This window comes from Chelonoidis abingdonii, chromosome 9, assembly GCF_003597395.2.
Source record: "Chelonoidis abingdonii isolate Lonesome George chromosome 9, CheloAbing_2.0, whole genome shotgun sequence".
Lineage (NCBI taxonomy): Eukaryota > Metazoa > Chordata > Testudines > Testudinidae > Chelonoidis > Chelonoidis abingdonii.
In genome coordinates, this window is record NC_133777.1 from 14,038,969 (window position 1) to 14,111,057 (window position 72,089).

Consider the following 72,089-nt stretch of genomic DNA (forward strand, 5'->3'; position numbering starts at 1 on the left):
GACATCAAATTATAATCACTTGAGCTTTAGAGTCAAAACCTCAATTAGATTAATATGGGATGGGAGGGTTCATTGTTTCAGACTGCCTGTAGAATCAGGCATACATCATGACACCAATTCTTACTCAAAGGTTGTCTCTGCAAACAGCAGGGCTAGAAACTTCACTTTCATTTTTAAATGAATACTGAGATTCTGCTCAATCTAAGTATGTCATGAAGACCACATAACTATATAATGTGACCCAGATCTGGCCCAAAGTCGGTCACGTTGGACACCTGTGGTCTAGAAAGTGCCTGGAGGAGCACTTTGGAAACAGAGAGATTCAATTATGATTCAGAGGTGGAGAACAACATGCTGGGTCTTTCGTTCATTTTACAAACTGGCAAACTTGCAATATCTGGAGTTAAGGGATATGTCTGAAGTCAATAGCTAGAACTTCTGACTCTTCTTTCTCTAATCTAACCACTTGACAACCCGCCTGCTCGGATGTTAAGAGTTAAAAATCTCACCGGGGTAGCCTCACACTTTCTTATCCCCAAATTCCATTCAATATGCTGTAGGCCAAACTCTGAATTCAATTCCTTCCATGGAATCCCACAGACAGGACTTAACCTTCTCCACTTTAGGGTTTTTCTGTTTACATCCACCAATCCATCTCAAGTTCTAATGTCAGATTGCCAAAAAGAGCAGTTCACAGAACCTCAGTAATGCTTTAGAGTTAAAAATTATTATAAATATGGTTATGCATAAGGGTCATTGAAAATTTGCCATCAAAACTGTTTTTAATGGCTACACGGGATTTTCCTTTTCTTTCTTTTAATTAGAAGTCAAAATCCCGTGTAGCCATTAAAAACAGTTTTGATGGCAAATTTTCAGCAAGCCCTCATATACATACATAGTAGTATAAATCTGCCCAGCCTTCCTTCAGCCTTCCAACAGGAGGCAAAGCATTTGGATCTGCCCAGGGACTCTGGGGAGAGGTCCGAAGAGGCTATAAGGACCCTGGGCTCCCTGCCATGATTTGATTACTTCTCCTCACCAAGAGGAGAGACTGGGGGGTGGGGGGGGGGTTATGGCTAGACAGGAGAAGGGAGGATCCTGAAACCTTTTTGCTGTTGGAAAATGAGTTTACAGGACAGGAAAGGTTAAGAATCATTGTTACGGATCATATACCTCAAGTAAGGGCATCAATACAGTAAAACCAAGCACAAGTAACAGCCATTTTTAGCAAGCTATAACTTTCCTCTAAAAGCCGGTCTTTTCAAAATACCATGGAAGCCACAGAGCAAAGGAAGGACGATATATTTCAGTATGCACTTTGCTAAGCCGTCAGAACATTCTGATCTAATACTGGAGTGTCCTCATCTTCCTTCTTCTTTTCTCCTCCAAAACTTGGACTATTATCCTGTCATATTTAGGGAAGCTCTGCTTCCACTGTAGGTACACTATTACTGAAGTGTGTGCTTGCATTCTAGGCTATCGGGAGAAAACAATAATTTGCCTTCTGCCTACCCCTAAGCTATTTACAGACTGATTTCCTGGGTTACTGATGGATATTAGGACTATGACTTTACCAAAGGGGATTGAGTTCCCAACTCCCGTTTACCTCCAATGGGTGCCTAACTCCCTTTGATATTACCAGCTTAAATTTCTATTTAAAATGGCCTTTTCAAACATTCTTTAAACAAAAATGATGATATAAAATCACAAACGATAGCATGAGTATATGCCAAACAGCATACGCCATTTTAAAAACAAAACCACAATGAAAATATGACTAACTGAATGGAACTCCTGGTTTTCTAAACTCTCGTAGGCTTTTGCTTTGTCTGATAGTCCCCAGGGCCTCTGCTAGTGAAAATATTGTCACTTAATGTACTTCTGTTTCCAGGAACTGCATACAGAAGCAGCCACGTATTCATTGTTGTTGTAATAAACACAGTTTTGAAAGTACCAAAAGCTGAGGATTTGTCGCTTTGATGCAACACAGTTTTTGGTACCCGAAGGGCCATGTGCCAATCCTTAGGAACAGTAATAAAAGGAGCATGACATTAGAGCTGAAGAGAGCGGGGGGATGGCGGAGGAAGAGAGACAGCAACTGGCCATATAGGTTTTAACTTGCAACAAATCCCCTCTTAGGCCAGGTCTACACTACGAGATTAAATCGATTTTAGATACGCAATTTCAGCTACGAGAATAGCGTAGCTGAAATCGAATATCTAAAATCGATTTACTCACCCGTCTTCACCACACGGGATCGATCCGCGCAGCTCGCTGTGTCGAATCCGGAAGTCCGGTCGTCTAGCTGGAGTTCCGGAATCGATCTAAGCACGCTCTGGGATAGAGCTATCGCGTCCAGACCAGATGCGATATTTCGATCCCCGAGCAATCGATTTTAACGCGCCGATCCAGCGCGTAGTCTAGACGTGGCCTTACACAGGGGCTGCAGGTTTGTAGAAATTTTGGTGGTGTCCAGAGCCCACTCCCCCCAAACTCCACCCCCACCTGCCTAAGGCTCTGGGAGGGTGTTTGGGTGAAAGGAGGATGTCTGGGGTGCAGGCCCTGGGCTGGGGCAGGGGATTGGGATGCAGGAGGGGTGCAGGCTCTTGGAGGGAGTTTGGGTGCAGAAGGGGTAAGAGGTTGGACTCTGGAGGTTTGGGTGGGGGAGGTGGTCTGGGGTGCGGAGTCTGGGATGGAGTTTGGGTGCTGGCTGCAGGCTCCAGGCTGGGGCAGGAAGTGAGGCTGCAGGAGCAGGTGAGGGCTGCAGGCTCTGGGCTGGGGTGGGGGTGCAGGCTCTGGGTGGGAGTTTGGGGGGTGGGAGGAAGTGTGTGGGAAAGGGGGACACGCAAGTGGGAGCACCCAGGGGCGGAAGGTGGGTGCTGAGGGAGAGACCCGGCCTCAAACATTGCTGGAGCACGCCCCAGGCCAGGAATATTTCTGGTTCCTAGGCACCACGGGCCCATAGAACTTGCCGCCTCTGCTCATATATACTGCTGCTAGAAGAGATTCCTGAGCCAAAAGCTGACTCTGTAAAAGTCACATTCTAAGCAACTTTGCACAGAATGAAAACACAAAGGGCTTCTTCATATTTTTTATTTCAGATGCAGTTGTGAGATGGGGTTTGCAGCAGTCTAGGTTTTAGTATGATGAACGAAACCGATTGGCAGGCAGCAGCACTGCCTGGATGCTAGGCACAGCGGCTCATTAAAAGATCCAGCTCTTCTGTGGAAATAAAGCGTGAGAAACAAGAGCTACTGAGGGAGTCTTGTGCAGGGAGTGTCTAAAGTATTATCTCATAGCACATCAGCTTTCTTACGATGCTGACCTGCTTCCTATTCTTCCTCTCCACCCCCATCCTCACAATGGGTTTGAAGGCAGTACGTTGGTTCATGCTGACAGTATACGGAGAAATCTGCAAAGGTCAAAAGGGGAAAAGGATGCCATGGAGAGAAGCTTACAGGCTGCTTCATCTCTCCCTGCAGCCTTGCCGTCCCCACAGACACACACCCCTCCCCACCCCAAAGCTGCAGAAATCAGACCATGATTTTGCAACTCACAAGTTCTTCCCCTCTCGAAAAATAATCCCAGTCATTCTTGGCAAGTCTTAGTTTGCTATTTACAAATGGCTAACCAATACAGCAGGTGTCATTTCCACAGATTAAGTGTCAGATCCTCAGTTGATGTATATTAGTTTAGCTCCATTCTTAGAGTTAAATGGACTTACCCCAGTTGAAGAGAAAGTTTTTTACAGAGGCAGTGGGCTGGATCCTCATTTTGCTGTTTAGTTTTCCTTTAATTTGGGGACTGATAGAATTCAGTTACACTACTTCAGGACTCTACACTCTGCTATGGGCTACTTTCATTCAACAAAATATACTCCAGAAATTTTATTGAAGTTTAAAAACAAGATAAATGTACACTACTTCCAATTACACCAGCTGAGAACCTGGCCCCATGGATTTAAATGTGTCATTGGAAGAAGAAATGCACATTTACAGAGCAAGGTCTATTGTGACTCCCTTTAGAAGGTGACATTCCTCTTAGAAATGTACTTTTATTTTGGATTATAGACAAAATTTCGACAGCATTTATGTTCTCTAAAGGTCTGGATTTCAAAAGGAAGAGCAATAATCCCAGTAGACTTCCCGGAGAGGCTTTTGTTTTATGCTGTCTCATCTACTCTGCTATTCATTAGAATAGCTAGACACTTTTTAAAAACTATGTTGGAAATACATCATACAGACTTTCTTTAACAAAGCCCACAAAGAATATTCATATTTAAGGGAGAGGATTAGAAGAATGAAGGATGCCTAGATGTAAGCAGCTACACATATCACTACTTATCTTAAAAAATGAATTACAGTAATTACAGCAATAAATTTAATTTGCAAGACATAGTTACATATGTTACACACAGTGCTGCTGGATACTGCCTGAATCCAGAATATCTTAATATTACTTATTATTGAGTATTCCCAGATGATCTCTAGGAAGAGAAAAAAAACATACATCTTTCCAACAATATTGACAGAGGTTTTAAAAAAAATATTATATGCATACAGCATTAAGCAATCTAGTACGAAGCAGGACTCTATATGGGTATTACTGATTGCAGCTAAGAATAACTTCCACATTCAAGTGAATTCTTCCTTCTGTGCTTATAAATAATGCAGAACCTTTGGCATCCTTGATTAACAGCGGTGTTCCACAGGATGGGGAAGGTGTTTCCACGTGTTGACCTATAGGATGGATATTATGACACTCTCTTGCTTTATTGCTTATGAAAAATGTGGGCAGAAAGGGTATGTCTACATTGCAATAAAACACCCATGTTTGGGCTATATCAGCTGACTTGTGCTTGTAGGGCTGGAGCTGCAGGGCTACAAAAAGCAGTGTAGTCATTTGGGCTTGGGCTATAGCCCAAGCTGTGGGACTCCACGAGACGGAAGGGTCCCAGAGCCCAGGCTCCAGCCCAAGACCACACAACTACACTGCAATTTTATACAGCCCTGTAGCCCAAGCCCCACAACCTGGAGTCAGCTGACATGGGCCAACACCGTGTTTTACTGAAACGTAGACATACCCTCAGGCTTTGATCCAACAAAGCACTTAACCATGTGCTTAACTTTAAGTGAATGAATTGTCCCACTGAGGACAATGACTTAATGTGCTTAAGGGATTTGCTGGATCAGGACTTTCTGTTCCATCCTGAACTTTTCCATCATCCAGGCATATGAAGATGTGGGTACTGCCAGATCCCTAGACTCCAAAGCTACCTTACACTCTGACAGTGATTTACACGTTCTACTGTCAATGGTACTTAGCAGGTCTTGTGATTTAAAAACACTAAGAGCAACTGCTACTAGAACAAAAACATATTTGGGGGCAGATTCTCAGTTATCACAAGTTGTTATAACTCTATTAACTTCAATTGTTCTGTGATGACAATTCACTCAGATTGAGGATCTGGCCCCTCGGTATTTTTGTTAGTCAGCAATGGGTGAATGCTATGAAAGCAATTAAAGTTGTTTCACAGGATGCTGCTCACCCAGCTTCCTTCACGCCAAGAGAAACCCACAGAGGAATAAAAATAAAAAGGAGTCCCTCCAAAAACAAAGCTGAATTACCATTTTACTCTGCCTTGCCCGCAGATACTGTGCTTACTATTACATTAAAAATATAGCTGAGAATCACCACAGAGAATTAGCCCAGGTATTTGAATAAGAAGCAGTTCACTAAGAGTTACCCCCATCTAATCAGAGAACAGAATATCTTGTGACACGTGCGCCAACCAAAACCACTCAAATTACATATTCTCTATACTCGCAAGGTGCAATTTACAAATGGGCCATAGACCAAGAATTATTCACAGAAATTAGGTGTCAAATATTTTTTGAATAAATTCTAGAAAATTGCCTTCTGTTTGCAGCCTCTTCCTGAACCAAACGAGAAAGAAACAAAGATCGTTTACAGTAAATAATTTATTTCCCCAGGTCTGTTAGACTTATGTTATTAAAAAGGTACAATTTTACCTCTTTTATTTGCAAATCCTTTGAAACTTCTAGCTTGTTCCATTAACAAGCCCTGACCAATTAATAACTAGCAAAGAGTGGCCAAGCAGCCTTTGAACTAGGATTAACACCTAATTCAGTGGTTCTCAAACTTTCTTACGGACCACTTGAAAATTGCTGACCACTTAACGATCTTTCCAAATGTTGTTTATACCGTTAGCTAACTATTGTAAAGCGCTTTGAATAAAAGCGCTATATAAAAAAACTTCTTACCTTTTTTTGTTCTACATATAAAAGCACGCTAGTCGTATTTTAATATCAGTAGTCTTACCTTTCTAATGTGCCCTCTCTCCCGCACCGCAGCAGCCCTTGACCTGCGGCTGGGAAGGAGGGGAGTGGGTCTCTCTCCTGCCACAGAGCTGAGGCTGGGAAGGAGGGCTGTCTCCCCTAAGCAGCCACAGCCCTGCATCTGGGGAAAGTCGCCTCTTTCTCTGGCCACCATAGCCCTGCAGCTCCCAAATTCCCCCATCCTCACCCCATCTTCTCACCCCACTTCCCACTCTCACATGTGCATCTTCTCCAGGGTCCAGGCACCTAATTAGTGGAGACACTCCTGCACGGCTCCACTAATTAGGTGGGTGGCCCTCATATGCAGCTGCCCAGGGATGCACCTTAGCGAGAACTATCTACAGGCCACCTGAATGGAGCTCTCAGACCACTGGTGATTCACGGACCACAGTTTGACAACCACTGACCTTCTTTATTAAGTTCTCTCACAATTGTCCTGGACAATCTGGGTCAGATATAATCAGTTCCCGATCCAGAGCACAAAGTCCATTACAAGTGACAGCAGACTACATGTGGACTTGTCCAATGTGAATTATACCTGGTTTTATATAAACCTTGTTGATTTTAATATTTACAGAAACATCAGATAGGGATGCTGAGAGACATTTATATCGCTCAAGCTGCTTGGTAACAAAACTTTCTCACAAGCCGATAAAGACAAGCAACCAGGCAGTTGAGACATTATGTGACTTTCTTAATCTAGCACGCTGGCCTGTGTCCTCTGCAGTGCCACAGTTGCAGAATTAGCCATAAAATCAACTCCACTGGTTCCCTATGCTCTAAAATCCAAGTACTTGTTAAATTACGTATTTCCTATATATTATTATACCTTCCGTGTTACAACAAAAAATCTTAAAAGATTAATCAAGTGTAGCCAATGTACAGTTGCCATGGAAGTTAAGCAGAAAGCCTGAAACAATTTTTCTGAGAGGTGTGAACTATCCCATTCAGTGCAATGTGTTAACCCTGAAACCTATGATGACAATCCAAATATCCACATCGTTAACTGCTTCCCTGTTAAACATTTGAGCAGAAACATCCAGGGAATGTGCTTATGCCACAATCCCAAACTGCCTGCTGCCTCAGGATCACCGGGCTAAGGCAAAGCAACTGTTTAATTGCAGTGTAGACATTCAGGCTTGCTCTGGAGTCTGGGGTCTGAGACGCTGTGAGCAGTGGAGGGTCCCAGATCCCAGACTAGAGTCCAAGCCCAAATATACACACTGCAATTAAACAGCCCCTTAGCCCAAGCCCTACTCAGGTGGCAAAGGCAAGCAGTGGGTGTCCAATTGCAGTGTAGACATTCTACAGCAAGGGAGATTTAGGGTAAGTTCATTACTTCTTGTCCTACCTGCAGTGACATGGAGAACAACTGACTACAGTCCTCTTTCCAACAGCCCTTAAACAGAGCTGAAGACTGTTATTGGGTCCTTACCCCTCAGTCTTCTTTTCTCAAGACTAATTTTTTGTTTTCTTTAAAACCTTTCCTCATAGGTCAGATTTTCTAAACCTTTTATCATTTGTATTGCTCTCCTCTGCAGTCACTCTAATTTGTCCACATTTTTCCTAAAGTGTGGCACCCAGAATTGGCTACAGTACTTCAGCTGAGGCCTCACCAGTGCCAACTAAAGCAAGACAATTACCTCCTGTGTCTTACATCTGACCCGCCTATTAACACATCCAAAAGGATAGTATCATATTGTTGAATCATATTCAATCTGTGATCCACTATAACCGCTAGCTCCTTTTCAGCGGTACTACCACTTAGACAGTTATGCCCCATTTTGTAGTTTTGCATTTGATTTTTCCTTCCTAAGTGAAGCACTTTGCACTTGTCTTTATTGAATTTCATCTTGTTGATGAACTAATTCTCCAGTTTTTTCAAGGTCCTTCTGAATTCTAATCCTGTCCTCCAGAATGCTTGGAACCCCCTCCCAGCTTGGTGTCATTTTATAAGCATACTGTCTACTTCTTCATCCAAGTCATTAATGACAATATTGATTAGTACCAGATGGAAGACTGACTACTACAAGACTCCACTAAATATGCCCTCCTACTTTGATAGTGAACCCTTTATAACTACTCTTCAAGTATGGTTTTTCAAACAAACAGTTGTGCATCCACCTTATAGTAATTTCACCTAGATTGCATTTCCCTAGTTTGCTTATGAGAAGGTCATGTGGGACTATTTCAGAAGTCTTACTAAAAACCCAGTAGATGTGATATAGCTTGTTTCCCCGACCCACTAGGCCAATAACCCTGTCAAAGAAAGAAATTAGGTTGGTTTTGCATGATTTGTTCTTGAGAAATCCATGTTTGCTCCTCCTTATAACCCCATTTTCTTCTAGGTGTTTACAAATGGATTGTTTAATGATTTATTCCAATATCTTCCGAGGTATTGAAGTTAGGCTGACTAGTCTATACATTTCTGGGTTCTTCTTTGTTCCTTTTGTCAGAGATAGGTACTATGTTTGCCCTTCTTCAGTGTTCTGGGTTCTCACCCATCCTCCATGAGTTATCAAAGATAATTGCCAAAATCTTCCCTTTCCTTCTCACAATTTCTACAGCATAATGGAGTTAGGAGTCATCAATAAAAAAAACAATAATAATAATAAAAACCCATCCCCTTTTTAATGTAAATGAAGCTGTTGCGGAATATCCAGTCTATGTCACCAGACTGCCACGGGAACCAGAGTGTCTTGCTGTAGAATTTAGGTCCCACTTTCACAGATAAAGGTATCTTGCATTAGATCAAAAGTATTCTTTGGAAAGGGAGGGGAAATTTATTAATTAAAGGTATTGCAGCCCCATGTAAACATTAATATGGAAAAGGACATGAGCATTTAGCAAAAAATGACATAACCAATGGGGAAAAAGATCACAGTTTGGTATGAGAGCTCATCTAAGCAAGTCACTTGTGGGATATGAAGAAATAAACAGTATTTTTGTGAATTGCCTAAGAGGTATCACCCCGTTGTGTTCATCTCCATAATAACTTAAAACTCTCTACAAGACTTCTCCCAGGAAAGAGCTCCTGCCCAACAGATGGCTCTGAACTAGCGTGCTGTAAGAGTATTTTGTCTATGGACACAGAGGGCTTGATCCAAAACACATTGAAATCTATGGCAAGATTCCATTGGGCTTTGGATCCAACCCATAGAGTCAGAGAGCGGAGCATCACTAAAAAGCTGAGTGCTGTTAACTGTCAGGATATTGTTCAAAAGAATTAAAGATGCTGGACCTGATTATGGCTACCCATCGAAGGTCTGCTCTTGTAAACACGCCCGTGAACATCTTTATTCATGTCTGCAGTTTCACTAGCTATTTGTACATAAATGTCTGCAGGACTGGGCCCTGAGAGAGACATTACAAATGAATTATATCATTCATAAAAAGATTTCAAATGCCTGTGCTTTTATAGAGAACCAAGCTTCTGATTGGTTTAGTCGTAGCGCACATCACCCACTCGGAATGCAGTGAGTCTATCAGACTACAGTAAGCAACTGTCATTCTCCTGCCTTAACCTTCATTGGATGAAATTATTCAATCTACATCAATTATTTGGCACAATAGCAATAAAGGTAGTATAATAGAACACTGGCACAGTAATATTCTACCCTATTATCATTTAAATGAAGTTACCCAGGATAGAAACCCAACACTCCTTTTACTATTGTTCTAAGCTGTATTACTTTACTCTCTGGCATTATGTCCTTAAAGCAATATCCATCTCCTTCCATAGCAGCATCCCCAGTGACTCAGTTTCATAATGCTATCATTGCTTCTCATACCTACACAGTTTCAGAGGTGTAGAATTCAAGTTAATTCTCTCTCCTCATGGGTAGTAAATATTAGAAATAAAGAACCCTTGGTGTGACTCATGCATCTGCTCCATTTCACAGTGTTTATCAGCAGTTCATCTGCTGACACATATGGGCTGTCTCATTTTTTATAAGGAATTACTCAATGTTTGAGATTCATGCACTGCCACATTTCATACACTCTAGTTTATGATGAAAGTAATTAGACATGTGCACCAAATTTATGCTTCTGGAGCCCGAAATGAATAGCCTCCAATAGTTCCAATTTTTAGTACACTAATTTATGATAAGGATGTTGGCTGACTCAAAATGGCAATTTTGAGGGGTTATTGGACAGAGTTTATAAACCCTATTATTTTAAAGCAAAAAAGGTTAACATAATCGTGTGTTACCAAAGCAGGGCTACTTGCCACTTTGACCACTTTATTGTACCTGTCCGACATCCTGTATCTGTTTGTCTGTCCTTGACCTGGGAGCTCCTCAGAGCAGAATACCAGTATCTTGTTATCACTTTGGAAAATCCTATTATACTGTAAAGGTTTCTGGAAATGAATAATAACCTGGTTCTACTGAGGAAAGAAAATTAATTCTTCCATAACCTCTGCAGCACAATTTGACCTCTGTTGCTCAAATGCTGCCTTGGAGAAGAATTTGCTTCATTTTTACTGATGATGTTTGTGAATGTTAAGATGGCGTTAGTGTACGAATCTTTTTACCTATTGGCTGACTAACAAGGAGGCCAATGAAACGTTTTTCAGCTCTGTACCACTCTGGATTCCCCTCACTCAGCCTGAACCACCAGTCATATGATAACCTATCCCAAATTACACCAAAACTCGTAAAGTGCCCACAAGATAATTAACTTGGAAAAGCAGTGAAAATAGTTTCTTAAAGCTTTAGGTGGATGGTCTGAAGATGAAAGACCAGAGTTCTGTCTTCTAATTTTCCTACAGCCAGCAAATATACTGCCTCAGAACAATCTTATATTTTTTAATTCTTACCTTGGTCAAATACAGTGTTGAGAGGATTATCCCCATGATAACCTCTAGCAGAATTTCTGACTCTAATGTTTGCTTGAGATTAAACAAATGAAAGTCAACAAGGTCAGCAATTATTATATTATTATTAGAATTGTGGAAATGTCTAGCAGTCCTGGTCATGGATCCGTACCCCACTATGCCAGGGACCGTACAAACACAGAACTAAAAGATGGCCCCTACTCCAAAGATCTTACTGCTGCTTCTTCCACATTTCCCTGCTTCACATACTGCCATGGAGCTATCGGTGGGTGGGGTAGCTTTTATGAACTACTTTTCAGCTGTGCAACATCATTGTAAAAGAGAAAAGTGAGGGAAAGGGTCAATGTATTCCTCAAATCATAGGTGGCATCTCATATTGTGTTCATATTCCCTGGATTTAGACCTTGAACCAACTCCTGAAGGTCAATGGGAACCTGCCATTGACTTTAATGAGAGATGGATCACATCCATTGTCTCACATTGTCTGAGCTTGGTGTCAGGTGCTCCTCATGTAACAATACTGTTGTCTGGACTGCAAGCTCTTCAGGGCAGAGATTGTGTCTAACAATGTATTTGTAAAGTGTCTAGCAGATTGGGACCCTGATCTTGGTTTGGGCCTCTAAATACAACAACAACAACAACAACAAAATTTTCAGAGTTCATCATTCTTCTATATCTGACTTATTCAAGAAAAGGGCATTTTTTATTCTGACACTAAAAATTTAGATTTCTTACCCCACAAAAAATGATTGACTATTCAACCCATGGATGAAAAGAATTAAATATGCAGAATGCTTTAACTGGATACACGCACAATCCATGGATTATACAGTATGTTAATTCCTTTCAAAAGAGGTTCAGTAGCAGCTCTCACAATCTATGTACTTGGAAACACTTTGTTACCCAGATTGTAACCATTTGAAAAATTGTAAAACAAATCAACATTAATAGCAGCTTGTCTTATCAGACAGACTGCCTGAGGACTCAAACCAGAATTAAACAGTCTATTTTTTTCCAGCTAACTTTACAAATCAGGAATGCAGCAAAATGAAGGAAAACTTGTGATTTTTTCCCCTAATCTAGTCTCTATTTTGTCATTAAAATAAACCAGTTCTTCATGCTAATTTGTAATTGTATGTTTTGAAAATGCTTTAGAGTCAAGAAAGCCAAACACTGCTACGAAATGCAAAGGCACCGTTTTGTAGAAGTAAACTCTACATCAAGTTCTGTACAGATTTAGATAAAATGGGCCTAATTCCATTTTAGTTTCTAGGCTTGTAGTGGTGTAACTGAAAGAGAACTCACTCATTAAATATCAGGAAGCCTGTAACACAACTGCATCTTGTTTCAGGTCTCATATAACAGAATCCTTGAGAAAGACAGAAAACTTCATGTTTTGGAGATTGATATAATGACCCAAATTGAGGGGCAGGGGGAAAATGAGATTTCATAAATAGATCTGAGAGCAGGATGCTTTCCCAATATCCCCAACTGTTAAAATCCACACATTATGTATTGTCCAAATTCATACCCTTCCAGGTGTTTGGCTTTATGAACAGGGAAAACAAGAAGAAGAATATGAAGTTCAGGTCAAACTATCTTTTTAGGCTTGGCCGCTCCTAGAGCTCTTCCCTCAGGACTGCTCAGCTCACATCCAAGATCATCACTGAAGAGCCACTCTTACCTCTCTTATTTCTGGGCAAGATAACAAGCCATCCTCATTAATGAATCAACAGAACCTACTCTTTCTTTGCAGGATCAACATCTGCTGACAGGTTGCCACAAGATCATCCTGCAAAAACGTTTGTTTTTCTGCAGTACTTTTTATAATAAATAATACTAACAATTCTTGAAATAGATACAAACTACTATCAATCATTACAACACTCTTAGTATAAACTGCAGGCAGGTCAGTAGCTATGCTGATTAGGTATTTTGTTATTATCATAACAAGGAATATATAAAAATCATGAAATATGATATACAGTGCATGGAAACATTGACTCACAGAGCATCAGTATCTAATGTCTAATCTAGCTAAAGAATAAGCAGCTCTATTGCTTTAACACTGAACATTTTTAAAGTCAACATGTAGTTTGTTGCCTGAAAAGAACTGGAACCAGTCCTTGTCTAACAGAATGGTAAAGCTTTTCAAATTTAAATTAAAAGGGAAGGGAGCCACCAGAAACTAGAAACGTTTTTCAAGTATAATTTAATGAAACAAAAAACCCAGAAGTCAAGGTTCTTTTCAAAGATTCACCTGTCATGTCTGCCATTGACTTTCATAAGCAGTTTTCTGATCATGTTCTCTATGCTCACAGTGAGATCATGACAGATACCCAAATTAATTTTTTTACCCAGGAAAAACCACCACACACTCACTCCCAAATTGCTAGTACTAATGCCATCTTGCTGGTGGTAGCCAGGCACTCTTATCTGATGATACTTGACAGGCAATAGAAGAAGAGTCCACATTGTTCAAATCAGAGCTGACTATTGGCTTGGAGAACCGACTTTTTGTTTCAATTGCAGTACTACTAAAAATACATGAAAAGCGAGAAAAGGAAAAGTGGTCTGCCTGTTGCATAGCAGACAGTTCATTATGGGACACGAGACTGATAGCACCTGCTAAATTTCCTGAAAAGGTGTCATTTTAATTTAAGCTTTCACAAATGTACATTTTAAAAATAATTTCTAGCAAAGAAATACTTGCTTTTTCCTCCCTTTTGCTGAGATCTGTCCTCGTGGTTTATTATAGTCAAGATTCTACCACCTCCTATATTATTTGGTTCCTGATTTGGATAATGAGCATATTGACGGCTTTTGTTGACTCTGCAGTGAATCACTGGGTTTTAAAGTTCTAAAAGAAACAGCTGGTAGTTATTCCACAGCAGGGAATTCATCTATGTGATATCCACAGCATCACATCCCTCTAGCAAGCACAACTCCAAACAAACAGTACACGAAAGAGTTTAGGGAGGCTGAAGGTAATTTGTGCTGCTTCAAATTATCAGTGATAAGTCTCTGGCAATTATTTTTGTATAGAAGAATAAAAGTTTCATAGTAATTAGGTTGTACTGATAGGCTGAGGAATATGAGTGGAGAGAAAATAGAATAAGGTGGCCTCCTGACTCTCTCTCCATATATACCACGCACATACACACATACAGATACATACAAACAGACACACTTTTTCCCCCACAAGTGCTACAATTTGTAGGGTCTCTCCAAGCCCTGAAGCTTTTAATTTGTTTAATTTTGTACTGCCATTTTAGCTTTCTGTAGGAGCTTCAGTATGTGACAGGAATTTCAGCAGTGCAAAATTGCCAAAAGGCTTTTACCTGCTTGAGAAAAAAAAGAAAAACAACAGTGCTATTATTGTCTAACAAACAATATGCCCCATAACCCAGATAACTCCTCTGAATGATATGAATGTCCCACAAGAGTCCAATTCAACATAATTTCTAGATGACATTTGTATTTCCCCATCAATGAAAAAAAAATCTTGATTTTTTTTCTTTTTAAGCAAGAGACATATTTAATGGAATGGAATGAAAAATCACTCTGCAGTCAAGAAATATTTTAATAGCAAAGACTTTCTTGGTGAGGTTAGTAAAACAGTGATAGGCAAAGCCAGGTTAAGAAACATGGTAACTAATGGTCTACAGATGAGAACAAGAACCAGTCACCCAAGCACTCAATGCCATCTCAGAGCCCTGGCCTACCCTGTCCAATGTCCCATCTCCTGTCATGACAATCCCTAATGTTTCAGAGGAAAAAGATTCTTCCCTACCCCATATGATGCAGGAAGGGGAAATCCCTTCCTGACCCTTGCAGGTGGCTGACTGAAACCCTGAAGCATGAGCTTTTAGGAATATAAGACAACCTGGAAGTGAGCCCCTTAGCTGCTGAGCCCTGCCTCCTCCCATCACACCAGTCCTGTCAGAAAAATCAGACTCATAAATTTGTCCAGCTCTCTCTTAACACTAAGTTGTTCGTCCCCACAACTCCTATTGGGAGGCTGTTCCAAAACCTCACTCCTCCAATGGTTAGAAACCTTCTTCTAATTTCCAGCTTCAGTTTGTTCATGCCCAGCTTATACCCATTTGTTCTTATGCCAACATTTCCCTTTAATCTAAACTGCTCTTCATCTTGCCTGGTAAGTAAATGATCCAAGTATGTTTTGTTAGGCAGCGCTCAACATTTGGATAGTGCTTGGTCATTTACCAGTTAACTGGCTTTATTTGGCCTCCCAGACACTAGTGGGAATTACTGTGGCTCTATTTTATACCTATGCCCATGGAATCTCACAGATATTAAGGATTCCATAGCTAAGTTAGTCCTAGATACAGGTTTAAGTATATCCAGATGAGCCAGATATGGAAATCCCAGCATTCAGGGGTGGGGAGTTTTTTGCCTGCAGGGCTTTGTTTCAGGATCATCTCTCATTATTTGTACTATAGCAGGACATGTCCAAAGCACTTCCTTCTTTTGTCTTCTTCACAAAAACAATGCATTGGTTTGTGATGTAACGATACTGTTGCTGTTGCATTTGTAAGCAGAGTGTTGCCCTGAGGCACCTTTTGCTTCATATCATGCTGGTCTAACAATGCTTGCAAACTCCACGTCGATTCTAACTGAAGATGGTGATACCTCCAAAGAAGATATAGACTTGACCTGGAACATGACTCCATCTCCCCTTGCCCACCCATATTGATCAGTGTTGTTGGCCATTCCCAAGAAGGAAGCTGCGCTCTTTCAAAAGGCTGCAGTAACTTACCTCCGCCACGTGCAAGAAAGGAATATGGAAGGAGTGCAAGTGCAAAATCAGAAGCCATGGCCAACTTCCGTTAAAAAAACCCGAGCGCTCCAAATTTTCAAAAACTGCTCGCGATACCAACCATCAATAACAAGATGAATTCTAAAGCTTATATGTGCAGAAGCCAGAAAAAGTCTAGAATGTTACTCACAACTCAGGATATGTCTACACAGGTTGAAAGACCTGTGACATGGCGTGGCTGGCCTGGGTCAGCTGACTCAGGTTCATGGGGCTCAGGCTGTGAGGCTTTAAAAAAAATAAATAAATAAAAAAAATAAAAAAGCACAACACTATATAGACATTCAGGCTCCAGCTGAAGCCTGAGCTCTGCAATCCTCCACACACACGGATGAAGAGTTTACAGGGCAAGTTTTCAGCCCCAGAGCCCAAGCCCCACAAGCCTGAGTCAGATGACCCTGTTCAGCCCTGTGTAGACATACCCTCAGAGGTTCAGCTAACTCCATATGCATAAAACACGAGTGGGAGAGGATGCCAAATTGCAGCAGGACTTGACCACTGCTTTAAAACTACACATCAAATTAGCAGAACTGGATGGTGCAAGATTTTGCGCTACAGCACATGGTGCCAAGCTCTGACATGAACATTTAATGTCAGATGGGTTTGATTTTGTATGCTTTCAGCATTACTTCGTTATTTGCATTTGATGGAATCTATACATGTTTCATAGGAGAACTGAACATTTCTCAGAGAAAGAGAGAAAATCAAGTGGTCTCACACAGCATAATCTAAACTCTGACATGGCTTTCAGCACACAGCGATTATGCACTGTCTTGTTCAGTACTTTGGAAGATAATAGGCATTTTAGCTCTCTGGCATCTCTCTAACCTGCTAAGTGCTCTCTTGGAATATATCCATTTTCCAAAGTTCCACTTCTTGAAGGGCATGAAACAATTCTCATTGAGGGTTTTCCATTGATTTCAAACCTAGCTGGACTGGTTTTTTGTGTAGGAGTTAGAGGGATAACGTCCCCATGCTAGATAGTGCCTCTCAATTGCCATTGTGACACTCAGAAATTCGTATAGGTTCAAAGGTCATATAAAACCACGGCAACAGCTATTAGCTTGGTGTGCCAATAAGCAACTGACATATCTGATAGAAATTTGAGTTCTTCTACGTTAGAAGAAGAACCTGTGATTTTAAATAACCTGCACATGAAGAAATGTCCCTGCACTTTTTACAGGTCATGTTCTTTTAGTTTAGTGACCACATATATCGGAACTAGGTTGGGTTTTTTTAAATTTATTTAACCTCTGGGTTCTTCTGACTGTAGCGTATCTTTGACAGAGGTATCTACAGGCAAAAGTATAAATGATGCAGGCTTGAAGAAAATTGCCTTGTATGAGGACACTTAACTGCAACTGAATACCACTGCTGGGAGCTTTGAATAGAGAACTGTAGGCCATACCCCAGGAGAACAGCATTATATGACAAATTACACCACAGCAGCAAATTTACAACAAAGTTACAACATGGCCCTTTGTCATACATCAGCAGAGCTCAGAATACAAGGATAACATTTGGGATTTTGTTCAGATTTCCCACACTGACAGTGTTTGGAGGTATAGCGCAATAACTTTGAATCTGCTCATCCATTCCCAGCTTACAGCTATTTTCCTACAATGCTGTTTTTATGGTGGCACTAAAGGCTCCACATACTAGCAGTTTGCACTAGTGTTGCAGTTTTATTGTCAAGTCAAAAATGCTGATGCACAAAATTACTGTAGGTTTAGCACCTGTTAAATTGGCAGTGTCATTTCTGCAATCACTCCAGTGCTCTAGACTGGGGAAATTGAAAGATGTAAATCATTCAGACCTGGCACATATTAAGCACCTATCTGACTGCAACTAACTATATCCCCAGCGTATGGGTTTGCACCATCCATTTCTAGAACGAGTCAGAGAACCCAATGCTATAACTGTTCCATATGAAGCGGATTTAGGATTGGGATCTCAGGCCTGGTCTATACTGGGAGGGGGGAAGATTGATCTAAGATATGCAACTTCAGCTACGAGAATAGCTGTATTCTGATCCAATTGAACTGAAGATCAGGGAAGCAGAGAATGTTTTCACCTAAAACAGTTTCCTGAAGGATTATTTTGTTGCATCAGGTGTCAGATTATCAATGTGCCCATTACTTTCATAGATCTAGAAGTTGTGTTGAAATGTGTGTGAACTATAGTAATTGGAACTCATTATAAAAAAGGGGAGGGGCATCTTCATGATTTTTTTGTTTTGTTTTTTTTACATATGGAAAAAATTCCCCCTTTTTTAAATTCAAAATTTTAAAAAATGCTACAAGTTCCAGGGGGCAGCAAAAAAATTCATTATACATGAATTCATTATACTTCTTTTCATTTCAAAAATAGAAAAAATTTCAACTAGCTGCAATACTGATAAAGAATTATGAAGGGGGAAAGACAAGAGCACAAAATATCATGCAACAGATTGAATTAAATAGGCAAGATACCACGTGCCTCTAAGGCACTAATAATGAAGCAGCAAAAAACTAATTAGAAATTGCCCAGTAAAGAAAAACAAGAAAAGCCTGATTTCTTTAAAGCTAGGTTAGTAATACCGGAGACAGAGACACAAGAGTAAGCTTTAGAAAACCAGACAGAGAAACCAGAAAAAAAGAGAAGTGTTACAAGAAAATGTATCAACAGCTAAACAGCTAATGTTTTCCATGTTCACTTTACAGGAAAGAATTGAAAATGTATTTGGCAAGGTTAATAACTTGGCTGCTGATCAGATGAGAAGACTCAATCATTGCGGGGGCTGGGGGAGGAGAAGGTTAGGGAACAACAGAATTCCATACCAAAATAATAAACTTGTTTTTAATCTAATCTTGGAAAGGTGTCTGGAACAACTTGACAATTAAGTGTTGTCAAAAAAATACCAGAATTATAGGGGGCCTCTGCAGGCAAAGAATCACTGGACCCTGTTCAGTTTGCTGAGAGTGTCTGCCTACATTGCTGGATTCAAAAAATAAATGTATTTCAGTTGAGAAGGGTTACAGGTTCTCCTCAAGGCATAAGATGCTGCTTAGATACTACAGTGAAGAGCAGTCTAGAAGTACCTTATCTAAATTAGATTAGATAAAATACATAAAGATAACAATGGCACATCAATACTATTTTTATCTGACCTACAAGATATGGAAATAATCAAATATTAAGGATATGTTTCTTGGAGGTAGAAAAATTCTAGTCTTTCCTGACCTTTGCCCACGTACAAAGATCAGAAAACAGAGGGTAAAGACAACTGCAATTTCCAGCCAAACCGCATGTGTAGCACAAATGGAAAATATTCAACTTCTTAGTTATCAAATCAGCACTCTCATCTGCTTAATAAACTCCAGGAAGAGAGTACAAAGATTTAGAAAGACATGACCCAAGACTGAGCACCATGGTAAAATACTGGCTTTTCTTCATTTATTTTACTGCCTGTTTCTCTGCTGTGTTCTCAGTTTGTTTCTTTGTTTTAAACATGGGTATAAACACTGTCATAAACAGATAGCTAAGGGTTAATGTTTCTTTTACCTGTAAAGGGTTAACAAAGGGAACCAAACACCTGACAAGAGGACCAATCAGGAAACGGATTTTTTAAGCTTAAGGGAGATTTGTGGGTGTTTCTTGGTCTTGGGTCTTTGTCTGTTCTGCTCTCTCAGCTATGAGAGGATCTATTTCCAGTCCTTCTAATCTTCTGTTTCCCAGTGTAAGTACAAAGGTAGCAAAAGTATGTTTTAAATTGTTTGCTGTATTATCTGTGTATCTGGCTGGTGGAGTCTTTATGTGTATTTGGCTATAAGTACTTTAAATTGTATTGTTTTTGGATAAGGCTGTTTATCCCTTTTCTATTGTTTATTCATTTTCTATAAGTTGAAAACCCTGTATCTTACCATCTAGATTACAGAGAACTGTTATTCTATTCTTTTTTTTTTAACTTTTAATAAAAGACTTTTAATAGAAGATATAAGACTATTACAACTTCAACCTGAAAATCTTTGCTCAAGCAACAGCATTCATGCTTTGATCTCTAGAATTCCCTAGTTCAATCTTTCACGTGGCAGCTGGCACATAAGCAGGTACTGTGCACCCCACTCTACTTTCTCCCATATCAGAGCAGGTGGGTGGCAAATAGGTGGGGAATGAGAAAAACCTTTTGTCCACCTCCCATTAATGTTGACAAGTGCAGATGAACCAGTGCAAGTAGTTGTGTTATTTGCTGATGGTGTAGTCCAGCAGTAAATTGCTACCAACCATGCACAAGGAAGAAGCCAGGCAACATTGTGCCTTTAAGTCCCGACGCCTCCTGAGATGATGTAGCTTAGGCACCCCTGCTCTGCTTGGGGCTGTAGGCCCAACATCACTGTCCAGTTCTTAGTGAGAACTTTGTATTTGATTACACTTCAGTTTATGAATTCACAGGAAGCTGGTGCACCTAAGCATATGGGGGAACTTTTAGACTTATATTTAGCTTTGTGAAAGCGTTTCAATATATTTCTACATAATTCTTGGGTACATTATTTAGTAAGGAACCCAAGGAGGATTGAGTCAATGAACCAGTAAGAAACTAATAAAATAAGGCATCTTGGGGGATCTTTGGCATTTTTTTTAATCAAGCTTTGATGCTTGATTGTGAAAACTTGTTAAAACCCTTAGGGAGAAAGCTAAAGTAGTTTGCATAAACAGTTCAGATGAATTTAAAACCCGGAACCAGCTGAACACTTCAAACAGGGTTTATGTACAGTCATCTGAATTCCAAATGGCTGTTTGTTTCAGCCAAGTTTAATATCTGCCTGGAGAGAGAACTGCAGGGGGTTATGGGCACCCTTTACAAGGGGACCTCACACAGAGCTGCTAGCTAAAGAGGGGTAATGGTTAAGGCAGCTGGGCAGCTTCAGTCAACATATTTAATTTACTTAAGGTACCTATAGGTTCCTACCAAAGCATCTAAGTCCCTCACAATTTTCGAGGCATTTAGCCTTACCACATCCCTGTGAGGTAGAACCGTGCCATTATCCCCATTTTACAGATAGGCAACTGAGGCAAGAGAAAGACTAAGTGACTTGCCCAAGGTCCAGATGACTTCACCACCCCTACCAGCTCCAGCTGAATCCCAAATGCCACCTGAGATAAAACAGGAGTGGACTTTAATAACTGCAGCAACAAGAGCTCCAGCTTATCTCACCTACCTTCTTCTCTTTTACCCAAAAGAACAGTTACTACCATCTTTGATACCATCTAAGAGACAGTCAAAGGAGGAGGATTTTTCTTCTAAAACTCTCTCCAGCTCAAGAGAAAGGAAACAAGAAATGTTAAAATAAAAGGCTTACTTAATACTTCACATTTCAAATGCTTCCATTGTTTTTCCCTCTTTTCTGTATCTTTTAATAAATAGTTAAAAGGATTTTAAATAATGTTTGCACCATGGTACTGAGTAGGTTGAGGTCTCTGTATACCAAACCCTGAATCTTGTTTAACTCTGTTTAATACTGGACAGTAACTGGCCTATATATTCCATCTAAATCAATACAACAGTAAGGGTTTGCAGAACCAGATCCTAAATGTTCCTCTCCCCTGGTGGAGACAGGCAGGGGCATTACCGCCTACTCTCCTTCTACTTGTGTTTGGCCAGGGAGCAGCAGTTGTCCAGCTCTTTTCTGTATCAGGGCCATGCTGCTTTTGGTTACTGGCAGGAGTGCCAAAAATATTGTCCCACCTAATATTATGCTCACACTGTACTGAGAACAGTAAGGCTGAGATATGTTTGCACTCCAACAATTTTTGGATTTCTGCTCTTTAATCAAAAGTGTACAGAAATCCTTTCTATCATTTAATAAATAAAACGTACATGCAGAGGAAATAAAACACAGACACATCACTTGAATACACAAATACCATTTTCACAGAGGACTGTGAATCGGATTCCTTCTGCTGTTAAAGTTTACAATTACTTATCACATTAGTTCCTAATTGTCTTTTCAGAGTGCACTCAATTACAAAATTAGAATCCTTATCTTCCCGTAACAGCCACCTCCTAGACGGATCCGCGTAAAATGTGTAAATTGACTAGAAGGATATTTTCCTTATACCATTCCTGTTCATCAAAAGGTTGTCCTAAATCAAAGCCTGAGTGTGCCTTTGTTTTTCCCAGTGAAAAATAAAACGCAACCCAGCCAGCTGGGGGTGGGAGGAACTCGCTTATTACCCATTTGCTCATTCAGAGACCAAGTGGTGTCATGGATTAACTCTTTTCCCTACTGCACAAAATCATAACTCATAACTTTGTTTACAAACATGTTAATTCAATGGCTGAAAATGTCCTACTATAGGATTCATCGTAACAGCAGCACCGAATGAAACAAGAAAACCATGCCCTTTCTGTTTCCTTCTTTCCTCTCTCTCCCACCCTGCTCTGTCCTTGGGAGTAAATTCCTGACTTTGTTTTGTGCAGCTGCCAATTCTGCCCCCACGCTTTGAACAGGCTTAGCCAATTATAAAGTCAATTATTATATGGTCAATGCAATAATACACGCTCCTGCAGCTGAAATTCCAACTAATGTCTCCCGTTGTAAGCGAGGAGCAATATTCTTTTAGGTAAGGTCAAGATAAATTCCCCACTGGCTAATCCAGTAAGGGCCAAATGCAAAAGCTGATTAAAGTCAATAGAAAGATTCCCTAGGAACAATGCTAAATGTTTCTCGGGGGTTAAGTGGACTTAAATGCACTGTATGTGTTGTATTCAAGAAAATAAAATCTGGGCACTTTCCAAGGCTGCCAGGATCAAACCTATGTTTCATCCAAAATAGGAGAGCTCTGGCATCCTACAAATTCAAATGGTAATAGCCTGTGAAAGAGGAAAGTTAAATATTAATGCTTGTACAAATGACAAGCTTCATACATTTTCAATTGCCTTTATTTGCCTTCCCCCACTTCCCAGTATGCTTGGTATTTTCATTCTCTCCTCAGGAAAGACTTAAATAAGATTTGCCACACCAATCCATGATCTGATTATAACACAGTCAGTTTTATTTTTTGTATCTCTTCGCTTATTTATATGTGAACACTGAGACATGAGGAGCTGAATTTTAATGTAGTTTCACGACGGGGAGACTAAAACGGCTTAAGGTTCCAATAAGGAAAGCTTATATCTAGCCAGGACACCCCCCACCTCTCCATTTAGCAATATGGGAAGGACTGGGTAGTCATTCAGCCTCCTGACACCTGATCATGACCCCCAAGTTGAGAACCCATCCACTATCTTTGTACTCTGGAGATAGGGGTCCCAATTCTTGTCCCAGGTCACACAAGTGTAATGATTTGTATGGCCTCATCCCAGTCCTTAGTGGACATCATTATTTCCTGAATCAATGTACTTGGTGCCGTACAAACATGTAAAAATAATCACTCAAAAGATCTCATGGTCAAAATCCCACAGACAATGCAGAAACATATGATGCCTAAACTGAAGGTCCAAGCTCAAAGTGGTGCAGATTTTTTAACATCTATTTTTGGCGGTGTATTCCTGAAACATTACCAAGGGATAGCGGTTTTAAACAGGGGTTGGAAAGAAGACGGGCAGGTCATTTAGGGCCAGTGTGCATAGCCCTGTGAAATCAATGGGATTATTCCCATTGACTTCAATAGACTTGGAGGAAGGAAGGAAGGGAGGAAGTTAGAGAGAGAGAATATGGATTTGGATAAGTGCTGACGTGGAAAAAGATGCAATGGGGGAATGAGGGAAAGATACAAAAGGAGGCATTCAGGAAGGAAGCTTGGGTAGAATGTTGAGGTGGGGGTGAGGGGGAAGTGGATGGAAATGAGGGAAGAGATGTAAGCGGAGGATTCGAGGGGTGGCAGGTAGCACAGAGCCTTGAAAGAGGGGCGAGAAGCCTGAACTTAATGCAGAATGTGAGAAGATACTGAAGGGACTGGAATAAGAGAGAGAGAGCAGAGCAGCAACAGGAAGAGATGATTGTGAATAGAACTGAGGAGGGTATAATGAGATATGCTGAGACCAGGGAGTAGAAGGTGATAATAGTCAAGGTGAGAGATGAATAAAAGTTTTAGCAGTAGAGATGAGGGGCAGGAGGGAAAATGGGATTTTTAAAGATGCTGTAGAGCAAGAAGCAATAGGATTTGATCAGAGCCTGGCGCTGCATGGAAGAACAGAGGTAGGGGGAAAGAAGGAAAGAGAAAAGAACACCCCCAAAATTAAGAGAGGAAGGAGAAAAGATAAGAGGTTCTATGACTATGAACAGTGAGAACAGTTATAACCTCCAGCAGGGTTTCAAACTCTTCACTTAGACATAACTCACTAGGAAGGTTTGATCCAAAGCCTATTAAAGCCACTGAGAGTTTGTCCATTGACTTCAAAAGGCTTCAAATCAGGCCCAAGTAGTCTAGCGCAGTATTTACACAGGTAACTCTTCATAACAAAGAAATGTCATTCGCTTTCCAGCCTCTACAACTTTTTAAATATTGATGTGAAATTATTTCATAATTTCTAGGTTAACTGCATACATTTAAAATAAGTGGCTAATCATTATTAATTCCTCTGGCATCCACTGTGCTAACAGTAACCATTATTAACCTATTTGACAATATCGTGGATTCCTTTGGCATTAATGTGGTTGTAATATGTAAATCTATAGGAATTCAATTGTAAATTAACATTATTCAATGTACTTAACTTCATTGCATAATTCTGCAATTTGTGCAGAAGGAAATTACATGCTGACTCCTGAGACATACATTTTCATGGCTGCGTAAGACCTAATGTGAATAATTTGTATTTATAATTGCATAAATGTGTAAGTCAAATATATAAGGCAGCCACCAAAAAATTTTAAAAAAGAAATACAGCACTTATATCTTTACTAGCGTTGCTTCTTTTGATAAAACTAGCTACTTGCATTAATATTGCTTTACTTAAAAGCTAGTAGTCTGTTAGCAATAGTACAGTCTTAGTATATTTTACATTAGAGAGGAAACTTCGGGGGAATTGGCTTTTAATTCATCATAAAGTGTCTCAAGGGATTGATCCAAAGACTCCCCTTGGCTTCAGGGAACGCTGGTATCCTGGTCTTTTTGAGTCAACATAACTTATCATTAAAGGCTTGATCCAAAGCCCATTGATGCCAAGAGAAAGACTTCCATTCACTTACTGGGACTGAGCCAGGTCTTAGAATAAGTAGAGTGACTTGTCCAAAGTCACACAATGAGCTGGGATTAGAATTTAGGTTCTCTCTTGGTCTTGTGCTCTGTCCGCAAGTGGCCTAATTCAATTATTTCAGTGGGCTTTGGATCAAGACCCAGACTATTAGAAGACCTCAGAGAATGGAAAAGTGTCTATGGCAACAACATATCAATATAAAACTATACAGCTGTGAGCCGCTGCTCCAATAGTCCCATTTAATGCATCCCCCCCATCCTTCCTGGAGGACTGCCCTGACATGGGAAATTCCACCACTACCACTAGTCCCCTCAGTTGTAAAATGCCACAAGAATAAGAATCTGTCCTTTTCAGCAACTACCTGCAGCCACTAAGTGAACTGGTCAGACAACATGGATTCAACATCAGGTCTACTGATTCTTCATCACATTCACCCACACCATGATCATCAAGCTGGCCCTGTGCTTGGATGAAATCAGCTCATGGCTGAAGTTGAACCCAAGCTAGACTGAGTTGATGCTGCTGGGCAGAAGAGCTTGCAACCACTCCGCTGGCTGAAGATACTCTCCCCTCCCATTGGTCAGTTCTGTCTATACTCTTGGATTCCTCACTGATGCTGAGGTGTCCTAGCAGCATGCATGAGTAATGCTTTCTACCATCTCCGCTTGACTACAAGACTCCACCCCACCCTGGTGGACGAAGATGGTAGATAGTGTTACCCTGGATCGAGCGGAGCACCCTACGGTCCCACACCAGGCCTTGCTCCTATGGCCGCACACCAGGGACTGACCTGCTCAGGACCTGCAGCTCCTTTTATCTGAGACAGCTGGCCTTTGATTGACTGTTCCCATGAGGCCTGTCTAGGAAGGTCTGGAGGACCCACCTCTGCTGCACTTTCCTGGATCGGGATGTATTAGGACCACAGGCTCTCCACCAAGGCCACAAAGGACCTGGTACACTCTGTCACAGATGCATAGTCACATTGCTTAGTGCATTACTGGAAGGCATTCAGATACTAGAGTGTTCAGCACCAGAACCTATATAGAACAGAATAGACTTTAAACAGAGCTTGAAAAGTATGCAGGATTAAGCTCTCTCTAATAAATAACTTTTAATTTAAGTTTGATTCAGACAGGCATCCAAACGTCTGGCTGCTCATCCAAACCATGTAACACGGTAAAAACTGGGCTGAAAATTTCATGGGAACAGACTTGTTTGTGAGATTTCTTTTATCTTCTCACCTCAGCCAGGATTACTGTGAGAACAAACTTATGGCAAGAAGCCAGAAGTGTAAAAAAACAAAAACTTTTGTCTAAACAGTTCACTGTTGAAAGGTCTTCATCTGAGTTTGGTTCTAGAAATGGGAGAACATGCCAGGAGAGATCCTGCACCCCCTCACTGAAGCACTAAACCTGAGACTTTGGGGGAGAACCCTGCTCCTGGTTGAAACTGTAACATTTCTGCTTGTGAGCCACACTCATCTGTCCTTCAGAAGAGCCAAGTCCCAGTTTCTAGATCTAACTGTCTAGCTTCTGAGCCAGCAGGGACTGAAAGTGCTGGATGCTCAGCTACTAGACAGGATAAGCAGCACCTCTCTTTGCCTGCCAGAGCCCCTCCCTGCTAAATCAGTCTCACCTTCCTGGTATTTGTACAATGCTCAGCACCAAGGTAGCTGACAGAATCCAGATTTTTCCCTAGACAGAAAGGTGACAGAGGAATGGGCACCTATACAATTTTTGGGGGGAAGATAAAGCAGAAAATACTGGGTTGTAAGAAGATCTCTGCTCTAACCAAGGACTCAGACATCCCTGGACAAGGGATCAATCATTAAAGAATGGTCATCTTAGAGGAAATCACAATCTAAAATATTTCTCATCCCAGTGTAATACTACTTAACATGATATAGGACTTGGCCCAAAGCCCACCAAAGTCAATGGAAAGATTTAGATTTCATTGGACTAGGTACATAATGCTGGATGAGCTATTTAACTGCAACAAGATACAGTCCTCATTTGAACCCAATCCTGCCAGAAATTCACATACACTAGCGTATATTCAAAGTTAGTGGCAGTTGAAAAGGAGACAAACAAGTAAGTGGTTGTCATATCCATCCATATATCTGCAGATACTTTCACTTGCTACTATATTATTCTATTGTACCTTGGTCTGAAATACCTTGTGTTCTCCTTATCTCAGATAAGGAGATCTACAGTATACACCATCTTAATCACTCCACCTGCATCATTCAGATAAATTAACAATGAGCAGTCACTGAAGCAAAAGCAGATTTTTCTCAGATGATTTTATGCTGAAACAAAACTGTGCACTACCACAGCGAGTAGTGTTTACTGAACATTTACAGATGATTACTTAAAATTTAATCCATTTGCCATCCTTTCCAATAACCTTTTCATAACCTTTGGTGTCCTCCTGATTTATTAGAAAATGCTGGAATGGTCCAGGTGATATAAAAGCATTTTTTCCCCCTCTAGAAGTCTGGTAAACACTCAGAAAAATGAATGTTACCATTAGAACTAGTCAAAAAAAGGGGGAAACAAATTCAACAAAATATTTGTGATGTTTTCTCCTATTTTGTCCCTCATCAAAAAAATTTTAAAAATTGACTGAAAAACAGAAAGGTAGTTACAATGTTCAGAATATGCTGCAACATTTTATTGTTGAAATTCAAATTTCAATAAAAACATTTAATCAAAATTTCACAATTTACAAGCTCTGGTTACCATCTTGTGTTGCCTAATGTTCATATTCTCATTTTTTCCTACAATGGATTATTCACACGCTACGTAAGTAAGTTAGTGCAATATGGATACAGCTAAATTAACACAATATTACAACAGTTTATAAGCAGGAAGTTCGCCAGGCAGTTCTTGATACTGTTTAACTTGTTATGCTGTTTCACCTGGGCTCAACCAATGCCTCTTGCCTAGAAAGCAGCATATGCATTTTGTGTTTACGCATAAGCGCAATCACTACTGATGTGATCATGATGTGGAGAGTTTGAAGAGGTAGCTCATCTGGAAGTGCACATGTGTGGAAAGAATGAACCTCAATCTAATCAATGTCAGTAAGTCACCAGTAGTGGAGAAAATTGTTCTCTCTCTTTTGTAGCTATTTGGTTTGTTTAATCTTGGAACTGAAGAGATCATGGATTTGGTTTTCCTGGTTAATCTTTTCTTTTTGAGGCCACAGAGGATGGGGTTCAGACAGGGGCTGGTGAGTTGTGAGAGAAAATAACCAAAGGAGATCAACACAGGTAATTGGACGTAGAGAATACTTTCTACCTGCCTCAACAAAGCCCCAAAGCAATGCTCCTTCGAATGGAAAAGTTTAAGGAACACAAAAGACTGATTCTCATCTCACACCAGTGCAACTCCGTTAACTTCAGTAGAGTTCCTCCCGATTTACATCAGTGTAAGTGAGATTAGAATGAGGCCCACAGTATGTAAAGGCAGCAACAGGCATAGAGATGAAAGTAGATGCTTCAGTCAAAGCAGCAGCAGAGAAAGGAACAGATGTAAATAAAGGTATATTTCTCATGCCTTTAAAAATAAAGGAAGGTGACATCTTTAAACATAACATTACTGACACTGCAAAAAGAACAGGAGTACTTGTGGCACCTTAGAGACTAACAAATTTATTTAAGCATGAGCTTTCGTGAGCTACAGCTCACTTCTTCAGATGCACAGAATGGAACACACAGACAGGAGATATTTATACATACAGAAAACATGAAAAGGGGGAAGTATGCATACCAACAGGAAGAGTCTAATCAATTGAGATGAGCTATCGTCAGCAGGGGAAAAAAACTTTAGAAGTGATAATTAAGATGACCCATAGAAAGTGTGAGGAGAACGTAACATAGGGAAATAGATTCAATTAGTGTAATGACCCAGACATTCCCAGTCTCTGTTAAGGCCTGAGTTAATTGTGTCTAATTTGCATATTAATTCGAGTTAAACAGTCTCTCTTTGGAGTCTGTTTTTGAAGTTTTTTTTATTGCAAAACTTCCACCTTCAAGTCTGTCACTGAGTGATTAGAGAGATTGAAGTGTTCTCCCACTGGTTTTTGAATGTTATGATTCCTGATGTCAGATTTGTGTCCATTTATTCTTTTGCGAAGAGACTGTCCGGTCTGGCCAACGTACATGGCAGAGGGGCATTGCTGGCACATGATGGCATATATCACGTTGGTAAATGTGCAGGTGAATGAGCCCGATGGTATGGCTGATGTGATTAGGTCCTATTATGGTGTCACTTGATCGATAAGTGGACAGAGTGGCATCGGGCTTTGTTGCAAGGATAGGTTCTGGGTTAGTGTTTATGTTGTATGGCGCGCAGCTGCTGGTGAGTATTTGTTTCAGGTTGGGAGGCTGTCTATAAGCGAGGACTGGCCTTTTTCCAGGATCTGTGAGAGTGAGGATCATCTTTAAGATCGGTTGTAGCTTGATGATGCGCTGGAGAGGTTTTAGTTAGGGGCTGTAGGGTGATGGCTAGTGGCATTCTGTTATTTTCTTTGTTGGCCTGTCCTGTATAGGTAGGGCTTCTATACTCTTCTGGCTCTGTCAATCTGTTTTTTTACTTCAGCAGGTGGGTATTGTAGTTTTAAGAATGCTTGATAGAGATCTTGTAGGTGTTTATCTCTGTCTGAGAGATAGGAGCAAATACGGTTGTATCTTAGAGCTTGGCTGTAGACAATGGATCGTGTGCTGTGTCCTGGATGGAAGCTGAAGGCATGTAGGTAACTATAGCGGTCAGTCGGTTTCCGGTATAGGGTGGTGTTTATGTGACCATCGCTTATTAGCACAGTAGTGTCTAGGAAATGGACAGTTTGTGTGGATTGATCTAGGCTGAGGTTGATGGTGGGATGGAAATTCAGCATTCACTGGATGGAATTCACACACACACAGGGTTCAATCACCACTCTGGTGCCACCTGCTGGCTGTCATGGGAATTAGCTCTGCATGTTAGTGCATCCTCTTTGGGTAGGGCCTCGCCACTGTCACTTCTGCTCTAGGACCCACATCTCTCCACAGACAGTGGGATCCTCTTCAGTGACACTGCCTTCCGGCTGTGCCACACTCTATGTTCCCCTCGTCCGGGGGATCTGCAATCTCTGTACAGTCACTTCCGTCAGTGGCAGTTGCCGTCCATTGTCCTGGGGCCACTTCCCATGCAGCTCCAGCACCCTCCTCTGCCCTTACCTCAGGCAGGACCGGCTCTACAATTTTCGCTGCCCTAAGCAGCACAGCGAATTGCTGCCGCGGGCGGTGGGGGCAGTCTGTGTGCCCTTAGGGCAGCAGGTGTGTTTCCGCGGCGGCAGCAATTCGGCGGCAGCTTCTATGTTTAGCTGAAGCCACTGCGGACAGCTAAATATAGAAGCTGCTGCCGAATTGCCGCCATTGCGGAAACGCATATGCCGCCCTAAGGGCACATGGACTGCCCCCCGCCGTCCACGGTGGCAATTCGGTGCGCTGCTGGGGGCAAAACAACAGGGACTGCCGCCCCTTGAAGACTGCCACGCCAAGCACCAGCTTGGAATGCTGGTGCCTGGAGCCGGCCCTGACCTCAGAGACTCAGCCTGAAGGCCCTAGCAGCCAGCCAGAAGCTCACTTGATTCCCTGGTCCCTGCTTGCAGCACTGCTCTGTCTAAGGTGCTCGCAGTTCTCTCAGCCCTCCTGAGATACAGTCCTTCCTCCCTGGGTTCCCAGCAGAGAACTGTTCTCCTCTGCCCTGCAGCTTCCTTTTTATATGGGCCTGATTGGCTGCTCCCTTCAGCCTTTCTCTAGTTGGCTGCCTCCAGCACAGCCTCCCTAGGGCTTTATTAATCCCTTAGAGCCCAGTGTGGGGCAGGTGCCCCATCACAAACGCCATAGTCCCGTACAAAATGTAGCACATGGTCAGGAATTTTTGACACATTTTGTGTGTGGGAAATGTTGATTCACTACAAACAAAAAATTCCTGGAAAAGGGTCAATTTTGACAAATTTTCCATTTCAAACAAAATTTTGAAATTCTCAAAATGTTCTTCTTTCAACCTTTTCAAAATGACAGAAAATTTGTTTGAAATTACTTTTCCCTTTGAAATTTAAATTGAGTTAAGGGGGATGGGGAAGGAAAGGTCAAAAACAAAACATTTAAACTGACCTCATCCAAATTTTTTTTTTTTTTTTTTTTTTTTTTTACTTTTTTTTTGAGATTTCAACTTTTTGTCCCAATTCAGGTGAGGCACATTTTTCAAAACCCTTAAAATTCTTGAACATTTTCTGCCCATCTCTATACAATCTCCACAGGGGCTAGAAGAATGGAGCTCGCTCATTCCCCAAACTGCAGGATAGATCCACAGCCTTTTGGTAGTGGCTGAGTTGGAATATGCCTTGTTTCCTCTGCCCTCCTCGTAAACAAGGTTTATATGTGAAGGTTTATATGTGAAGAAGCACAACCGTGAGTCCAGTGGCCAAGCCCTTGTCTCATCCTGTCCCTCTTTGGTTTCTTACACAGATCTGGCACATAACCCACCATCACTGCACCCTGGGGTGACCCTCTGTGCTTCTGCTCTCACAGCCCTCCACTGTGCAGAAGAAATGCCCCAGTTCCCCAGCACATGCGCTGGGGCTTCCAAAGCTTCTGGGCTCACCGGTGGTTTCACCCACTGTGAGCTCTACTTTGCTCAAGATAACATGTGGCTAGGAAGCCACAGCTCTGAATAAGGTACAGTAAGGGTTTGTGGCTCAGGAGGTACAATGTCTCCCACAGTCCCTAGGAACACCGGGATTACTTCACAAACTGAACCATCCCACTCCACCATCTAGGATGTCCAGCCAGTTCTATGGTGTGGAAGGAACATATTCTTGATCTTATTTCCTTCTCACCCACATAGGCTACATCTAACCTATGAGGTAGCGGTGGGATTCCCAGCTCACAAAGATATACTCATACTACCTTTCATCAAGCCAGCATGCTAAAAAATTGTAGTGTAGCCACAGTAGCTGTGCTGAGTACATATCCACAGAGATCAGGCAGATTTGTACTCAGCACAGCTAGCTTGGACTGCCATGCACTATTGCCTATGCTACTATTTTAGCACGCTAATGTAACGCTGACAGACCTCGGTTGTTGGCAGGCAGGATTGAACCGTGGACCTCTGGAGCTTACTGCATGAGCCTCTACAGCATGAGCTAAAAGCCAACTGGCTGTTAGCTAAGGCTGCAGAGCAGACTCATTTACTCTCTCTTTAGTGATCTCGGTGCCACTAGATGGAACAGAACACAACACCCAGAAGGTGTGTGGGTTACACTAGCTCAAAGTGATCTGGGAATCACACCCCAGCTTCAAGTGTAGACATACCCATAACAGAATGAGCAGCTCCTGCACTCCAAGTACAAGGACTTCATATTCTGCCCTTCCTGCAATGAAAGAGAACTAATTCACTTGTCCTTCATTACTATATACTGTATATACCCTCATGAAAAGATGGCAAAATTAAGATTAATACATTGCTAAGGTGACCTGGTAATTCAGGTTCACATAACATGTCATCGCAGCAAATATTCCCCATCCATACAACTGCAGTACTAAAGCTAAAGATTCCCTTTTTTTTTTTTTTTTTTGTCTACTGCAACAGTCTGCTTTGTTCTGCTGTTTTCTCCTTTAATGACTGCAGGGACCTCAGGTGTTCTTCAACCTTTACATTCAACAAAGCACCGAGTCCTCAACTGGCTCAAATTCTCTCTGTTCTGCCTACAGCTGTGGCTGTCCAAGTGAGATGTTGTCATTTTGGACTCTTATTTTTAAATTATTGATGGCGGAGACAGGCATGAAATATTTACTAAATTCAGCTACCCCTAGAGTGTGTAAAATTTTAATCCTGCCCCCTCTATCTACTGCACACAAAAATCAATCAGGCAGCTTAATGTTTTTTAACTTCAAACAATATCTAGGAGCTGGCACTGTTGCAGTCCTACACAGAAAGCGTCTAGCTGTACTGCTCAACTTCTTTAGGAGAAAAAGAAATGCCTTAAAACCTGTTACTCCCAGAATAAAGCACTATCTAGTGTGTGCCTAGGAAATAGAGGAGTGTGGACTTATTTCCTCTATTAAAAAATAGTTAAAGCTTGTGTGGGTTTTTGTACTCCTGATGCTCATCTTTTCATATCAGGCTAGTGCAGCTTAAAATAGCAGGGCTAAAAGTGCCATTACCCAGTATGTAATGGGAACATAGGAAAGTGTTAGTGGACAGCCCAGTGGCTTCTCAGTAAGTATGTAAAAAACAGAGAGAATTATAGATTGCTGCAAACACACACACACACACTTTGCCTAAGGGAACAATCTTCCCCTACAAATAGCTTCTCTGTGGTTTTCAGTTGAATTACCTCCTTGGGAGGCTTTTAAGCTAGACTTTTTTCCACAAGGAGCAGTCAAAACAGAGTAAAAACAACCATTTAAGCCTGCTCCTGCTCTGACTGAATTTAATGGTGTAAGTCTTGTTGGCATCAATATCAGCAGAAACCTGCAATATAATTTTAGAAAGAGGATCAACCAAGGTTAACGATTAACGGCTTAGGTAAACCTGAAAAATGTTAAGCTCCTCGGCAACTAGAGTGTAGTATTTGATATTAAATACTGTGTCTTAGGGAACCTCTTCAGTTTTGAAGTCCTGGATTTGTCCTGTATAGCTTGAAAAAATCCTACTCCTCTGTTGCTTGATGCAAATATATTTCTTTGGTCTATCCTTTGTAGTTTTTTCCAGTCTCATCAATTATAGTAAATATGGGGTGGGGGAGGGGAAATTATATGCCTGGCGTGGTAAATTTTCAGGATGATATTGCAAGGCAGAGGTCCAAATGGAGTAGTTACTGGGCCAGATAACGATCCTCTTACTCACACAGAATAGTACAGTAACTCCTCACTTAAAGTCATCCCGTTGTTTCATTGTTCTCTAATTGATCAGCAACATAACATGCTCGTTTAAAATTGCGCAATGCTCCCTTATAACGTTGTTTGGCAGCCGCATGGTTTGTTCACTGCTTACAGAAAGAACAGCTCGTTGGAGCTGGCTGGTGGGGGTTTGGAACCAGGATGGACCGGCAGTCCCCTCCCCCATCAGCTCCCCATTCCCTTAAGCACCCTGTGTGGCAACTGCCCAGCGGTTCAGCTGTCCCTCCCCCAACTGCCGTGTGCTGTTCCTGCCCTCTGCCTTGGAGCTGCTCCCAGGAGCCTCCTGCTTGCTGTGCAGAGGTGGGAAAAAAGGCCTGCTAATGTCAGGGTGTCACCCTGCCCCTGCTTCTGTACCTTGTCCTCTCCCTCCTCCCCCCGGGAGATAGGACAGGACTCAGGACAGAGGTAGCTAGTTGGCAGCAGCTGCTGTCTCAATTTACTAAAGCACTTAAAAAGGCAATTTACTTAGAGCGGGGTCAGCATACTTAATGGGGCAATGCACATCTCTCACACACAAGGTGTGTCTTTCTGTCTGTCTCTGCCATGCTGTCTCCCCTCCCTCCATTTGTGCTGCCCTGTACAGTGTGAGGCTACATTCACAACAATGTGTTAACCCTTGAGGGCTCAGCCGAGTGCTAGTTCATCATTTAGCAGTAAGGCATTCCCTGGGACATATTTCACCCTCTTCCATACTCTGACTTCACCACCTCAACCAAGCTTCACCATCATCATTGCTCTGCACAGTATTAAATTATACACAAGTCTTTTTTCTGGTGAAAAAAAATTCCCTGGAACCTAACCCACCACCCACCACCCCATTTACATGAATTCTTATGGGGAAATTAGATTGACTTAACATCGTTTTGCTTAAAGTAGCATTTTTCAGGAACATAACTACAATGTTAAGCGAGGAGTTACTGTACTTTATTCCACATTAAGTCCTTCTGACTTCAGTGAAGTACTCATGGTATAAGGTACTAATCAGTACGGGTAAGGAGATGGCAACCTGGCTCCACAGAAGGGAGGGGTATTCTCAGGGTATGTCTACACTGCCAGTAAACACCCATGGCTGGTGCGTGCCAGCTGACTTGGGCTCACAAGGCTCAGGCTGCAGAGTTGTAAAACGATGGTGTCACCGATGGGACCCCGCAAATGGGGAGGCTCTCCAAGTCCAGGGTCCAGCCCAAGCCCAAATATCTACACAGCAATTTTACAGCTCTGCAGCCCAAGTCTTCTGAGCCCCAGTCAGCTGACACGGATCAGATGAGGGTGTTTAATTGCAATGTAGACATCCTCTCAGTATACTGAAATCTCAACAGTGGGACTGGGCTATATGTCTTTAACTGTAGGTCACCCTAGCAGACAACATTGGTTTGCAGTGACAGAAAATTTTGGGGCAGAAAAACTATCCCTATTGGGCCCTACTGTCTTGATTCTAAATTGCAATCTGCAAGTATGGATCCTTTACAGCCATAAAGTGCACTGGCTCCAAAGGAACTCTCCACTGACCTGAGGTCCATGCTAGCAAATCATATTGTAATTCCTACTTGCATACAAATGTTTAAGGTACATGCAAACCCTCATTTTTAACACATTAACTGTCTGGGATGTAGCAAGGAGTTCATTCCATGCTTATCTATTATGGGATTTCTTGCACCTTCCACTAAAACAACATGGACTGGCCACCGTTGGAGACAGGATATGAGACAAGATAGACAATAGACCTGAGTCAGTACTGTAATTTTTATGTTCCTATCTGTTAGTTTTTTTGGTGAGGGATTGAATTATGGAAGGTAAAATTTAGTCTCTTCTCCTGGCTGGCCATTTGGCCCACTGAAAAAAGCGGGGAAATAGCTGACATTTAAAATGTTTTGTATTCAAAAATTTAGACATGTTCCAAATATGGATCAGGCAGGTATAAACATGCCCTTCAGCACTACTAACATGCACAGCTCTGTGCTTCTCAGACTTGGCCGGTACACCAACAACATTCAATGCTACAAGTACTATATGAATGGCCAAATGGCTGCTGTGGCACAGGTAATACCTTCCTCTCAGAGTATTTGTGACAGGTGACAAGAAATACAATGAGGAAGCAACATAATCCTGTGCACAAATGGTTAAAATCCTTCTCTACAAGCCCAGCCCCACAAACTGTCTCTTCTATAGGCCCCCTCAACATTCACCACTGCTGCAATCCCCACTCAAAGAGCCTTTACATTGAGCTGTTGATGGAAATGCTACTGAGCTCCAGAAAGGCACAGCGAAATCAATAAGCTTACAAAGAAAGAGAAAAACACAACAACCCAGAAGTGCTGCATCTGTAACTCCAGCTCCTGCCTTTCCTCCCCAATGGACAAAACAAAGACAAATCATTCGCGATGGGCACATCACTCACAAAAGGACTTGCATAGGAGACTCTTCAAGGCACAGTGCTCCCAATGTCTACAGGATGCCTGTTCAATTATAGCAAAAGAAACTGAAGAGCTGGGTACGACTGAATTGAAAGCAAAACATAGAAAAGAAAAAAAAGAGAGAGAACTCCCAATTCATCCCTGGTGCAATGTCACTGCAGCCAGTTAAATGGTATAAGGGATGAATTTGGCCTGGATTGCATAAAATCTGCCAGTAATGAACAGCTTTAGGGGATAGGGAAAATATTCACTCCCACTGGTTAGTAAAACAAAGATGGAATTACTCTAAATACTTCTTCATTACAATGCAAACCATTACAAGCCTTCCTCCTTGTATTCACTCTCACTCCAAACTTCTAGAGACTTCCTTCTGGAGACTTTAGTTTAGTTCAGTTTCAATTCACCCTGGTAGTTAATTTGGATTATTTTCCTCCACATCCCTGTGTAGACAAGCCTTTAACATTCTAGAAGTGAAATAACAGCCCCTTTGAAGTCAATAGGAGTTTTGCCATTGACTTAACTGGAGCCAGGAGTAGATCTAATATTTTTGACAAATTTTAGGCAATTCTAATTATGACACTGTTTTGGTTGGGGATAGGAAGTGCATTTACAGGAGAACGGCTGTGAAATTCAGTTCAGAGGATTGAGTTGAGCTACCTGTACAAAGCAGACTTTTAGTGGTACCTGTAGCTAATATTCTTTTTTAATTTTTACTCACATCACATGTTTAAAGAAGCCCTGACATTTTAGATGTCTACAGGATGTGTAAATTGGTAGCCTCTTTATTACTTTTGTCCTATGTGAAGGTAAAAGCACCAGGTTTTATCTGAGAGCTCAGCAGGCACTTTAGTATTATGTTACCCACAGACAAGTGACAATGTGTTGGATTATATACACTCCTTGGGAGCCTGCAGGTCACATTTATTTTGACATTAAATAAAATGCTACAAAAGGAAAAAATACTTTTTAAAATTCACCTTTAAAACAAAAATGCAATAGCGCAAACAGTAACGGTTGTTCTGGGTTATTACTTACAGCACTGTTAAATAATGAGAAGGCCTGTTTATTTGTCTGACCATTTGTAAATACAACTTTTTGTACACAAGGAGCCTTATCTTTCTCTAATTTAAGTTAATGGGAATTTAATGGCAGAATGATCAGGCCTGAAGTACATACATAGACAATATAGATGCTTTAATCCGAACAGCACCCAAGCAGAGATCAACATACATCTAATTCTTGGTCCACAGCATGTTTATTCTGTTTTTATAATGGTTAGTAAAAGACAAATGCCAAAGAAGGATCTTAAATTATGGAAGAGATAGACTGTCTCTGCAGTGCTTAACACACTGTGCACAGAAGAATGCATTCATCTGATTTTCATTTCATTTGTTTGGTAACTTGGTTGCTCAGCTCTCACTGAGCTTGCTCCAAACTCACAGGTACAATTCAGCATGCTGAAGGCAAAAAGTATTTGACCTCTCCCCTCTGCATGGTACAACTCAAGCCCATCGCTACACAATTAGCACCTTCCATGCAGTCTGAAACACGCATCCTGTTCTGACTTACCCTGCGAGAGGGACCCTTTCAATTAGGACATTGGGCGATATTGTCACTTACACCAGGTGCTTTGAAGGGGGGACACCGGCAAACCAAAGTTCTTGAGGATTGGATGTTCCACTTCTCCCTTTCTCACTCCCTCTCACCCCCCACAAGCAGCAGAGAAATAGCTGCCTCCAGCATCAGAGGATCCCCAAAATTCATGGCAGACTTGCACCCCTATGACTGATCTTGCTTACCCCTCCTGCTCTTTGGTGGTTTCCATCACCAGTCACTCTTCCCAGAAACCTGGTGTGGTGTGGAGAAGGTTATACACAAAAGAGTGGGGGGAGTGGGTAATATAGTGCAATCAGTATCAACATTGACTTACTTGCTAAAGTACCCAGAGAGCAGATTGAAAGAACTTAACAGCAATAATGTATAACCTACGTGTAAGAAGAGTTGTGGGTAGGCTTTTTTCATAGTTAAAATACTAAGACAATCGTCTTAAAAAAAAAAAATTCAGGTTTTCAACCTCTCAAAATTGGGCCTATTCTATTTTAGGAATTGCCTTGATTTTCTTCATCTTCACTTTGATGAATGTATCCAGTGTTATCTATTATTCCCTGTCTGCTGCTCAGATGTGGCATATACAGTAACAGTCTTTATAGGCTACAATAAAAAGCTGAAACTTCATGTAAGAGTTTCTGAACTATAGCTAATCAGAAGGCTGGTTGGATCATTTACTACTGGCCACAACAGGTTTTTGGTTTTTTTTTAAACACAAAGAGGAACCCATACTATTCTTCCCTTTCTAGAAATAAATAAATCTTGGGCAGATATTTACAACAGTATATACTCTATGTGCTTGGGAGCCTTTCAGTTTGTTTTACTAGCATCATTATATTTAATTCTACTTGTTCATAAAGTATATACAATGTCCTCTCCCAAATTGTGAAAAGTGACTTTTCAGGTTACCTGACCTCCTTTATAACTCAAGAACTGTGTGTGTGTGTGTGTGTCTGTGTGTCTTATTGATTGTCCTCATTCTAAAAACACCTCTTTTATAACTCTCTGTGAGTACACGAGAGTGGGAACCAAATATAGTAATACATCAAGGCACATGAGTGAAATTTATTTAAACACAGATTGAGAGTCTTCCAAAGACAACAACCTTATTTAGATATCTTTCCCTTCATCCAGAAGATCTAGAGCAGGGGTTCTCAAACTGGGCATCGGGACCCCTCAAGGGGCCACAAGGCTATTACATGGGGGGTCGCAAGCTGTCAGCCTCAACCCTAAACCCTGCTTTGCCTCCAGCATTTATAATAGTGTTAAATATATTAAAAAGTGCTTTTAATTTATAAAGGGGGGTCACACTCAGAGGCTTGCTATGTGAAAGGGGTCACCAGGACAAAAGCTGAAGAACCACTGATCTAGAGCAAGATTTTTATGGCCTAACTTCTTTGGCAACCATTCACATGTCTTCAGTGTAATTAGACACCCACAGTCGGTGCCAGCTGACTCGGGCTGATGGGGCTCAGGGGCTGTTTAACTGTGGTGTAGACATTCGGGCTCGGGCTACAGCCCGAACTCTGGGACCCTCCCACCGCACAGAGTCCTAGAGCTCAGGCTCCATCCCAACCCCAAAAAACTATACCACAGTGAAACAGCTCCTGAGCCTGAGCCCCATGAGCCCACGTCAGCCGGCATGAGACGTCCACAAGTATCGAACTGCAGTGCATCTGTGGGCCATGAAAGAGGATGTACTTGAGCAAGTAAAAACTAAAATATGTCTTGCTTTAAAATTGGACAGATTTTTAAAATCTGAACCAACTGTCCTTATCCTGCCTCAGTGCAGAAGGTTAGACAAGCTAGCCTTTCAAAGTCCAGCCCTACATTTCTATGATTCAGAGTTCAGATGAGTTTGGATTCAGTGTGCTACTGAGCCCATATAAAATACAAGAATACATGTGCTGTGAAGTTCAAATGATATAGGAACTTTTCCTAAGTTCCAAGAGGAGGTCAGATCTGGGATTTCAGTTTGGACCCAGTTTTAGTTATAACATGCAGGGAAGCTTCCTTCTTGTTATTTTTAATTAGCCTCAGCAACACTTTGAAATAAAACCATAAACAAGAGTCATTTTTTGTTGTTGTTGTAGTTGTAACACTATCCTAAAAGAATGGTAACAACAGCTAACTATTCCCAGAGCTATGAATAGTCTTCCTTCAGTCAGAGAGGATGTTGGAGAATCAACAAGGAATGAAATAACAAAAATCGTACTTTTCCAAAAATGGGGCAAAAATGGACTTCTAAGATCTCAAACATTAAAAACCAAGGGCCATATTCCAACCTTGAATTTTGTTCAGAACTCTTATTGACTTGAATGGAAACTCTCATTAATTCAGGTATTGACTATGGCCCTCTGAAAGCAAACTATGCAGTTTGGAGCCTATTCATGACACAAGGTTATTCTTGATTTGGTTGACCTATTCTTAGGAGTAGGAGCAGTAACTCTGTTGAACTGGCTGATTTCCACATTTGGTAATTCCTGTCTACTTATATTTGCCTGGATCTTCTATTGAAAAAGATATTCTTTACTTCCTATTCTAAACAGCGGCATAAAGTTGTGGCGAACTGTTAAGCTATTATTATTATTATTTGTATTAGCATATTGCCTAGAAGTTGGGATGCCAGTGTGCTAGGCACTGTAGAGACAGAACGAAAAGATGGTCCCTGCCCAGAAAGCTTACATTTACCATCTACAGGCACCTCTGTAGATGGAAGTATGATACTTCATTACTGAACAAAATGAAATTTTTATGCAGTATTTATTTGACTCAAGCAATTAATAAAGCCCTTTGAGATCTGGTCAGGTGAAAGAAGCTGAGTAAGGCAATGATCCAGATCCTCAGTAATACTTTGGTCTAATTTTGGTGCCTGGATTTAATGTCAGGGTGCTGGATGGTGTTGCTGACCTCTCATATACAAGAGATCAGACTAGATAATCTAGTGATCCCTTCTGCCCTTAAACTTAAGCTAAACTGTGACAACTGGTGCACCATACGTTTCAAAGACAGTCTACCATAGCTAAGGATCCAGCCCCGTATCTTTAGTTTCATTCTGCTGTTTAATTTTCCTTTAGTTTGGAGATTTCAGTGATGTGACTTCAGGACTTTATGTTGTACCATGGATGAGTTTTGTTCAACAAGACATGGTCCAAAAATGTCATTAAAGTATAAGTCAAATAACATTTCCACCCTAGACAGGGAGCACTGACAGGTAATTAAAGTAGAGCTGTTACAGTATTTAATATAACGAGCTTGATAACTTCTGAACTTTAAAAAGGTACAGACAAGATGAAAGAAAAAGATTAAAGTAACCTTTTGAAATCATAAACATATCTAATATATCAGTGTGGGTGTCTTTTCCATGTTATGCTTATTAAAACATTCTTTAATTACCCCACTACAAGATGAATAGTGTTCAGTTGCATTCCTTCCACACCGAGTACATACCAACTTGAGAAATCACATGCGAGACTCTGATTAAATCAATATAAAGGTTAATACCATCCTGAGGGAGCTTTGGTCATGTTATCCATAGGATAACTGAATCTGAACTAGGGGTATGACTTTCCCACAGTTTACTGGCTCATTTTAATTAGACAAATGAAATTAATAGTTAGAAGTAGCTACAGGGAACACACTTCTGGTAAAACTATACAGTATTTTAATCCTAATCCAGTACAATAGCTGCTCTGAAGTAGTGTGTGTGTGTGTGTTTTGAGTCACTTATTCTTTTTTAGGAATAAATGTTTCGAGCATTAAAACAATCTCCCAGATTATACAGGAATCCCTGAATCCTGAAAGGAAAATTAGAGGGAGTTTACAGAAAAGAGTGTCTGCACTAGTATGAGCAGCATAGATGAACAGAGCCCTTTATCATATTACAGGGATATGTGGTTCATGTGCTGGCATCATCTACAGAAACACTATGAATGTGCGTACACTAGGAGAATAACCTAACACTAGCTTAGAGATTGCAGGAGGAACTAGGGAGAGACTAGGGAGTTTTGACCTTCTATCCTTAAAGATGCTTGTGGACTCCAAAGAAATGATGACAAACCCTGGCTTGGGCCCAGCTGATCTCTCACTCCCAGGCAGCTCTCACCTGTCCCTTCTTGACTGACCCTCTCTGAGGTCAGGCTCTTCCATTTGTATGGCCCAGGTGGCCTCTCTTAAAACCTGCTTAGGAGTCACCTCTTCCCTCTTAAAGGCCAGCGTCACCCTTAGAGAAGAAGTTATCCTTAAGTAACCTGCTGAAGTTCTGTGAAGACAGCACTGCTGTAACAGATCAGGAAGATGCAGTGAAAGTACCAGTCTAACTGTTCTTCTACAAAAAACATTTCTCCACATGAGAAATTAATAGCAGTGAGAAAGTGATGGAATAAGAGCTAAATTAGAGTAGCAGTTCAAATACTGGCTTTAGGAGCAGGAGACAAAGGACAACCATAGATGGAACCAGAGATATGTTTTCAGACTTCTGCTGCTGCTAATATCTCCCACCCCATAATCAAGACAGTTGCACTGATGCCGTCTTCCCCTGGTGTACCAACAAAGCTTCCCTGAAGTGGATAAGGCTCAGCTGATTTACACCAGTTACAGATCTAGCCCTCTGTCTCCAAATGTGCAGATAATCTTAAATGTGGAAGCCAGTAATACTCAGACAGTCTTTTGTCCTGTAGCAAAGATTCTAAAGCATGAATCAAATTAGGGACCTATCCTTCCAATGAAGCCAATGGCAAAACTCTCCATAATTTCAATGTGAGCAGGCACTCGGCAGCATCTATTTCTATCACAAGTGTGATTAAAAACTCCAAGTTTCAACGAGATAGTATCATTAGAGAGAAGCTGGAGAATAGATGGAAGCTGGAGGGAGCACATATACAGTAATTAGAGGCAGAGAAGCAGCTAGCATTTGAGATAGTGCATAACTAATTGGGACTTGCTGGGTTGGGCTTCAAGGACACAGGAGTGGAAGAAAGAAAGGAGTTGGGGGAAAAAAAGCTTCCTCTGAAACAGCCACAAAAGTAGTTTCTCTAGTACCCCTGTAGCCTCATTTGCCCTTGTGATCACAAGTATCTTTTCATTAGTTAATTCAAACACAGACTGGACTTTCTAACTTCTGATTCCCAAAAATAATACTGGTGTGTCTGGGCCATCTACCCATCTCGTTGCACCTCCATGTAGTTCTAGTACTTTAGAGAGTTGAAGTAAAACAGTTTTATACTGGTGTCAGCCAAACCCACACAAGTCAGGGCATGGTGGCATAAAGCTCCCTTTTGCATCACCCTGATCTGTGTAGGGCCTCTCTCTACACTGAGAGAGGCAGCCTGCTACTCAAGATGGCATGGCCACAACCCCTTTTCCTCTGCTACCCTCCAAGAGCCACTTTTTTAACTGGAAGAGGATCAACACACAGGGCTGATCCTTCCTACGCTGGTTACATCTGTCAAAGTTCAGGGTGATTGCACCTGTATTACCCCTCTGTGGTCCACCAAGGGCACTCACTTAAAGGCTTCCAGTTCCCAACCACCACCGCTTGGGGAGAGACCTGCATCTCCCTCCCATGTGATGGGGATTTCCCCAGGCTGTACAGCTCCTTGCCTACACTGTGATATTCCCAGCAAGCCAGACTGCTTAAACAAGCCAGCATCTATGCTTTGCTTCCTCTCCAGAGGCTATGAACAGAGTACTTGCCGGCAGTGACAAGTTACCACAGAAGCTCTTTCCAAGCAAGCACATTTATTCTTAAGGTGAAAGCATTACAAAGAAAATATAAATAACGATAACAAAAGTGAGGAATTTGCATTAACTTCTCCTTATTCTCCGTATTCTCCAGGAATTCCACTGCACAGTTATTGTCCTAAAAGCCCACTCTTGTCTGGCACATTTTCAATATAGTCTTTGAACTCCCAGGCCTCATATCACATCTCCCACCCTAGAAAGGTTGCATTCAATCCCCACTCACAATAATTGTCAGGAACCAGGGCATGGGCAGTCAGGTCCAGTGGTTAAATCTGTAAGCATCAGAGTCTGAGAGGGTTAAGTCAGAGTCATCAGATAGTGTCTGCAACCAAGGGTCAAGCCAAAGCTCATGCCAACGTCAATAGCTGGGGACTGGAGTGCAGAGTCAAGCCAGAGTCAAAATCAGAAGCTGGAGGATAGGGCAAGGAGGCAGGAACTAGGAACACAGTAGGCTTTGTCTGAGCAGCAGGTGAGGAGCAGCCTTGTTGCACAGGTAATTTCCTGGCTTAAGTAGTAGGGCTGGGCCAATCAGATGTCATGAGAGGGGCTGCCAGTCGTCTCTATCATGGGCAGCACCTCCCATAGTGACTGGTCTCCCAGGATGCATGGTGCATCGACCTTGGCTCTGCCTGGTGGTGGGGTGCCTGCCCATAGACCTGGGTTCAAGTCCCACAAATCGTCACATCAGTACATTAACTTCATATTTAATACAGTGGACACCAGACATATCTAAACTTAATTCAATAAGGTCTTCCAAGGATACGCAGGAAATTGTCTTTTGCTTCACCACTAGAATATTCTTGTTGTAAAGCAGACACTGTGACAACGATGACAGTCACATCACACCAGAAGAACTGGCTCTGTGTGTACATCATTCCACCTACCTCCTACTGACAGCCCTTTTCCCAGTAAAGTTGGAAACTTATGATAATCCCTATTTCCAAAGGATCAGATGATTCCCCCTAGATCCATAAATTGACTGACTGTGGATCTGTCCCTTACTGCATGGTGAATGCTATTTCTGCAAAATGTAACCCCAGACCTCCCAGAGGGCCCTTTGAGTAATTGGAGAGCCTTGCACTGGGACAGTGCAGAAAGGGATGGACCAAGTCCCTATATCATCCACCCATCCTCTTTCAATCTGAGGCTGCACTAACTTTTAAGCAGAACCCCTTTGCCTATGGAACCCCTGCTTAGAGGGGAGAAGGGAGACATAATGGAGACGGTGACACATAGGAGTATTTCCAATGAAGCTCTGATGCTGGAGAGCTAAAAAGGTGGGGCATGGGCATAAGAGATGGTGTAGAGGAGGCTTCCGCATGGTATTAAATCCCCCGCTCATCCCAGGGAGGGGCAAACCCATCTCTCCCAACCTAACAATCTGGTGAAAACTCAGTGAGTTGAGCCCTTTGTCCTTTATCTCCCGCTGCTCAGCTCTTTCCCAAGAGCTTTCCCCAAGGAAGTGAGCAGTCTGGCCTCCTGTCCATTGTAGAAAAGGCAAGTGGTGGTAGTGACTGAACATGGCAATGCCACTGGCTGTGCTGGATGCTCAGCGCTTTGGAGGCAATTTAATGGGAGAGGAGGAACATTATAAATAATTGATTTTTTTAATGTTTACTGTTAGCCACTTTATTTTTGTGTTTCTGCTAAAACACCTGTTTTAATATTCTGCCTCTGACAAGCTCCTTCATAAATATTTATACTTCACCATATAAAAAATTAAAGCTCTTAATTAAACCATCATCATAGTTTATGGCCATAAATGCATTAATTTGAATAAACAGCAGTATTTAACTAAATTGTGTACACTTTTCAAGAAATTGTTATCAGTGCTCTTCATGGGAAAAGGACGCGTGCAATATGGAAATGGTCACACTGCACTCACCAGAAAGACTCTGGTTTCTCATGGCTAGGCTCTATGGCACATCACTCAAGAGCAGCACCCGTGAGGGAGGCAGGGAGGGAAGGAAGGGGAAAAGAATAGTAGAAAAGAGGTCCATTGGGATTCTGCACTGTGGATGTTCTATCAGTTCACCGCAGCATCTGGATGAATTGGGGCTGCCTTACATTACTTGACAGACATTTTCGTCCTCGACCTTCAATAGTTTTCAATGTCAGGGAGCTCTAGCTCTTCCCTTACTTATTTATAACGTATTTCAGAATTCAGAATGACTTTTAACAGTCTACATGGAGTCAGGAGAAGTTCATTATAAAGGAAGCAATTATTTAGCTGCTGAGGTTATCAACCACCAGTGTGGAACTCTGAAGGAACTAAAAAAAGAACGGTCTTTAAAAAAAAATAAAGAACACTGTCATATTATTCGTATGTTAAAATTACTGAACTGGAAAAAGTGGCTTTCAAAGGGGCTAGTTGTCAGATAAAGGTGTACATCAGAGGCAAGGTTATCTTCTCCAGAGTGAGTCAAAGAGAGCTCTTAGAAGCAGAAGCACTGACCCCCATACAGATTAGACACAAGATTTCACTTTAATTTAAATGTGTTCTATGTTCGCAACTTTCATAAGAGAGTGCTTTAGAGTGAAATTGATTGTGAATAATTTAACTCCATGGATAAGCATACATTGCTGCATTTTTTTAATCATTATCAGGAATACATACAGAGGGAAGATATATGGCCTTTCCTCACCAAGAAAGCTCGCCACCATTATTTCAGAAGCAAGAGTATGCTACAGAGTTTTACAAACAACTGGGCAACCGATAAAACCCGTGGTAGATATGGGGAGGATGCTTCCCGCCAAGAGAGTTGTCAATGCTGGCAGACATGCTCTGAAGCTTTTCAGCGCCACTTAGTAGCCAGAAAGAGAGAAGAGTAAAAAACTATTGGGGCTATCAATCATAAAGCAGACTGGAGACCTTTAACCTTATGTTCCAGCTACTCTAAATATTGTCTAAAGCTATTTTTTGTTGTTTTGTTTTGTTTTTTTACTGTAAAGCAATTAATAGCCAGGAAAACTGCCTACCTGATAACTTTTCTAATTCATATGTTGCTTTTGAGACTGAGCCCCTCCTGTGAAATGCTGAGTGCCTTGAACTTCCATGGTGGTGTAGGACACTCAACAACAGACGGTCAAGCACCATATGGCACTGGTCCTCTAGCAAGAGTGGAGTGGTGGGAGAATTGCAAATGCCACTCCTGTTCTCTATGGCACAGTTGGTAATTCCATGTTATTTTCACTACTCTGCCAAGCTCTTTGGGATGCAGCAATTTGAATTCAAAAGTAGCTCTGTGAAACCAAACTAGGTTCTACTGCTTGGGGCACCAGAACAGGGAGGGCCAAGGGACCATGGCCCCATCACTTTTTACAAGCTGTAAGGGCGAGCGATGGGGGGGATAGGATGGAGAGGAGCGAGTAGGGCTGGGGTCTTGGGGGAAGAGGTGGTATGGGAGCAGGGCCTCAGAGGAAAGGGCAGCATGAGGGCAGGGCCTCGGGGAGAAAAGGTGGCACAGGGGAGCAGGGCCATGGTTTGGGCACCAGTGGCTCCCCACACCCACATACTTTTAGGGAGCTTCCACCGCTCCTGTCTACTGCTGCTAGACCTTACTAGTTCCACTGTGAATGTCATCCAGGCTATTCTTACATGCCTTAATAACTGGGGCTTCAAGGAGGCTTTGCAGGGTGTTCATTTAAAACACAGCTCCTTGCAACACATTGAATCTATACAATTGGACTGGGTTGCACAGGAGGATTCTTTAAAGCTTGTTTTGGCTAATAATAATAGGCCAGATTATTCCCCCTGCATCTTTAACCAGAGTGGACTTTGATCAAGCTAATCCAAGGTGGTGGTACAAAAGTAGGGCACCCAGCTTCATCTGCTCTTCACCCAATCCTAAAGCTCTTCTGTAAGTGTAGAGTGAATGAGGAGAGAGTGAGCTGGAATGGAGCTGGGGGAGATAGCCACTCTCCATAATAGTATAGCCCCAAGTCCAAAGGAAATATATCGGTAAAATAATGCTGAGTTTGAACTGCTCTAGGCTTATAAGCCAACTATTTTTATAGAAGCTTAAATGGTAGATATAGAAAAAGCATCAATCATTAAAGAGAAACATGTTTCAAATCATTCTCCAGGAAGGATTTCCTGGTGCAAACTCATTACCCAGCCTCTCTCTGTAGAACTGCAGGTTACACGTTCACGCTGACAGCTCTGGAGCACACAGCAGAAGAAAAATGTCTTCTCTTGTTCTTGCCAGGCAACTTCTAGTACAAATGGAATTTCAACCAACACCTGCTCCATAAAGGCAGGATTGTATATGTCCAGTCAGACCACATCCCAGACACAGACATCGCTGCCACAGCAGGAGTCTCTCCTGTCTTTCATAAGCAAAGAGGAACTATGTTACATTACTAGGGATGAGTAAGATTGCTACCAGTGAGTTTGGATTCCCTCTACTAACTAGTATAAAATCTTATTTTAAGTTATTCTAGTGTAAATCAGCAGCAGAGTGAGGTAGGCAACAGTTTTCCCATCCCCGAAAATTTAAGATATTGAAAAATTTTCCCATGCCTTGAAGGATAAAAATTCAAACTCCCAAAAATAAATAGGCTAAGGTCAACCGGAATATTTCACTTAGATAATTTAAATATATTTCATTTTGATTTGTACCATTTATTTATTTTATTATAATTAGTTTAAATTTGAAAAAATCTTCTTGAACAGGAAAACTAGAATTTGCTTGGAAAATGTCTAAACAACACATCTTGAAAATTAAAAATAAAATTTCAAAATGTTTGAGCTGAAACATTTATCACCGTTTCCCACAAAAGGTTTTGGTTTCAACAAATCAGCATTTCTGGCCAAAACCAAACAGACAAACATTCAGTTGAAAAATTCCCAACTAGGTCTAATCAAGAGTAACTCCATTTAATTCAATGGAGTTGCTCTGGTATAAAATGATAAATTGGCCCAAACTCTGTTAGTAAACAATATTCAGGAAAGAATCCTCTTCATCCAACCTTCAGCTTCCACCCACTATTCTGCTATAATGCACAAAGTCCATCTTTTCTTTGTTTAAAAGAAAAAAAAGGTTGGAAAAGGCAGCAGTCCTGTTTTGTTTTATATGCAAATCTTTCTCCCCAGTTAGTTGCATGTGCTTCCTTTTTGCAGCTCCAGCACTGTACACTAATGTTACAGTTCATCTTTGAAACAAAAAGCTATTTTATTTATACTCTTTTAGGCTTTAAGCAAAGCTCAGCCAGGGTAGGCAGAGGGTTGAAGTAATCTTGCTAAGCCTTTTTTGAAAGATTAGACTCTCTCTTTCCATCCCTGTTCGGCACCTAACCACAGCTCAGAATGACAGGAAAACTAGCACGTGCTTGGCTGAACTTGTCATTAACAAGGATGCTTATCTGTAGGGTCGGTCTCTCTCTCTCTCTCTCTCAAGCTGTCTCCAAAAGGAAAGGACGTGACCACGGACATAAAAAATACCTTATTAAACGTTTTAGTATTTCAAAACAACTATTTTAAATCAGTAATGTCACTATTCGATGTGCATGTCAATAATATCCACATAAGGTGAGATGGGAGTCTCATAGTTAAGGCATTGGCATGGAACTAGTCTTTGCCACGACTTCCTGGGTGACCCTGGGCAAGTAATTAAATCTGTGCACCTCAGTTCCCCAGACTGTAAAATGGTGATCTTGGCCATGCCTGTCTTATCTATTTAGATTGTAAATTCTTCAGAGCAGAGATGCTCTCTTATGGGCCTCTGATCTCAGTTACGGTTTCCAGACTCTACCGTAAGTAATAAGGTATACAAAAAAACCACACAATTAGGACAGATCCTCAAGGTTTTGCACCTAGGTACTTCAGGTTTATTATCTAAAATAGTTATTTAGGCATCTAAAGAATTGTCTGGATTTTCAAAGATACTAAAGACCAAGCCATTCCCATTGACTTTCAAAGGATATAAAGGTATACAGAGTATATATACACATACCAACAATCATATAATCGAGAGAGGAAGGATGGTCCACTGGTCTAGTACTAGAGAAAAATCTGCACAGCGCAAGCTCATAAAAATCCACCCTCTTCCTCACTGTGAAGAGAGATGTGCATTACTTCTCCCCCACCCCCCGGTTGGAAATTGTACAAACAGGGTTATATTATAAACAAAAAATAAGTTAAACAACTACAAAAGGTGAATTTTAAGTGAATATAAGAGATAACAGACAGAAAAAGCAGAGTACTGAGCAAATAAAGCAAAGTACGAAAACTAAGATCAATACACTTCTGAAACAGATTACAAAATGTAATTTCTTACCCTAAATGTTATTTTAGCCAGGTTGCAAAGTTTCTGTGGTTCAGAGTTCCAGTTATATTTCTTTTCAGACTGGATCCATCTCAGTCTGGATGCCCTCTGCCTTCCCTTCAGGTGGCTTTAGCAGTCTTTCTTCTTGGGCAGACAGGCCATGGAGAGGAGTCCCCCCGTTTGCCTTCCTCCCCACCCTTAAATAGGAGTTACATAAGATAGGAATCCTTTGTTTCCCAAACTTGACCTCCCTTCCCTCCCAGTGGAAAGTTACAAGTTGTCCCAGGTAATGTTTAGTATCAGCTGACAAGACCACCTGACCTAGTAGTGTCACAGTTAAGTCCCCAGATGTCTCCCAGGAGGGAGAGAGAATAGTATCTTCATGGTCTTGTTGTTCCTTTCTGATGGCCCATCAAATCTGATGGCCTATCGTCTGGTGGGTGTCTTCCCTATACACACCCACTTGTAATGGTTACATAATCCATATTCCTAACTTTAGATACAGAAATTATACAGGAATACAAATTGTATAATCATATTCAGTAAATTATAAACTTTCCAATGATACCTTACAAGACCAACCTTGCATAAAGTATATCTCAGTTATGTCATATCCATATTATAAGCATATTTCCATAAATAATATGGAGTGCAACATCACAATAGTCACACCTTGTTTTTCTGCGATTATATCTCTTATTTCAAAATATGGTACTGTAATTAGTTTATAATTCTGATGGGTGGGAAAATTGTTACAGCTTATTAAACACTCTACCAAGTTTTTCCTCCAATCAGCTGAAGAGCATGTTTAAGAGTTACAAATCCCCAAACCAGTTTTTGTTTTTGATTAAATGTGTTCCCTTCTCCTTGCTCAGAATCTAGCGGGATTGGGCCTTCAAACAATGTATCAAGGCCATGCAGCAAGGAACTGGGATTTATATAGTACAGCTGAGGGGATAAATCAGGTTCACAAAGCATGTTATTTCCAGCTGGGATGTTATACATACTGTTTTTCAGAAGCCGCAGGAGCTGTTTCCTTTTCCCCTTACAGCTGCTTCAATATGCAAGAAAATGGTTTAAACAACTGAGCTGATGCTAAGGACGTTTTAAAAAGACTGCCATATTTAAATTAAATTAATTTTTTTAAGTGATGAACATGTAGAGAGAATGGGAGGGAGCTCTCCTTGATGGGCACGTTACGTGTAACTACCCATAGTACTAGTTTTACCATTAAGAAACCTTTCTCTGATTAACTTGTGTTATCACTCAGTAAATCTAACTGATTTTCATTGCAGGGTCACCTTCTGAAGGCTGTATTTCCAGAAATAAAAGTCACAGCATGGCCAGTCTCAATGGGGGTGTTCGCTGGCACACACTTGGGAACAGGATCTGATCCTGAATGTGAAGTGCAGGAGCTGTCACCCCAGCCAGAGGTAGGTTCTCCTTGGGCCCTGTTGATGGGTTAACCTCCTCTCCAACATTCAGTGGCTGGACTAGCCAGGGCAGATACTCCAATGTGATTCAGCCCATTTGCACCAGTCAGGTACTGGAAAGCAGCTTGATTTCTTCATCTGGAGATTCCTATGATGTGGTGAAGCTTGCAGTCAGACTAGAACTGGAATAGCCAGCTCTTGTGCCACTCTCTCTGTGTAAGGGGACAGGGACAATATACACAGTACTCTGGCAATCCCAGTGTAGCAGACAACTCCTTGGGGGTCTTAGCCAGCTGGTGTAGATGACAGCGCTACTGAGACTGCCATTTATGCCAGGGCATGAACACAACCAGCCCCAGAAGATGAAGAGAGACACCACCAACTCCCTGGCAACCCCCCTACCCTCAACCGTACCCCAGGGAAGCTGAGCAAAGCTGAACTTGGGCCAATGCATGTGCATCTTCATTTTATTACAGCTAAGAACCAAATCAAGATTTTAGCAGCCTGTAGGCAGCCGAACCAAAAGGGAATCTCTGTCCCCAAACTCCATAACAGATCCAGCAGGAGCTATGCTAAAGAGAACTGCTGCAGATCCAGATGGGTGACTTCATCAGCTGTGGAACCCCGCCTCCCTCTCAAGTATGACAAGTAGTTACCACCTTCCGGAGTGGACTGAATGGATCTTTAAAAATCATCTGCTTTTTCATCCCAATATGATTTGTTTAAGTAAACAACCAGAATGGCTTCAAGTGTCCATCCAACCATTGTATGTGCAGCTGAAGAGGCAGGAATAAGAAGAAAAGAGAACTGAAAGGGTAGGAGGGAATAATAAATAGGACCGAAGGGAAGAAAGAATGAACCCCCTTAGGGTCATATTTGGCATCTAGCTGAGAGGTCTATCTGTGCAGAGAAGATTTTTTTTACATTGAAATATGAGTTATAAAATAATATTACAAGGCTTTCCTGCTTTAAATGTGAAAAAAGTAATTATAAGAATTACCCAAATGTTAAATGGTTTAAGAGAAATAACTAAAATACATATTATTCCTCTCTCCATAGTGAAATGATTTTGCTCAACAAAAACGAACAATTTTTTTGAAATCATTCATTTTAAAATGCAAATACTTTAATAGATTTCTTTTAATATATATGATAATGAGCTCATGGACGAGGCACAAACCACAGGCCGAGTAAGCAGATGTCTTGTCAACAAGGTCTAGAATTTAGAATCATTAGGTTCTTTTAAGAAACACACTTACTCTGACATAAAACTGAAGCATATTATAATATTTCAAAATCACACTGCTCTATGTGACACTTTTTCCTCATTAAAATGAAGAATGACACAGCTAGGGAGACAGCCCCATTTCCCCCGCTTTGTATCTGTAGTTCAAAAGATGTCTCCAGCAAATTGTCCCAGAGAGACAAAATATTAAGCACCTTGAGTGCTGTACCGCATACAATTAATTCACAGCCTCGGAACATTTTTAACATGTTCTGGTGGCCAGTGAAATAATAAGTAGTTGTTGCTCGTTGTTCTCATTTTGTTTCTTTTCTCTCCTTTGCGTCTTGTCAACTCGTTTAACTCCATTTATTTTTCTGAGTGTCAATTCCTTTACCTCACACAAGTTTCCTGGTACAATACATGAAGAAGCTAAATTTTCTTAATTAAAAGGCCAAATATTCAGGTGGCACTGGTCAAACTATTCATCTAGGGGGGAGTGATAGCTCAGTAGTTTGAGCATTGGCCTGCTTAAACCCAGGGTTGTGAGTTCAATCCTTGAGGGGGCCCTTTAGGGAACTGGGGTAAAAATTTGTCTGGGGTTTGGTCCTACTTTGAGCAGGGGGTTGGACTAGATGACCTCCTGAGGTCCCTTTCAACTCTGATATTCTATGAAAAACAGAATATGAAATTGCACCAGATAACAGTGAATATGATCATTAAGCAAACATCATAAAAATTAGGTCAATTTCTTATGGAGTTAATTAGCTATGGCATTGGAATGTTCAATATTTGGGGAAATGCCATGCAGTAAGGGCCTGATCAAAAGGCCACTGAGTCAATGGGACAACTCCTATTGACTTCAATGAGTTTTGGATATGGCCCCACTATTTTTCCTATTGTACACACGACTCCCATTGTTGACATATACATGGGTGCCTATTCAAGGCTAGAATTTTTCCTTCCTGATTTCTCTAATGTGGTGAAGATCATTTAAACATTTCTAGTACTACTCTGGGAACATAGTGGGTGTGAATAAATACAACTGGGAAATCTGTAATTTCTTTGGACAGCAGCAGGACTTGTTACTCTGTTTTAGATATTCTAGGAAAACTGTGTTTAAAAGGAAATGTACAGCCGGGTCTGATGTAATACCACCACCACCACCAGTGCAAAACAGAGGAATCTACAGGAGGACATATTCTTACCCAACGAGGCTTTGATGCTAGAGTTGACATCGGTAGAGGACTTCACACCTAACTTTCCTCCTATTCCTTCATATTAACAATGGGGGAGGAGGGGTGTGTGTTTGTTTAAAGGCTGCGTTAGGAAGGGTGGAGACCAACCTCTGGCACATCTCCCGAACTAAGCAGGGATCCTCAGTGCAAAGATTCGGCATTGTTTACTGAAGATCTGGAAATCAGCATCTTTCTCAACAGCTTCATCGCAGAAGAAAAGTATATAATCATCAGACTGTTATTTTTATTACAATAGCACTTAGGAGCCCCAGCCAAGGATCCAGGGCTCCATTGTGCTAAGTGTGACACAAGCAGATAAAGGAGACTGTTCCCACCCCAGAAAGCTCAGTCGACATGTCCACAAGGGACACAACAGGTGAACAAGAGATAAAAGGACAGTGTGGGTGGCTGGTAGGATACAGTAATGAAACAAACTGAGTTTAGCAGGAAACAAGAAGTCACAGTTTGCCCTGGCATAGCTCTAATTTCATCAGCTCAGCTCCCTTCTTGTAGTATTTTTATATTGCTGGCAGATAGTAGTCAAGACTTAGAAAAGGAAATTGGTATTCCTGATAGGAGAGTGGTGAGAATCCTTTGACAAGCCCACCAAAACGCTGTATTGCATCTTAACCAGAACTGAAAGGGGAGAGGGGAGGAATCTAAGAACTTGTCTACGTGAACAATTAGTTTTCAACAAGCTGGAATGTGAATCTACCCCGTGCTAGTCTGCCACAGACTAACGGCCCATGTGGACCCTAATGAATTGTTGATGTGCATCAGCAATGTGCTGTTCTCTAGTCCTCTTTGAAATGGCACTAGATCTAAGCACATAAACTGTTAGGGCGAGTCAGCAGAGTCCAGCTAACTTTCTGCAGAGTCACACCCCACCTTGCTGCAAACTAATTGTTTGTACAGTTAGTCCCTGAGTTCAGAACCATAAGCTTTTAAAGGAAGAACTGAAAAAGGACACAGTTACCAGTTTTGCAAATTAAGCATCATTTAGAGATTCTAAATTTTTGCAGAATTTATCTAAACTCTCAATAATCTATTAGAAACAAGCTACAGCAGAAGAGATTTGTTTCAGTTATGACTGTTTGCTGACAGGGCTGGCTCTGGATTTTTTGCTGCCCCAAGCCAAAAAAACCCCCAAAAAACCCTGTGGGCCAGACGGAGCAGCGACGGGGGGGAAAAAAACAAAAACCTGCAGGCCGGCCGGACCGGTGAACGGAAAAAAAACAAAAAAAACCTGTGGGTCGACCAGAGCGGCAAAGGGGAAAAAATGAAACGAAAAAAACCTGGGTGGCAGCCGGAGCAGTGAAGGGGGGGACTTGCGGGGCGGCCGGAGCACGGGTGCAGGGGGACTCCCGGCCCCGAAGACATGCCCCAGGCAGTGGAGTGTGCGCCCCAGCTAGTGGGCGGGAGAGAGAGAACGGGAGCGGCCAGAGCTTCCTTCAGCGGGGCGCTCGCCACATCGCCTGCCGGGAGGGCTCCACACAGGGAAGGACAAAATGGGACAAAATCGGAGGGACCGGACAATCTCCACCCGAGGATATTAAAGGAACTGGCGCGTGAAATTGCGAGCCCGTTAGCGAGAATTTTTAAGCAATCGGTAAACTCGGGGGTTGTGCCGTACGACTGGAGAATTGCTAACGTAGTTCCTATTTTTAAGAAAGGGAATAAAAGTGATCCGGGTAATTATAGGCCTGTTAGCTTGACGTCTGTCGTGTGTAAGGTCTTGGAAAAAATTTTAAGGGAGAAAGTAGTTAAGGACATTGAGGTCAATGGTAATTGGGACGAATTGCAACATGGATTTACTAAAGGTAGATCGTGCCAAACCAACCTGATCTCCTTCTTTGAGAAGGTGACGGATTACTTAGACAAAGGAAATGCGGTAGATCTAATTTACCTCGATTTCAGTAAGGCGTTTGACACGGTTCCACATGGGGAACTGTTAGTTAAATTGGAAAAGATGGGGATGAATATGAAAGTTGTAAGGTGGATAAGGAACTGGTTAAAGGGGAGACTCCAGCGGGTCGTACTGAAGGGTGAATTGTCAGGCTGGAAGGAGGTTACTAGTGGAGTCCCTCAAGGATCGGTTTTGGGACCGATCTTATTTAACCTTTTTATTACTGACCTTGGCACAAAGAGCGGGAATGTGCTAATAAAGTTTGCGGATGACACAAAGCTGGGGGGTATTGCTAACACGGAGAAGGACCGGGATACTATTCAGGAAGATCTGGACCACCTTGTAAACTGGAGTAATAGTAATAGGATGAAATATAATAGTGAAAAGTGCAAGGTCATGCACTTAGGGATTAATAATAAGAATTTTAGATATACATTGGGGACGCATCAGTTGGAAGCAACAGAGGAGGAGAAGGACCTTGGGGTATTGGTTGATAGCAGGATGTCTATGAGCCGCCAATGCGATATGGCCGTTAAAAAAGCAAATGCGGTTTTAGGGTGCATCAGGCGAGGTATTTCCAGCAAGGATAAGGAGGTGTTAGTACCGTTATATAAGGCGCTGGTGAGACCCCACCTGGAATATTGTGTGCAGTTCTGGTGTCCCATGTTTAAGAAGGATGAATTCAAACTGGAACAGGTTCAGAGACGGGCTACTAGGATGATCCGAGGAATGGAAAATCTGCCTTATGAAAGGAGACTCAAAGAGCTTGGCTTGTTTAGCCTGGCCAAAAGGAGGCTCCGGGGGGATATGCTTGCTCTATATAAATATATCAGGGGGATTAACGTTAGGGAGGGAGAGGAATTATTTAAGCTTAGTACTAATGTAGGCACAAGGACAAATGGGTACAAACTGGATATTAGGAAGTTTAGACTTGAAATTAGACGAAGGTTTCTAACCATTAGGGGAGTGAAGTTCTGGAACAGCCTTCCGAGGGAAGTAGTGGGGGCAAAAGACTTATCTGGCTTTAAGACTAAGCTTGATAAGTATATGGAGGGGATGTTATGATGGGATAGTTTAATTTGGGCAATTGATCTTGGATTATCAGCAGATAAGTCTGCTCAATGGTCTGTGAGGGGATGTTGGATGGGATGGGAACTGAGTTACTGCAGAGAATTCTTTCTTGGGTGCTGGCTGGTGAGTCTTGCCCACATGCTCAGGGTTTAGCTGATCGCCATATTTGGGGTCGGGAAGGAATTTTCCTCCAGGGCGGATTGGCAGAGGCCCTGGAGGTTTTTCGCCTTCCTCTGCAGCGTGGGGCATGGGTCGCTTGCTGGTGGATTCCCTGCAGCTTGAGGTCTTCAAATCTCAATTTTGAGGATTTCAATAACTCAGTCATGGGTTCGGGGTTGTTATAAATGTGTATGGGTAGGGTTTTGTGGCCTGCCTTGTGCAGGTGGTCAGACTAGATGATCATATTGGTCCCTTCTGACCTATGAGTCTATGAGTCTATGACACGGGCTGCCCTGCCAGGCTTGCTACAGACCTGGCATAAGTCCCAGCTGGGCATTCCTCTCCTCTGTGCTGCCACCACCTACAGGGTGGCCAGAGCAGCGAACCAAAAAGAAAAAAAACAACCTGCAGGGGCAGCCGAAGCAGTGAAGCAAAAAATGCCACCCCTTGGAATCTGCCGCCCTAAGCACGAGCTTGCTCTGCTGGTGCCTGGAGCCGGCCCTGTTTATTGAGGGAGCTGGTTGATATATATATAAGGACCTGACATACAGCCAATGAAGGTTGGCTTCCCATGATCCAAAGCGAATCTATACTAGCTTTCTGTTGAATATAGTGTCAAATTCTTATTGTCAAGGTGCTCAACAGCCTACACGTGATGGCTAAAGGATCTCGTAAACCTCCAGGAAGAAATACTGTAGTCGACAACTCACCTCCTCTAGAACAACAGAACTCTACGATAAAGCTCATCTGTGCAGGAGACAGAGCTTTTTGTGGGGTTGGTCTGAGACAGTGAAATAAACTCCCATGGGAGCTAAGGACCATTACACAAGCCTTCTGCTCCAAGTGCAAAGCACATTGCTTCAGTCTTGCCTTTGCTAATACAAACTCACAGCAACATGTACCTAAAATAAATTAATAAAATGCTATCAAAACTAAACACTCCACTGCACACACAATTCTCCCTCTGGGGAGAGGATGAGAAAAGAAACCACATGTGACAGATGTTAGTCATATCGCTTAATACAGTAACTGGAAGGCACTCACCTATTGCGGAGATGAACGTGGTATATGAACCTATATAGACAAGAAATAGAATAGGAAACTCAATGGACTTTGGATCCAGCCTTAAAGTGTCTTGTCTTCTGCACAATAGGTAGTGGTGCTCCAAGATAAAAGCAACTTTTAAGCAACCAAGCCCTTTCTTCTCAAGGAATTTGAACTGAGGATTTCTACTCTTGTGGGGGCTATGCTTGCATTATTTGAACATGGAACCAAATTTCACTGAACATTTGGAAAAAGGGAGTTATTTTAATTTTGAAAATTTAGCTGAAATAGTACTTATCTGATGCTGCCTTTTCCAATTTATTGGCATGAATTTGGTAATGGATTCACAGCCCCGGAGACTGAAGTTCCCTGCTTAGCCATGGAAAAGTAGCAACACCTGAGCAAGTTTCCCCTCACACTGCCCCACTCCATTCTTGGCCTCTTTTGCTAATACTGCTAACAAGGATTCCAGCTAGCACGAATTATGTGGTTTTGTGATGAAGACACTTGCATATTAGGAAATAAAACGAAACCACCAAATTCAGTGGTCACCAGACAGTCAGATGGAAACAACTTTTAGTCACTATAAACTTGAACCAGCAACCTAGAGTTGAAAGATTATATATTCCACTACCAACCCTGAGCCATCTAAGGACCACAAACTAAAGCTGGTGGAAATTCACATAGCTGCATTGAAGTCAGTGGAGCTACACTGATTTATGCCAGTTGAGCACCTGTCCCCAGTCTCCAAACAGCACTGCCTTCAATAAAATCAAAAGTGTTTTGCACTCGATTCATTAGTGAGCACGAAAGTTGCATACAATTTTAAAGTGCCACATAGTTGGAGCTGCCTCAAAAGGTCTGATCTTCTGGTTCAGTTACTACTACTTACCATTCAGCTAGTCTTTCTATACAAACACAGTGTACTTATCTTACTCATCCTCCTAATGGCAGGCTGCTACCTGGCCATTCACATATGACTAGATATTGATTATGACCTCATCATATACTACAAAGAGATTGAACACAGAGTTCTGTTTACTTCATTATTCAAGAAAAACAATCTTACCTATTTTGTACTCAAAGGAAGACACAGAAATTTGAACAGTATTCTAAATATTTTGCAAAGATGACACTTTATATCATGCAGAAGGTGCACAGGAAAGCTGGCTCAGTTTCAAGCAGCCTCAGGCACCTGGTTCCAGTGGCCTCAGTCTGCTAACAGCTTCTGAAGAGCCACTCTTCTGACCAAGGTCCCCAGAGCAAATCGTGCTTTAGTCTTGAGTACAGCTGATCAAAAAAAATTTCTGACTGAATATTTTTCTGCTGTAAAATCCATTTTGTCAAAACTGAATCTTGCTGCAGGAACATGTCAATTTTGACAAAACTTCGTTTCCAGGGGGAAAAAATGAAAAAAGCATTTTGACATTTTCAGAAGGGAACATTTCGATTTTTCATTTTGAAAACTTTCTTTCTGAATATTCTTAAATTAAAAACTAATTTTTAATGTTGAAATCCAAATGAATCATTATAATTTTATCAATTTTCCCCACCAAACAATTCATTTCATTTCACAATTCTTTGTTTTCATTCTAATTCAGAATGAAACAAAATTTGAAATTGCAGAATTTCCCATGATGTGAAATTGACTAATTTTAAAAATGCCTGGCCATGAAATTGACCAAAATGGACCCTGAATTTGGTAAGGCCCAACTCACACTAGTATCCAGAATCCTATGGAAGTTCCTCTGGTTTAAATGCACTTACCACCACACCTAGACATTCCTCCTCCAACTACATTACATTCTGTGGTTGTGTTCTCAGTGTTTCTTCCTCCTCGATAACTTCTCTTTTCAACCTCTCCCTTTTTCTGTCTTTTTCTTGACTGTTCTCTCCCTCACTGTCTTCTGACTTTTCTGTGTCTCAATGCCTTTCTTCATTGTTAGAGTATCCCATTTCTTCTGGCCCCACATATTCCACTTTTACCTGGCTTTTTTTTCTTTTTGGCCTCCTGTGCCTTGAATTTATTGAAACTGAGGCCTACCACCACACAATGAACAACAACAACAAAAAAGCTGCCAATTAACTGAGCACTATACAGCTTGTGCACTGAATGAGGCATGGGTCTTGTGTCTGGGGAGGGGCAGGAAAGCACACGACTGTATAATTAAGACCCTATCATAATGTATATGCACAAGGGGACCAACATAAGGCTGGCATTTCCAACTTTTGAGTGTTTGATTTTGCAACCTTAATAATGTTCTTTTCAAATATTATATTATATCAAATATAACACACACACACACAGAATACATGATGTTGTGGAGGATATAAAGGTTTTACTAGCATGAATTTGGGATAGTCACATTAAGCCTTAAGTATGTAAATAATTCCAAATGAATTCTCATATAAATTTTATATCACAATGCCACGTTTCATAGAGTTTTAAACATTTTATTAGAACTATTATATGTAATTGATTGGCACTATTTCTTCTAAAAATTATAACACCTCAAAAGATGACCTTTGCAACATTTTTTCTACATATAAAAATCCCACAATTTTAAAATCAAATTTTTAACCCCTTTATTTGTGTAAGACCATTAATAACAATGATAGTACTCATCAAGAGTCTGAGCCAAACCCACTGAAGTCACTGGAAATATTCCCATTGAATTCAATATACTTTGGATCAAGTCTCATGAGGATCTTAAAGTATTATGGGCTTGATCGCACGCTCATTGAACTCAGTGGCAAAGCTCCCATTGACTTCAGTAGTTCAATACCAGGGCCTATACAAAGGTGAATAAGCATTATCCCGATTGTACATTTAGAGAAACTGAAGCACAACAACATTAAATGACTTGCCCAAAATTACACAGCAAGTCCATAGCAGTGCTGAGCACAGAATTGAGGTCTGTCATGCCCTATCCACTGGACCCATGCAGGTTTTGTTCATTATTATATGCATCGGTAATGTAGAAAACAAAGTTGCATGTGCAGCATCACTGAGGAAGAAGAAATGAGGAGATAATTAGAATTGCCGCAGTGCAAGGACTCTGCTGTAGGGATGCTTGTAATGACATTGCCTGCTTCTAGCAGATGGCGCTGTATTTTGCTTTAGTATTCAGTGAACCTACAAAAATGGTACGGCAATATCAACGAGATAAGCATTTTACATCTTTTATTAAGCGCATCAAAGCATAGTTTTCAAGTCATTTTATGAATTTTTTTTTTGCCTCCTTCTTGAACTGAAATAAATGTGCCATATCTGTCAATTAGAAACACTGCAGCATCATTTGTTAAGCTGGCACGACCTTTTTCTTACACACAACTGTTTCTATTGTGTGTTATACATGGCACAAGGCTCACTGTCTCGAAAAATTTCACATTGTGTTGGCTTCATAAATCAAAAGACAAGGTTTTTTTCTGTCTCCTTTATAACGTACATTGAAGTATTGCACTTCAGGCAACCAAATAAATGTTATTAGTCTGCAGCAGAGTAGAAATATAATTAATTTCCAATCTGAGAGGCTTGGTCAGGGAGCACACGTGGTGTTCATCTGCTATATCCAGTTAGTATCATTTGCAATTAAGTCAGATGAAGTTCAAATTAAATCACAAGAGCTAGGTTAGAGTTGAGAGCACAACTTAAACTCATAAAAGCAAAACAGAGAGAGAGCTGAAGTTGAAAAAAATCCAGGTTGACATTCTGTCCTGAAGTCACCCTGCTGTGTCTTGGTATTGCAGCACATAGAGGACGCAGCATGGTCTAGTGGACTGAATTGGAAGGTACAACCTCCTGGATGCTTTGTCTGACTCATTGGGTGGCCCTGGTCAACTCATAGCTGTTCTGTGTTACGTTCTGCCCTTATTAAAAGGGGGATGATGAGGTTATCAATTATGGCTAGGATTTTGAAAGACTCAGGAAGCTAGATGGCCAAAGTCCATTGAACTTCAAATAGATTTGGGAACCTAAATCCCAGAGGCTCATTTGAAAATCCTAGTCTATTTGTATCACAGTTGTAACTAAAGGCCCAGACAAAATTGAGGTGCCCCATTGTGTTAGGAGCTGTACAGTGAGAGAATCTTTTCCATGAAAAGCTTACACTCCAGATTGTCTTTCATATCTAAGGGAGTATCTTTTACTCCTATTTCATAGTTGGAAAACTGAGAATTTAAGAGAAATTAAATGACTTGATAAGGTCACACAGGAAGTCTTTAGCAGAGCTGGGAATTATACTCAAATCTCCTGAATCTCAGTGTCTGATGTTTTCATTGATTTATTCTACCTCCTGGAAAAATAAACACCACCACAAGTCACCATGTATAACCAACACTGCTTGGAACCTAACCCAGGGATCTGCTGTACAATTGCACATGACAGCCAATAAAATAAGTTTTTAGTCCGACTGCAAATCTGTATATTTAGATGCTTAGGGAGAACGCCGGGGAAGGGAAAAGCTATTTATAAAGGGATTTCATGAATAAGTACAATTTTGCTTAATGTTTTGAGATGAGCTAGACTGTTAACTCACCTACTGTGATGATTAATTACTTCTGTTATGATTGAACCTAGGAGCCCCAGGTATAGACCCCACAGAACAAAAACACAGTCCCTGCCCCCAAAGAATTTATAATCTCAGGTACAGAACAGCAACTTCAAATACCTGTATGTGCGGTAAAAAGTAACTACATCAGCTGACACAGTTCTCTTCCTAAACAAAAATATGAGCTCTCTAGAGAGAGTGGTGTCCAGTGTGACCATCTGTTTAACTCCATCTGTTGGAGCAGGTCAGGTCACCCACTTAAAGACAAGTGACTGAAAGACTTCATCTGCTTGGAAGGAAGATCAAGAAACTCAGGAGCAGGGAGACTAGGACAACACCACAGGTGTGATTCTGCTGTAACTTACACGGTATGAAATAGGAGTAACGCCGCCAATGATGGCTTTCCACTAGCATGAGCAAGAGGAGAATTAGGCCTAACATCACAGGGGGCTGGGTGGAAAAGGCTATGCAGAAAGGGGAAGCTGGGCTCTTACCTTCTTCCGTTCTACCCTTAAACTTAGAACAACCTTTCTGCCTTCGTGGGCCAACTGGCCATCTACACTTATTTCAAGTTCCTTTCATCCATGAGGCCTTTCAGCACTGAACCACCATGTACAGCATTTACTTAAACATCCACCCCTACCGTATACTGCAGCTCTTTCTGTTCTATACGGTATCTATATCCGGGCCTTCAATTTTCAGCTCCTTGGGGCTATGACCTTTCAGAAACAACTAGTTATCTTGGCTGCTTTCTTCAGTTTTTGAGATGCTCAAATTGGGGCACCTTAAAAAGATCAGGATTTTTAGAACATGCTGGGAACTCAGACCTCTGCAAATTAGACCCCTTTGATGTGTTTCACATTGGTCACCCCAAACATTGAGAGCCCAAAGTCATTAGTCCTTGAAAATGTTGGCCAGACTGGCACAAAACCCAGCTCATTGTCGGTAAGCTCAACAGATAGAAAGTGAAACCACCACCCCATTCTACCATCAGCTACACCCATGCCATTCAGTCTTTACTGTCATAAGGAAAACCTCTCACGCTATAAGTCCAGCCAGTTTTACCAGCTTTTTTTGTAGCTGATGAACAGAACTGAGTCATGAAACATTAAGATAAACTACACTGTGTTTTTCAGTCAGCATGCTATAGAAAACAGTTTTTGTTTGTTACCACGAGGTCTAACTACATAGAACACCAGTCCTTTGAAAGCCAAAGAAGAGCCAGCTCAGTGGGGCAGTGAAACATTGACAATCAACACACTTCTAATGATATGCCTTGCTCTACTGCCCCCTACACTCCTGATTACTACTCAGGCTCAATATTTTCTTATCAAAAGGAGCCACTGGAGGGTAACCTGACATTTAACTGGTAGAAAATAATTCAACAATGCACAAGTGTAAACAATAAAAAAATGACCTGTTACTACAAGTGAATTAACCTTTGGTCACCGGCTGAACACAGTGTTTCTAGAAGGTCAGTAATATGGTACTAGAGGAAATAAATACATTTGGCAACATAAAAGAGCCCTTCATTTCACTGCACATCAACCTTAAAATTTACTTAGCAGGAGAGAAGCTACGTGCTGTGTTGCTGTGCGGGTTTCCTTACCTTACCAGTTTGTCAGGGCATGGAAAAAAGCAGCACAGGGCAAATGACAGAAGACAGAGAATCACACTGACTGTTACCTGAAAATGCCAGAAATTTCCCTGAAGGATCTCTAGCCTGCAAGTCAAGAAGTCACTTGGGCAGTAATTAGGCTGTCAGAAGAGCAATCATCCTCCATATTAGAAAGTAAAGTCTGCTGGACAGATAGAGTATTAAAGCATTACTGGGGTAGTCAGTCAACTGTATTTGGGACCCACTGGCACGATGATTAACAAAACTATCCTTCAGCCAGGGTTTTTTCACAACAGCATTGTCCTGCAAAGAGAAAATATACTGATAGTTGTGATGTGGTTCCCAAGCTGAGCAACAAACAGTGGAGAAATAATTATATTAGCAAACATATGCAAGGCATTGGATGAAGGAGTAAGTTGGTTCTGCCTTCTTATGCAACTATATTTGCTTTGTCAGATAAAGTAAGAGCACAGCTAGAAAATGAAAAGTGGTGGTGGGAATGGACACGGGGAGGAGAGCACGGGAGAAATAGCAGGTGATTATGGATAGTGGTGCCATGAAGAGAAGTATGAATATTAGCTATACTCATGGATAATGTTGGTATCTTGTCTCTTAAATGCATAAACATCCAGAGACTCCCTTTTTAAACTGCCTTCTGGTGCTCCAGAAACAAGAGAGCATATTATTGCCTCCAGCTTCACCAGCTTGCTCGCTGTTACCTGCTTTCCACCAAGGACAGTTTACTATGCAGGCCAGACTTATGAGTCAAAGGAGTGTTTGGAGATTTTGACCTATTATTTATTTGTGTTACAGTACCACCAAAAAAACCTCTCAACTCTGACTGGGTTCTATTTACTGCACAGAGAGAATACAAGTAAAAGACAGTGTGTCTGTCTTGTCTTTGCGATTGTGAGCTCTCCACAGAGCTACAGCACCTAGCACAACCCTGGCTACAGTCTTTCAGGCACTACCACAACACAAACAATAAGAAACAGCGTCAGAGTCTGACCTGCGTTATTTCAAATGTTAGCTTTAAGACAAGAAAAAACAGACCCATCTGAATCTCCTGAATATGCAAAATTGGACTAGCAATCTCATGAGAAAAAGTTTTCTTTTATAATATGAATCCACTAGGGACTTCAACTACTGCCAGTCAGTTTTATGTGGAAGGTGCTCCAATATTATGGAATAGGCAACAGTACAAAACCCTAACCAATAGATTGAGAGATTCATCCTATTTTTTCTTGTTGCCAGTCTGGCTGGAAATATCAGAACTGATTTCCTCTGTATATTCCAGTCCTTCTGTATCTGGACACTGACAGAAGCGCTGAAAAATTAAATAATGAAAAAAATAGCTGAGCAAAACTTTCTGAAATGTCATGAAAAAGTCTGCACCAAATTCAGAGTGAATTAATAATGAAGACAAAAAAAACCCACAAATATTAGACCACCACTTCTGCTGCACTTTTTATCTTGAATAAACTAATACTCTATAAAGGTATATGTTTTCGTCATCTTACAGATGGTAGAAACTTGAGGTACGCCACCGTCTAGCCTAAGGTCATAGAGAAAGTCTTCAGCAGAGATGAGAATGGAATCTAGCTCTCCTGACTCCCATACCTCATGGGGAAGAGTAAGATCAGTTCTAATACTTATCCCAACTAGTTTGCTTATCCCTAGAAATGTGTAGGTGATTAGTTTTTTTCAAATGTTAATGAATAAATAAGTACTATACTTCATATGCTAGTTTAGAATTTTAGGAGAAGACTTTCAAAGGCACAAACGGCCCAACTTATGTTGAAAGTCTATTATTCTTTTATTAAACTATCATAATAACGAAGATTGGGACCTTTGAAAGTCTTCCCCTTCATGAACTATTCTAAGCATAATTATCTACATTATATCTGGGATGCTCACAGGTTTGTCGTAAATAGTGCTTTTAAGTGTGTTTTGTTACAAGTACTGTATTTCAGTCATTACAGCGCAAAATATTCAACCAAATTTTAAAGATGATAAATAGGAATAAGCATAGTTTATTCACTAATATTCCAACTCCTCCAAAAACCTACCTACTATACTGATGATATATCCTAGCTTAGGTCTCTAGTACATATTGGCTTTATTCTATTTGAGAGACCCCTATGCTGGACAAATTCTCGACTGGACATTAGGATCAGATTCTAGCTCCTTTGTAGTGAGATCTGACTGGCACAAAGGAGCCAGAATGAAGGGGAGGCGAAAGGGGGCAGGGAAGAGAGACAGAGAATCTGGTCCATTATTTTTTCCACACACAGTTTCCAGAAGTTACACTCTGATTGTACAAAATATAAATAATTTAATAGACATTTATTCAATAACTTCCTCCGTTTCAATTTAAAGAGGCATTTTAATCAGATTTCTAACCCAGTCCCATCTTTTCAAAAGATTCCTTTTTGGCAATGTGCTCTGGCCATGCTGAGTGAAAAATGTTTCCTGCACCAAATAGTGACTAATACCTTCACAGACTTCAGTAAGGCATTTTATGATGAATGCGGCCAATTTCATATCAGCATTCATCCTGTCCCTTACCATAGTTTTGTGTGTGTGCTCATATATTTAAAGGAACAATAAAAGGTCTGACAAACCCACAGAGCAAGGAAATTCAGTGTTAGGACTTTTATTCTGAGTCATAAGAACACAAAATCTGTCATAGTTGGTCAGACCCATAGTCCATCTAGCCCAGTATCCGATATTCAAGGATAATGTGACTAGTATCAGAGCTTCTGGGGGTGTATACAGAACTGGGCAGTTGGAGTGATATAACCATGTTACCCTCCTGGCTTTTGGCAGTCAGAGACTTACTGTCACATGAGGTTGCATCCCTGACCACCTTGGCTAAAAGTCATTGCTAGACCTATGTAGTACTTTTTTGAACTCATTTATACTTCTGGCCATCACAACATCCCATGGCAAGGAGCTCCATAGATTAACTGTGTATGGTTTGAAAAAGTATTTCCTCTTCTTTGTATTAAACCTGCTGTATATTAATTTCTTCTGATGATCCCTGAATTTTGTATTGTGGGAAGGAGTAAATAGCACTTCTCTGTTCACTTTTTCCACACTATTCCTGATTTTATGCACCTCTATCATATCCCCTGAGTCATCTCTTTTCTAAGGTAAACAGCCCTAATCTTTTTAGTCTCACCTCATATGAAAGCCATTCCATAGCCTTGACTTTTTTGGTGCCATTCTCTGAACCTTTTCCAGTTCCGATATATCCTTTCTGAGCTCGGGCAACCAGAACTGGAAACCGTATTCAAGGTGTGGGTTTACCATGGATTTATATAGTGGCTTTGTGACAGTCCACAAGAATCCCTATGTGCCTAAGTAGCTTCTGGAGAATTGTACATCATGTAAGGTACAGAATGTGCTGCTGCAACATGTAAGCCCAGTAGAGTAATAGAACCTTAGATTTACCCTTAAATCTATAAAATCAAAAGGATTTCGATCAGTCTGTTAGCATTATTTCCAGCACTGCTTTCTGAGTGTTAATTTTAGAGTTGAAGCCTGCTGAGCTCCCTGGTGAGCTGAGGAAAATAGTGTTTCATTTGTAAATTTTCTACCATTTGTCTGTCAGGCTGCCGTGAAACCAAACCAAAAGTTATGCCTCCTCTAACCTTCTCTAACCTCTCATGCAGGTCCATTCCAGTTTGAGATCTGACCGTGTACCAAACCCACAAGGGTGGGTTCTAATTCCCAGTCTCAAACTCGAAAGGCTCTTCCCCTGAAATTCAGAGGGGTTCCAATGGGAGGAGAGAATCCCAGAAAAAACACTTATGCCAGATTTGGTTGGATGATTAACAAAATTATTCCTGGATTTTGACTCTTTGTGCCAAATTTTGATCCAGGATATATTTTTATCCAGATTATAAACCCCTTTAAGATCCTTTTATAAATGATACAATGTCATATTATATCTGAGCATGTTAGCGTAACATTTTGTCCTATTAGTATTCACACTCAGTCACCTTCTATAAATAACTTGTCAAAGTGCATGCCTGGAGCCTCTCTGAAAGTTTTTCTGATGATATTTTTAAAAAATATCAAGTTGCAGAAGAAACATTTCTTTTCTACTTAATGTACAGGACAAGCCTCCTATTAGCTGAATCTGCCATTCTGATTCATAGGGATTTACACATTTTGTGCAATTGTCCCCAAAATGCAACATACTTAATCATTTCATTTCTCATCAGCTAAAGATCTTATATGATTAAATGATATTATATCAATGAGGTTGTTCATCTAAGAAATGTTGGCTGAATCTGACCCATAATTGAGTAAAGTTTGCAAGATCAGGCTCACTCTATTATTATGTTTTATATTTTTAGTTGTAATGCAGTTAAGAAAATATTCGGAGCCACATTCACTAGTGCACCCAGAGTAGATAAACAAGCAATTGAGATGTTAAACTGAATGTCCTTTCAGTCTCAGCAGAAGTCCTCTTGTAATTTACCATCTTACCCTGATAAGTGCAAAGGAGACCACAAGCACTAGCAAAGTCACTGTGAAGTCCCACTGCAGACAACCTGTGCTGAAGATGTTCAACTATTTACAGGATTGGGCAAGTATATTTGCTCTTTAGCCTGTAATCAGTGTCAATTAAATAGCAGCAACTACCTACTTTCACTGCATGAACGCTATTATACAGTGCTGAGGCTCTTTAATGACCCTTTAAGGGGAATGGTTTTGCTTTAAGGCTTATTCTCTGATTCAGATTTACTGCAAGAATGAGTGAACATTCTGCAAACAGTGCCACATGGCTTGTGCAGAGCTGTTAATCAGTGAGCACGGGCCTCTATGCCAGAGTACTAGGAGTAAGGATGCAAATAAGAGTATGTCTACACAGCAAGGTAAGCCCAGTGTTTGAACTCAGACTCAACCCTAGCCACCTCCCGTCCATCTATACACAAATTGCGCTAACCTAAGACTCACACCCAGGGTCCCATGAGAGATAAATAAAGCTGGGACCCAGGATTCAAGCCCTATTGCTTTTACACTATAGATGCAGCCCCATTGGACTCACGCTCTTAGAGTCGACCAAGAGTATCCCGCATTCCCACAGGCTGACTTTCTTGGTCTTCTGGATAATCAAGTTTGGTGGACTGTCAGGTTTTCCTACAGTTCATCATGAAAAAAGGGACAGAACAGCCACATTTTGGAAGGCTGCTAGGAAGTTTGGGATATAGGTGGTTGGACTTGGGCCCGCACATATGCGCCAACTTCCCCTCTTTCACGTGGATGCCCGACACTCCCTTTGCCCCCAGCCCCGCCCCCACGCCACCACTTCCATGAGGCCCCGTCCCTGCCCCAACTCCACCCTCTCCCTGCCTCTATTCCAACTCCTTCCCCAAATCCCCGCACCGCCCCAGCCCCGCCTTCTCTCCTAAGCACACCATGTTCCCACTCCTCCCCGCCTCATAGCATTTTAACTTCACCAAACAGCTGTTTGGCGGCAGGCAGTGCTGGGAGGTAGGTGGAGGAGGTGGAGAATGGGGTGAGGGGAGCTTGGATGCCAATGGGTGCAGAGAACCCACTATTTTTTTCCCGTGGGTGCTCCGGCCTCAGAGCACCCATAGAGTAGGCACCTATGGGGCCACATAATGCAGTGTAGATGCTGGAGTCCCAGGTTGGGACCCAGGATTCAACAATTCCCCAACCTGGAGTTACAAATGAATGTAGATGTTCATGGATTTGTGAATTTAGGGCTTGGTCTGCTAACTTGAGTTCTATGAACCCTGGCTTCCATTGCAGTGTAGGCATACCCAAATATTTCCACCTACATGTTTAAATTTCAGCAGCCAGGTTCCCACCATGGATGGATTCAAACCACAAAATTCAGATTCATATTTTTAAATGCACCTCTTACTTCCCAAAGTTTAGGGATGTTTGGGTCAGGACTTTAGGTTAGGACCATCTTTAGTTATCACAGAGAAAGAAGTTGCAGACAGCTGATTTCCCCAAAAGACTGTGTATCTGGGATAGTTACAAAAAAGAATAAAGGTAAACATGCATATAAGATGCACAGATAGGTATACACATGCTTTATGGATGGTATTATACCAAGAAAGGCAGGTTCACAGGGATCTGATGCAGAATCATTTTGTATTCTTATTCAAATAACTGAGTACCATCCAAAACCTAGTAAGCTGTAAGAGTTAGAAAAACAAAACACTTTCTCTTTCTCCCAAATGACTTGAATCTCTCTTCAGTTTTGGCAGCTTTTCAGAGATCAGGAAAAAAATGTTTGCTTGATCTCTCTTGTTTCAATCACTGACATTAAGTGGAAAGAAGTTCAGGTCAGTGAATATACCCTCAGTTCACAGTCTGTTGGATAAACCTACTAAGCACTATTTTGACATCACTAGGGGAAAAAAATACCCAAACCTTTTTATAACAACTTTGCAGAAAGGAGTTTGCTACAATAATCTCAGGTAATTAAAACACAGGGCTGGGAAGAAGATCTGTGTTCTAGTTTTGGCTCTGCAATAGAGAATCACCTATTGTCACACAGCAAGTCAGAAAGTAAAATTTCAAACCTGGGTGCCTAAACTGTGGCACGTATATCCACATTTAAACATCAGTAACCAAGCTGATCTTCAGAGCGGCTGAGCATGTACAGGTCTCTCAGATGTCAGGGACAGATGGAAGTCAGATCTGGGACACGGGTTCTCTAGGGAAAGCTTTAGGTCCTGCCCATCTTGGCTAGAAAGTTTAGTCTGAAATTTGTTGCATTGTTATTATTTAAGGGTGAGATTTTCAAAGGAGCCTGAGAGAACTGGGTGTCAACATCCCACTGAAATTAAATAGGAGATGTGGGCCTAGCTCCCTGAGGGTCCTTACGTTATCAGTTAAGCCAAACTCTGGGAGGAAGGTAAACGGACTGAATAGTGTGTGTGCACAGAATGTTCAAGGGAGGATGGGACCACCACCTGCTTTACATCCTGTTTGTAAAGCTCTTTGCAAATCTCAGATATAAGACACTATAGATGGGCAAAGCCTGGTATTATAAATCACAGATATTTAATTGTAAGGTTGAATCCAAAAAGACTAAAAAAAAAATCCTACCCCCACCACCACACATAATTCTGTCAATAATGGAATGTAATTTCATTTAAGCAACTTTTTTTTAGCAGGAAAATAATGTGTTATCAGCTTATTCCAAGGGAAAAAGAAAACAAGGCCAGTGCAAAACAAAGGAAGATAGCAATGGGAAACAGTATACATCCGGGCGGTAGAGAACCGTTTTAATATTTCATTGGTTAGATTGCAGAGCATTTTAATATTTCATAGCACAAAAATCACAAGTCTCTCTCTTTTTCAAATATTGGATAGTAACGAGCAATTTATTCAGCCTTATTAGGGTTTTAAATGCTCATCTGTGGCCATTATGACCTACTGACAGAAGAGCACTGTCTGACTAGTAAAGGGATCTTGTTATCTGATAGAATTACAATCCTGATTCTTCAACTGCAACCAGAAAGTGCATAGTGCAACTGCTAGTCAGACATATAAAAGGAGTTTCCATGCCACCTTTATGTCTCCCCATTACAGTAGACTGGCTGTGTGTAAGGCTGATTCCCTGCTATGAGGCAGATAAACTGGACGGCTA